Below are 72,089 nucleotides of genomic sequence, written 5' to 3'. Positions count from 1 at the left end.
GGGGCATATGCATCAACCAAACTAATACCGATTCCTTAATAGCGAAAAATAAGGAATCGCCATTAAGGAATCGGTAATTGGCATGCATCAACAGATTCGGTGAAATTTAGCGATTCCTTAAAAATCGCTAAATTTACCGATTCCGCAATAGCGGGGCACGCAAACGGCCTCACTAGCAAATAGCGAGTTCGGTAATACCGATTTGGCTATAGCGAGTTCGGTAATACCGAATTAGCTATTACCGAATCGGTAATAGCGAAATCGCAAATTGCCGCGTCGCTCCGGGAACAGGCTGATGACATCACCAACCAGGAAATACTGCTGCCCCACCCACATAGCCTCGACAGAGGAGCAGACAGGAGCTGGAAAGAAGGACAGGCTGTGCAGAGTGAGGCCACACAGATTCTGCCATTCACATCACACAACCATCATGTCGCAGGAAGTGCCATCCAGCGCAGAATCTGCACGCAAGCGCAAGAAGAAGTTTTCGGACAGGGAGCTGGAGTACCTCATCGAGGGAATGTCCAGCAAACACGACCGCCTCTTTGGCAAGCTGTCCCTCAAGGTGCCTGAGACCGAGAAGCGGCGCATCTGGCAGCGCATCCGTGAGAGGGTCAATGCGGTTGGCGTCACTAGCCGCAGCATCGACGACCTTAGAAAACGGTGGTATGACCTGCGGAAGCGCGCAAAAGAGAGGATTGCTGAGAGGCTCCGGGAGGCAAGAAGGACTGGAGGCGGAACAACCACTGCACCATCCAACACAGCCCTGGAGGACCTTGTGGAAGGGACGATAGAGCGGGAAGCCGTCGTGGGGGTGATCCAGATGGACACGTCCGGCGCAGCCACAAGTGCCCAAGGTAAGATGCATGCCTGTGCCACACCCAGCATAGCGTAAATCCATACCCATGCCCCCAGCCCAATCTCACTGTGTCTGCAGCTCTGGCACAGACAGCTCCACACATGACACTACTGCATCTTGGGAGTTGTAGTCTAGTCAGCCCAGAGTGCAGGTACAGGCGTAAATCCTCTGAGCACACACCACATATTTTGTACATGGCTGTAGACTGTTCATTTGTTGGACCACAGAGGGACATTAATGGGTACAACACTATGTAGGTGTAATCATCCCACTAATCATGCACTGTTTCACACACAGATGCATCACCTGGGGACTCTGACGACAGCGACCAGCTGATCATTTCTGAGACACCCATGGAGTCAGACCAGGAGACTGCGCAGGATGCGCACGCACCGCCAACACCTGCCACCCCACCAGCACCACCTCCACCAGCGCCACAATCAACGGCACCAGTGCCACAAGCCAAGGCACCAGCACCTGCGCCACAAGCCAAGGCACCAGCACCTGCGCCACAAGCAACGGCACCAGCAAGACAGCCTGCAGCTAGTACAGCCACAATACCGCAGAGGCACAGGCACCAAGTTGCGCCCTTGCAGGAGATGGCAACCCCCCCCCTGCAATTGGCACCCACGCAGCGCACATCCACACCACCTGCTGCACCACCTGGAGGCTCAAGACACGCACGGCGTCACAGGGCCCGTCGCAGTTCCGTCTCCTCAGCAGACCAGGATGTCCCAACAACCTCTGCAATCGAGGAGAGGATGCTGCGTACACAGAACCTGCAGGGAAGACATGTGGCTAGCATCAGCTGCAATATCGTGCCCCTAGCGAGGGAGATGCGCGCCATGACTGCAGCAGTCACCGACATGGGCTCCGCGGTCAGGGACATGGGCACGGCGGTCAGGGACCAGACCACTGCGGTTGCTGATGGCAATGCTCAGCTCAGGGAGGAGGTACGTGAGCTCACCCGTGCCATCAGGGAGGGCCATGAGTCCCAGAGGAGGAGTAACCGGCAGCTAATGTTGCGTTCTGCCGCCGCTACCAAGGCCATACAACGGCACAGCAACTGCACCGCTGTGTTGGCACGCCGCACAGTCTCCCTGCAGGTGGACCTTGGGCACTTCTGCGGTGATGTGGCCAAGTCACTGGGACACATCACCACTGCTGTGGAACAACTTCAGAGCAGCACATGCAGTGCTGCAGCATTGGGAGGGGATGACACCAGTGAGGCTGCCTCCAGTGTCAGCAGCGTGTCACTGGCAGAGGCCAGCACCAGGCGCCGAAGTTCGCGTGCCTCCACGGGGACAGGCCGTGGTGAGGCTTTGGATGCACCTGAGCGGAGGCTTGGTGTACGTGGCAAGCGCCACTAGAAATTTGGACATGCTGCAGGTCCATGGTGGAGCAACCATGGCCATCCAATTATTGTGTTTGCACAGGCCTGACTTTAAGGAACCTTTTATTTACATTTATGCAATCGGAGCATGATTCACAATGCTAGTTCTGTTGCACAATCCTCAGTGCTACTGTGCATTAAACAGTTGCACCCAACACCAACTTGTAATGTCTCATTTTACCCAGGGTCAAAAATGATTTTGCATTATGTCTGTCCGCCTCCTATGGCCCTCTGCTGTGTTTGGGATGTGTGCCGGTCGTCGTTGGGCGGGTGGTTGGTCAGCCTGGGGGTCGTCATCCCTGTCCACCTCCATGGGTATCCCCCTTCTGGTGGCAATGTTGTGCAGCATTGCACATACAGCAATTATTCGACAGCATGTGTCTGGTTGGTATAGCATGGCGCCGCCAGTCTTGTGGAGGATACGGAAGCGGCTCTTGAGAATCCCAAAAGTCCGCTCTATCACATTCCTCGTGCTGATGTGTGCAGCGTTGTAGCGATGTTCCTGCGGGGTTGCTGGATTTAGGTATGGGGTGAGTATGTATTCCCGCAGGGCGTAAGCACTGTCACCTAGAAGATAGAAGCATAGACTTAGCATTGGTGATGTACATACATGTGTGGTGTTGGTGTGGGGAAGCGTAGTTCTACGAACCTAACAGGAGTCCCTCTCTAAATTCTCCATTGAGTAGTCGCCTGTGCATTCCACTGTTGCGGAAGATGTACGAGTCGTGTGTGCTCCCTGGGAATTGTGCCACTAGGTCCGTTATGATGTTGTTGGCATCGCACACAACCTGCACGTTGATCGAGTGGTATGACTTGCGGTTCCTGAAAAGGTACTCATTTGCTGACGGAGGACATATGGGGATATGCGTGCAGTCGATGCATCCAATCACATGTGGAAATTGTGCCACCTGGTAGAATGCCTGTTTGGTGCGGTCCAACTGCTGTGGGGTTGTGGGGAAGCTGATGTGTGTGTGGAGCATTGTCAGCATGGCATCTAGGAATTTTTTGAAGAAGCGTGACAGTGCGCTTTGCGAAACACCTCCGGCAACCGCAATTACCCCCTGGAAACTCCCTGAGGCCAGTAGGTGCAGGCTGCATAGGACCTGAACGTGCGCAGGGATAGCATTTGTCCTGTGTGTCTGGTGCTGCAGTAATGGTTCCAGGTCTGCAATCAGGCGCATGATCATAGCGCGATTGAGGCGATACTTCTGGTACACCTCGTCCTCATTCTGGCCGAGCAGGGTTATGCGCAGTCTGAACACTCGCTCCTGGACCCTTCTCCTGCGCTGTCCTGCTGCATTGATCCGCATCCTCCTTGCAAGCACGTAGAGGGCAGCCATTTTGTGGGAGCCAACAGGGTCTCCTGGGCCACATTTAAGGGTTTAGTGATTGCCTCAATCATTTGCACATGTAGGATTTTTTTTTTTTTTTTTTTTTTTTTTTTGTGACTTTACCTCCAGGTTTTGATTCCCCTTATTTAGCTCTGGCAAAATAGCGATTTTTGGGATTTTCGTTATTAGCGAGTTTTGTTGCATTGGGGTGCGATTCGTTATTTGCTATTGGCAATTTCCGGGAGCTAATAGTGATTTCGGTAATTGCGATTTCGGTATTTAGCGATTCGGTAAATTAGCATTTTGGGTATTAGCGATTCGGTATGTTCGGTTATTTATTTAGCGATTCGTTATTTGCTCGGGTTTTGGGTTGATGCATTGGGATTGGGTATTTTTCACACAATACCGGGAGCTATTACCGAATCGGTATTTTACCGACTGGATTTTGCCTTGATGCATAAGGGTGATAGTGAAGCATTGTTCGTGGATTTCTTATCAAATTGCAGTTTAGCGTTTATAAGAGTTGTTAAGCAATCTTTTGAATGTGATATGTAACACTCATGTTCCAATCTCTTAATGTCAAGAAGGAGGTCATTTGTAATTTTACGTGCTGCTTTCCGTTTCTTAGCTACATAACCAATAATAAAATCTCTTGCTTAAGCTTTGAAAGCATCCCAGACAGTTGAAAATAAGAGAGATTCATTATGATTTAGAGCAAAGTATTCATTAAAACAAACAGTAAAAGAAGATGTAAACACTGGATCTAGAAGGAGAGAGTTATTGAAACGCCACCTTCTAGGTTCATTACTTTTAGGTAATATGTCTAGTCCTATTGAGACAGGGGCATGATCTGATAAGAGAATAGGGCCGATTTCAGCTTGTGTAAGAGTTTGCAAGATATTATGTGAAACAAAAATATAGTCAATTCATGACTGAGTTTGGTGGGCTGGCGAGTAAAAAGTGTATTCTCTGGTGACCGGGTTACACATACGCCATGCGTCAAGGAGTTTATGCTGGGTAATTGTGTGAACAAAAGATTTATGCGACTTGTTGGGTATAAAGGGAACTTGAGAACATCTATCCACAAATGGATCAAAAATTTGATTACAATCGCCAGCCAATATAAAATTATCATCTATGCATTGAGTAATTTGCTTGGCTAAGGTATGCCAGAAAGTAGTATCTCACCAGTAGGTGCATAAACATTAAGAAGAGAAACAGGAACAACTTTAAGAGAAATTTTGACATTTAACTATCTGCCGTCAGCATCCGAGTCTTGCGAAATAAGTTTAACTGGAAGTGATTTCCGAAAAAGTATCATAACTCCATTACGTTTGCCATCCCCTTGAGAAAAGAAAACTTCCCTCACCCATCCTGTTTTTAACTTTAAAGATTCGACTTCTCTAAGATGCGTTTCTTGTAGAAAAACTATATCAGAGTCTAATTTAGCTAGATGGGTTAAGACTCGTTGCCGTTTAATAGGAGAATTTAAACCCCTAACTATCCATGAAATTAGTTTCAAAGACATGACATTTTTGAAAAAATAAAAAACATAAAAGGTAAGACAGCCATATCTGATTCAGTAGAGCCACCAAAATAAATGTGTAAAAAGAAAAGAAGAAGAAAAATAGCAAGCTCATACACAGGAAAGAGAAAAATACAAAAGCCCAATGATGGAAACCAAAAATAAAGAGCATCACTGATAATACAAAAAGAAAGAACTAAAATAGGTAAATTATGCAAAGACAGAAACATAAGGAATTGAATAATTACAGACGTATTAATAGATAAAGTTAAGTGATGAAGATTGTAAACATTAGAGACACCAAAAAAGAGAATAAGACAAAAATGCCAAACAAGACAAATAACAAGGTATAGAACGAATAACATACCTACACAAGGGGAATGGGGATGTGAGGGGGGTACAAAACAGGAGGGAGGGTGGAACCACATGGAGTAGACAGCACAGCCGGGCAAGACCACACCACGAGACGCGAAGGAGTCACCGCCAAGAGGGAATACCTATGGAAATAAATAACAACAGCTGATAAACAAAGAACATAAACGCAACAAAACTAAAAACATCATTACTGAACAAAATAGCTTATCTTATGCAATAATTCAGCATATGCTATAGAATCATCGAAAACCAGCAGGAGACATAATGCATCTAAAACTAGCTGCAATAATTATGAGTAAAGACAAATGAAATAGAATTATAAAACATTTCAAGGAATAGAACTGAATGTGTTACCTGCAAGGAAAAAGAGAAAACAAAAAGAAAACAATGAGACTAAACAGTAAATTTGACTAGGATCCTGATGCCTCCATGATGTCCGTCTTGCAGGAGTTAAGGAAGCTTTGTAGGCGAAGTGGATCTTCATACGTTGTGGTCCTGTTGTTGTATGTTACCTTGAAGAGGCAAGGGTGGAAGTGGCCCTAACGGGCCCCCAGTGAACGAAGATCAGCACGCATGTTGAGAAATGCCTCATGTCTATCTGCAGTAGCCTTATCGTAGTCCTGCGCGAAAAACAAAGTGGAGCCAGACCAAGTTATCCGTTGAGCTGATTTGACCACTACTAAAACTTTTAAGAAATCAGTATACTCCAAAAAATATCGGATGATTCCTCTCGGTCATCTAGATGATGAAGCAGTAGATGGAGGAAGGCCCAATCTATGGGCTCGCTGGATGTTAAGAACCGTGTCCTCTGGTAAATGGAGCAACTTGGGGAGGAAGGACTTAAAGAACATAAGACAGTCCGCTCCTTCGACTCCCTCCGCCAGACCATAAATGCGGAGATTATTCCACCTATTGCGATTTTCAAGGTCCTCAACTTGTTTCTGGAGCGAGGAGACCTGTGATTTGAGGTGAGTGACAGCAGCGACGGTATCTCCCATAGATGACATTCTGTTTTCTACTGTCGCTAGCCGTGTGTCAAGTTGAGACCATTGATCGGTAAGTATTTGTATTTTAGAGTTGGTTTCCTCCACAAAAGGTCGTAGTGCCCTTATTTCATCTAGCAACAGTTCCATGGATACCGGAGATGCCGCTTTAGGTGGAGAAGGAGGGTCTTTTTTCAGGCACTTGGTGAGAACCTTCCCTGAGGGCACAGGATTAGAATCCATTGTTGCCTCAGAGCACACCGGTGGAGGATCCCAAGTAGCTTGTAGTTTAGAAAATTCAGAGAAAAGTTTTGAGTTCTTTAAAAAATTGTGCTTTGGTTTGGAATGCGTAGAAAAAGCTCCTCTGAGTCTGCCCATAAGTTGCAGGAGACGCTTGCAGCGACAATAGCCCAAGAGTAGGTAAATCAAGCAAGCATAAAATCAACTTATCAATAAAAAACGTGCCATCACCTACAGGAAAACCATATAGGCATGTATCAGGTGAGCGTAGCATGGGCAAGCATGAAATAAAAAGTGAGGAGAGCAGGCAAAACAGTGAGAGAGAAGATTTCTGAGAAGACACAACTCTTCGAATCAATACACCATAAAAACATGGTCGCGCAGAGGGCGATTAGTATGCACCAACATGTATGCTCTTAAAATCTTGAAGAAGAAGGCCAAGAAAACCAGAAATGAAAGACTTAAATTTTGCCAGCAGAAATGGTTGTGGGAAGTACAAAATGGCTGCCATAACAAATCTCCTCACTAAACAACCACAAAGAGGTATGTAAAAAATCTCACCATATGCCTATGTGTTCTGAAGCAAAGGCAAGCACCCCTCTGTAAAAGAAAGCCAGAAAGTTGGGGAGAAATTCCAGGTTGTCTATAAAAGAGGAAGACCAGCTCCATGTTCTGTGAGCTCCGTGAGAGGAAAAACATCAAACAAAATGGCGGCCGCACTATCGCGGCACCGAGAACCGAGCTAGCCGAGCTAATCCTTTAATTGCTGCTCTCCCGGTAGAAGTTCATGAATGCCGAGTGCCGCATGACGATCCTAGAGTCTTCCGAAGCATGAGGATTAGGAATGCAGTGGAATGGGTTAACGTTATGCGGCAAGCCTCCGCGCCGGGAACCTCACCCGCAAGCCGCCATACCCCGTAGGCGCCAAGCCACGCCCCCTATTTTATTTGTATTTAACGTAGTTATCTAGTACAAATTTGTGGCAATGTATCTAATAGGTGGTAATATTGCGTGCTTAATGCAAGGAGGAACGACAGACTGCTTCGGAATCAAACTTGTTACTTCACAGTCACACAAATCAACATCAGGTGCGCTGAACTACTGCAATCAATATTTTAAGATTTGTTCATTCATGTGGGATAATTATCACAGGATCCATGCGGTACCCAGGGAATATGTAACATGATCAGATTGCAATCGAGTCCATTCGGCTCCATGTTCTTTCAGCAGAACGTTTTTTGGGTTAGACACTTCTGTTCATCCTGGATGTGCATTCTGATGTTTTAAGTCTGACTACCACGCCCCTGTGAGTCTATTTTTATGTTTTTCATTGTATGGGCTGTTTCTGCCTTCTCTAAATACATTTAAGCAGCATCTTGGGGATAAGTCTTTTCAAATGACATTGGAAAGGTGATGTCCTAATTTCATAGCCCTCTGGTTTTACTGTTTGACACAATACTTTGAAACTGATTTTCAATTTATGTAACAATAATTACTATAAAACATTTGTATCTGTTTCATAAAAATGTTTTTGGAATAGCTTAGGCAGTGACAAGATTTTTAACTTGAATTTCTTGGTTTTGATTTTTGCTGCATGCAAGAAAAGTACAATAATCTGTTTCTTTCCACATTTTTTGTTCTAATCAAGGCACTGAGATAAGGACTTTTAGCATTTTTCATATGCTTTGTCTTTACACCTCACAAGCACAATCACACAAATCAGTTTCTTTCACCAGCTATCAACTTCTCCGCTCATGCAGTTTTGTCCAATCTGTCACATTGGTCTTAAGAAAGCTCAGTTTTCCATCTTCCTCGAGTAGGGAAACTAGTTATCATTACGTCGAAATCGAAGAGATGGCTCCTTGAGCGGGCCTTTGCCGCGTGAGCAAAGCTGTGGTAGTCAGATCACGAGTTCGATTTCCATCGAAGCTGACTCAGTCTTTCAATCTCCTGAAGGTTGGAAAATTGGTTACCGTGAGGGGGTAATAATCATTCATGTCTGTTGTTTAAGATCACTTGAAGAAGTGCAGAAGTGCGGTATGAGCCGCTCTATCAGAACAGCGAGTTATTGATAGTATTGGCAGGTAGAAACACTCTATATAAAAAGAATGTTTATATTTGCGTGATGACATAAAACTCAACTCTTATCCATATGACTAATAATAAAGACGTAAAAAAATAATTGTCGAACGTTACTGCATGTTTTTTGGGTGCAGCCATCGATTAGTTTCCTTTTTAAAGTCAGTAATGTATAACATATATCATCGTTTCGATTCCTTGTTACATTATTGTCATGTTATTAATACGACCAACTGCAGGTGTATGAGGCGGTCGTGTGCGGCTGGGGGAGGGGGAGCTGGATATCGAGCGTCAGCCGTGAATAAAGGCGCCAACTCGTAAAGAGCCTGGCTCAGCCTCGAAACTCCCCTTTTATGCTGCCACGCTCAGTGCATCCATTTTAAATGAAGTGACAGGATGAAAAACCTTCCAGGCATATGCAACCGACAGCCTCTGACCCCAATCATTTCTTCCATGGATTTTATTTATTTTTGTCCTCTAGCAGCAAATATTTGCCCACCTTGTGGTGTTGCAGCCATCTGCAAGACCGGAGGGAATATGAAAGGTAACGCATGTCTTGCATGCCCTTGCATGTTTAGTGGGTGTAACATAGAATCAGAAAGCAGGGGGCCCGACCCTGACCCCGGGAAATACACCAGAGTCTCAGTTGTGAGGATCTGTTTCAGAAAGCATTTTTATTTCAGTTCCATCCCTCGATTTCTGGACTTTCGTCTGTCAAAGAAATGATAGCAAACCTGACTCAGTGAGGGCTGTGCTACTCCATGTAATGCCAGTGAAACGACGGGGGACAGTGGCTCATGTAAAAAGTAGAATGAATGGCATGATATACAACGAACTGACAAACCATCTATGGGTCATGACATGTAGCTCAAATCTGGCATGCTGTGAAATACATACTTATGCAACATCATCTTTCCCTTCAAACACGAAATGTGAGATGTAAAAATAGGCCTTTAAAAATGAGTGAATATCTGCAACTGCATGATTCCTAGTGCGGGCAATTAATCGATTCACTTGACAGCGTTTTTCTATTGATTGACAGTGTCAGGTGGATGGACAGCCCCATCTAAATTAAAAAATGCACAGTGAATGAGTGGGAGTGGGTGAGGGGAAGTGCAAAATGCAGAGCCCAAAAAAGAATCAGCTAGCTGTGAATCTGGTCCTGGATGATCAATTTCAAAGCAACCCGACCACAACCAAGCAAATAAATAAAAAAAGCAAACAAACCAAACCCCTCCTACAAAGAGTAGGAAGACTTTTTTTTCTAGTAAAATATTTTAAAAACAATGCAGTATTTCCTAGCTAATAATGATGACGGCAAATCCTGATTTTATTAAACACAAAGAGGCAAATAATATGCTTGCTACTTAAATGAATAGAATTCACAGCAACAGAGAAAATACACTCACCAGAAAAGCTGGCTAAAGTTTTATAGTGTATAATACGTGAAAACAATCAATCATGACAAAGCATAGTCCATATAACCCTGCTTCTAAAGTTAATTGCTGTCTTTGATTGATGTGAAGAATAGTCTTTACTACATGAAGAAAACCAAATAACACCAATAAGAAAAAGAAGCTCTGCAAGAACTACAAAACGTTGCCCTTGGTATCAGAACGAATCTTTAAGCAGGACCAGGTGCCTATATGACAGGAGCTGTAAATACTCCCATAGACAATGTTTTTAGACTTGCAAATGGTATCAAATATTCTGATCCACCAAGACCTCAATGAAATGTCAATTTAGTAATACAGTTGGCCTTGCAATCATTCCTTGCTTCTCAAAATGCTGGCAACAGTGATAACCATGCTCCTGTGGTATTTCTCTAAAGGAAGGTTCCACTACCTGGAGTCTGAATGTGTCCACCACACAATATTCTGCAAAAAAGGTGTTCTTTTCTGTATTCAGGTGGATGGAAATTGCATCTACTAGTGCTAAGTCTCCTTATTTTCTTCTCATCCTAAATTCTCTTTTATACAATACCTTAAATATTATGAAGTGGAAACGTATGATTTAAAATTGTCCTCTACTCAGTTGCTTAGGGTCTGATTACGATTTCGGTAGTGTGGAAATTGGACTGACCCACCAAAGCAGCGCCAAACCTGTGTGCTCACCGCCCGCCAGATTATGAATTTTTTAGTCACTGGGTGGCAGTTCTTTGGAGTTACACGGCGGTGCCTTTAGGCACCGCAATAGGAACATCAAAGGCAGTACCTGCATGCATGAAGTGGTGCAGTCCACACTGTGCAGGTACTGGGGTGCAACATGTGTCCCCTACATGCACCCCATGGCCCAGAGGCAACAGGAGGCCCTGTAGGGCCCCCTTTGTTTCCTCCCAGCCAGGGTTTTCATGGAGGAGTAACCGCCATTAAAACTGTAGCAGAGAGGAAACTCATAATATGCTTGGTGGGCCACCGTGGTTCCTTCAAGCCTATTCCAGCCTCACGACTGCCGCGCCATGGCTAGGGATCTATGATCCCTGGCGGTTGTGGTGGTGAAATGGCGGTCCTACCATCCTAGTTGTAATAGAGTGGTTGGAAGACCGCTACCTCTGCACCACTGTGAGTCAGGCAGTCCGTGGACCGCCAGACTCACAATCTGGCCCTTAGTCTTTCAAAAAACCTCAAAACCCGTCTCGGCTTCTACTTTGGTCCATGAGTTAAATGGATAGAGGAATCTGCTTAGATTGGACACTAAGGGCCTGTTTAGAGTTTGGCAGGCCGGATTACTCCATCACAAATGTGCTAGATATCCGGTCCACTGTATTACAAGTCCTTTATACTCTATGACACATGTAATATGGCGGACGGGATAGCTGTCAAATCTGTGATGAGTAACCCGTCCGCCAAACTCTAAAGCAGGCCCTGAATCTTTTGGAACTGATTTTGTCAGAGGACAGTGGCCAGCAGACCTTTTGGGCTGGAATGCGACTGGAGGACATTCTTCGATTGGATCATATGTCAAGAATTTCCACTTGCATGATATTTTATTTCCAGTTAATGATTCACACTTCTCTGGCAATAATTAACATGCTTCAAACAAGAGTAATATGATGAATACATTGACCCAATAAGTACAATTACGGCTTCTTCAAGACGTGGCTGGGTTCTATAGTCAATAGCCTCATGTAGGGTTTAAGCTTTTTTAATTCGCTCTACACAAAGTACATCTAATGACTCATTCCTTCTGCTCTAAATCCAAGTATAGAGACAATACCAGTGCAAATACTTTTGGACTAAAACCTACCAGTCTCATAGTTACTGATACATTTTCGAGGCAGAGTTACTGTGGTATTCCAAGTTATCCAATAACAGATGGGGAATAATATTAGGAATTGGAAATTCTCCAGAACTCCAGCCCATGTGCAGGGGATTAGTGCTTCCAAGTTTCATCTGACTACATTGTCCCTGGAAACACTTGTGGTAATTTTGCATGTGATCATACCACATTCAACATTACTGCCTCATGTTTAATACAACTCTGGCTGTGAACTCCTGTTTCTGCCCAAATCAGTATTAAGAGGCTGTGCAGAATGAGAGCTTTAGTCAGAGGCTGCACTAGTTCTCATTCACACAGCAAACTTCCTCAAATCAATGCCAACTTCCATAAGGGCAATAAAATGTTCATTTAGTTACAGAAAAACTGATTCTACTCTCTAGTCTTCCTGAACAATGTAAAATACTTGCCACTGTCTAATAAAGCATTTGTCAGTAGGTGTGTCAATTATGGAGCAGTACACCACTTATTCTATAATACGTTTACCACTGATTATTACAAACCACCTCTTTTTAGGTCTACGTTTTGGCCTAAATGGGTAACAGAGACCAATTGCTAACAATATACATAAAGTGGAGTTTAGGTTTTCCCCTTTCACCCATTTGCTTTCTTTGACCTATGTCAATCATTTCTTCGCTCAGCCCAGTGAAGTATGCATTTCTCACATATTTTATAGGCTGTCTGGAGGTATTTTTCCACCTCCACATGCCTGCTTAGTAATTCATGAGAAACCCCTTTACAGCTACATGCATTTCTAATCACTCTTACTGGCTCTTTCCTGTGTGTTTCGCTTTTAATGTGGTTATGTTGTATTGTTGCAGGGATTCTGCTCAGGAATAGAACTATGCTTGGGACCGTCGAACATCAATCTTTAGGGGACTGAGTCACCATACCACATCAGAATCTATGAGTCCGAGTCCGACTAGCTATAGCACCTCACTTGCTTTCCTAACCTTTCCAGACAGACAAGTGATTTAGCACCGCAGAACATAACACTCTTGACCATCTCAGGGATCACAGTAACAGGACACAACCTTTCACTCTCTCACTCATACTTGTCCACAACAAGATACAAAAGAGACAATGAAGAAAGTTTACAATGTTTATTTTAAACTATCAGGCTCTAAAATGGAAGATTTGTGTCACAATTAGAAAACAAATACATGTCAATAATCTCATCAGCATGGTTAATAAACCATATTCCATAAAGAGCCCTGTCATGTTATCTGACAGATCTGGCCAAACCATTCCGTACCACTGAAGCTTAGTGTTTATTAATTATAGATCTCTGGGTTTAGTGTCAAACCTCATACCGTAGCATACATAGGTGGATGTTCTACATCTCGGCTAATAAGACACTCTTGTCTCAGGATGTTCGCTCTGTGAGTGTTTTTTTTCAGAACCTCTGTTCTCAGTTATATGACAAGATATATGCATTCAAAACAGCAGCTGCATTATTTTATTGTGTCTAGGTGCTGGTGTCTGACCAAAGAGAATAATAAGGGGCAAAGTTGTTTGACCTTGCCCAGGCTGTTCAGACTAAAGCCTTATTGCAAGTTTGGCAGTCCAACCGCCCGAGATCCGTGTCTGCGTTGTTAAGGCCACCGCTGCACCAGTGATCTACGGCCTGTCATATAGGAGTTGTGCTGTCTAAAATGCCAACTGCGGATACATCGGTCTTTCCGAGAGGACAGCAGCAGTCTCCAATGTCAATGTCTCATCCAAAGACGCCACCAGGTTTGTGGTCCTCCCACCGAGCATTTTTCGACTACACTCTATTACTTGCGGTCTCACAGTGGTGGTCAACAAATGGCGGTTACTCAACGGCGGTTTACCGCCGCGTTAGCCACCTAAAAAAAACCTGACCATTGGATGGATTTAAAAAATGCACACCTGATGTGCTTTGGCAAGTGAACACACCTGCAAATCACACTGTAAGGCAAACTTCATCCCTGACCAGCATCCTTTGCTCCCAAACTGCAGCACAGCAAGACAGGCAGCCATTTACTTCACTTTTTAGGTAAGGCACCCACTTTTTGATCTTCACATTTAGCACTCTTCACCACCTGTATATTTTTTGCACCTCTTTAAGTCTATCGCTCGCTTGTACTTCATTTACATACTCACTCACAATTTCTTTTTTCACCATGCCTGCAAAAACAACAAGCATTTGTAATGCTATAGGTCATGCATTTACGAGAGTTTGAGCTAAGGCCTTTTATTTATGTGTTGTTTTTAAAACAGATAAATAAAAGGCATTGTCATTTACAATGCCATTAGCTTAAACTCTCGCAAATGTGAGATCTATTACTTTGCAAATGTGTGCTATAACATTTTTACAAAAGGTTAGAAGAGAGCGTGTCTCATAAAGCTATTAGAGAAAATTGTGCTTGAATGCATTAGTAATCCCTGTATACAGGGGTAAAAAAATAGTGCCGTATACATATGGAGCTAATTATAAATGGGTACAATGTGATGAACATCCCTGTACTCTAGATACAGTCCAAACAGGTAAACCACCATTTAAAGATGGCAGAACCCAAGTAGGGACGTTAATCACATGGTGTGTGGTGTGGATGCAATAGGGACGCAGTAACAGGAAGACACCGCACATATAGCAATCGCGGTTTCATGCAAAGTTTTTTCAATACTCTGGATCAGCAGAGTGGAGTTGATGACTGGACCCCGAGTAGACACCGTGAGATTTTAAAGGTAAGGAGACAGTGAGACAGGGGATGTATGTGTCTGTATAGCTAAAGCAACAGCAGCTCATTGGGCCTCCGTTTTGTCAATTTCCCCTACATTACAGCTACGGTAACGTGAGCCGGTTGCAAATTGTCATAGAGTGTGAAGTGAACCATTTAAACAGACAAGGTGAGGGAACTTAATCCATGGGGCACAGTGGTTATAACAACATGTATATTGGTAGCTAATTGATATTCCAGTGTCTCTTTTTACATCAAAGCTACAATATTACCAGATGTTATGGAAATGTCCACAAACTTACAGTGGAAATGGTTACGAAATAGAAGGTGAGGAAATGAATTTTAGGGGGGCAGATGGGTGTAACAAGATAAAAAGCAGAAGTTAACTAGCATCCAGTGTGTTCCTCTTTTTTGCAGACACACTGATATAAGACGTGGTTAATGAACTAAGGTATCGATCTCGGAGAATTAAAGGCACCCTTAAGAAATTTCAAAGATAAAAATCAGGTATACAGAATTAAATGGAGGGCCCTATAACTAGGCTGTCACATATGAGACAGCGGTATTGATGTGAATACTAGGGGTGTCTCGATAAATTTTTGAACTCCCCCTCCCTATATGTATTTTTTCATAATACAGTGGGCGGCCAAAGATGGATTGCTGACCCCGGACTGGAGTATATTTTTAAGAGAATTCTACTGTGACACAGTGGTGTCTAGTAGGTGTGTGAACGGGAGGTAAATGGGTGAAATATGGCCTTGACTTGCCAATAATAATTGATGAAGAGGATATATTTGTACCTACATTTAGATACGGAAAGCCATCATTGAGTTATCAGCTTCTTTAAATAAGGCCTGTTACTGAGTGCATTGGTACTGGTAAGTTGCGTCTAAAACAGTGTGTTAGAGCAGGATTGCACCTTAGGGTACACTTGGTGGTGAAAGTAGCATGGAGGTATGAGTGGGGTAACTTACTGAGGGATGTTGGAGCACTTATTGGTGGTTTCTATAGTAAATTGTGATATTATTTTTAAAAGTAATATGTAATACATTAAAAATTCACGCAATGCTTTTGCTAAGTACAAATTGAATGTGGAGAATTGAATTATTGAAATGGAATAGGCTTCCCATTGTGTGAAAAAAATCTTTGTTTTTTTATGCAACAGGTTTATGAGAAAAAAATCATTTAAAATAAAAAAAGTGGTAAGGAGAAGATTGAATTATATGTTTGTCCTGATGAAGGTGGTCAGATTGATTTAATCCACCGAAACGCGTCGACGCTGGAATTTTAGTTACATTTGTCTAAGACAGAAACAAACAAAGACAAAGAATTAATCCCTCTGTGGTGTGCTGTCTATTATTGCAAATTAACAATCGATAGACAACATTTGGGTGTCTCATTATATTCCTTTCCACGGGGTTGTTGGAAGTTTTATGATTTATAAAAGTGAAATATATTATGTTTTTTATGGTATTGAATGTATTTTGGAACTTCTTAATACAGCATGCGCTGCCCAGGCTAGACCTAAATAACAAATATTAAAATTTCACGTAGAACAGAAGAGAGAATGAGAGACTCGCATAGTGGCTGAACTGCAGAATGTGGAACAATTAAAGAAGTGATCAATCCGACTGCCCTGTACGCAAACTGTGTGATTGTAGGCAAATATTTGATTTCACTGATTTTCCTTTTACTTCATTAAGAGAGCACCTACAAATACATGCTTTCAGGATGTACGCTGTGATTTATTATGCTCCATATACAGTTTGAAACTAGGCCACCTTTAGGGTATAAATGACAATTGACCTGGCTCTTACTCCATGAATGACATTGTCATCAGTGAGGTAACAGGAATGCTTCTAAGTCCATCTTTAAAAACTTTCAGTTTCAATATATATCATTTAACGTGGTGATATAAACTGATGTACTGGGGTGCCATGCATCAGCGTGTTAGAGGATTACACTTGTTTTGGATTTTGAGGAGACTATGCCATGTCTTTACATGATGTTTGGTACAAGATTTGCACCCCAAATATTTACAAGGATCAGCTCTCTATGCTAATGTGTTGGTGCACCCATGTCTATCTCTGTCCGAAACAATTGGGATCATAGGCAAGAAAACAATACATCGGAATAGGACACACTTTCTGAAGCATTAGCCCTAGCCTCCTTGTGGCATATGGACCACCAGGGAAAGGTTTCTGACTAAGGTGACTTAGGGTTGCTTATGGTTGCTAACTAATCCTGCATTGGAACACACAAAAACGTGCCTATCTAAGGGTTCACTGAAAACCTGGGCATGTGCTGTAGTTAGTGAAATTTGCTGTGACGGTGAATTCTGCTTGGTTTTCCTATCCTATTTTTCAGTAAAAGTTTTCAATACAAGTTGGAAAGAAGACAGAAGCGAGATTAAACACAAAGTAAACTACTGTGAAACAAGCAACAGCTGTCTGCATAAAAGTGTTGTGAAACAGGTTCTAAACATGAACAAATCATTTATAAACTTGATAATAAAAATCAAAGCCAGGTCTCCGATATGAATGAATGACTAGGTTTGTAAAGTGCTTAGAAACTCCAAGGAGAGTCCCGGCACTGCAGACTAACAGTACGGAGAAGGAACACTTAAAACAAAGAAAGTAGCCAAGTTGTACGTTTTTTTCTGAAAAAGACTCTGAACTCAAACGAAGCTCTACTGGAAGCCGGTCCCATGCCTTCACGGCCAAATAGGAGACAGAACAAGTCCTACCTACCTACCTAACCTGGGGACCACAACATAAAAAGACTGTGAAGAGCAAAGAGTTCTTGACAGCATGTAATGTTGCTGTCTAGATGGCATATACTAAGGGCCAGTCCAAACGAAGGGCCTGTGGACCAGAACTAAGGTTTTGTAAATAATTATCTTCTTTACTGGAAGCCAATGCAACGATCACAAGTGATGAGACATAGATGTCAGGCAAGGTAGTCTGAGAATGAGACATGAGGCAGCATTTTGAACAACCTTAAGTCTTCTAATTAGATCATCTGAGAGACCTGGGTACACAGCATTACCATAATTTAACTAGAGGTGATAAGAACACGAACCACTGTCTTTCTGGAAGGCAATGGGAGAAGGCAAAGATATTTTTTAAAGGGTTTCGGAGAAAGCTTAACAATGTGTCCACCTCTGCAGAATTATAGTATGTGCATGGATCAATAGCATGATGCTTATCTCTAGTCAGTCCATGGTAAGGTGGCAACACAGGCATGTGGGAACATGTAAAATAATTCTCATTCATATGTCAAATGTGCAAGTGAAAAACCCTTCTATAACCCTGTCTTTTTTCTAACCACAACCAGACTCATGCGAATGGGGAAGAGAGAGACAGAAAGACAGACAGATAGATCCAGTCAGTTAGTTGAATTGATTACTTGAACATATGTACTTTTATGATTACGATTTTAATTAATCGAATAAAGTGGATTGATTGATTGATATAATTAAATCTAAGAAGTACTGGAGGACAGACAGAAGAATGAGGGTATTAAGGGTCCACACATTCACTGCATTACTATAGATCAATACACACTTACTCACGGTTTTCCACATTATCACACCGCAGCTCAACACCTTCTCTTCAGGCAAACAGTTGGCAACAGAATTAACATTGCTTCTGTGCCATGACTAGAGTGCCACACAGCAGGAAACTGGCATCCAAAGGAAAGCTGCAAGTGAAGTCTATATCTATTTGGAAAGTGCTACTTCAACTGCCTTCTTCTCACAGACTGCCATTACTAGCAGGAATTGGGCAAACTTACTTTTAACAGCTTTCTTTTTATGATGCATTTGTCAAGTCTGCCATAGAGAGAGCTATGGCTGTCTCGCCAGCTTCATGTAACCAAAAAACATAGAGGATACCTTCATTTATAGGGGGGAGGTTTGGTCAGCTCTCTTCATCTTTTAATATGTTTAACAGTCAATCATACTTTGTTTCCACCCACCAAAGAATAGAGTATGGGGCAATGGGGCACATATCCACCACTGGCCCTCTTGAACTGTGAGTGGCAGCATTTTGCCTAAACACAAAGACATATACTTCAGTACCAGTGTTGGTGAGCCAATACTTCACTTTACCAATGCTTTTTCTTTCTAATCTTTACTCTTTCTACTTTTTTAGTTATGATGGCATGTTTAAACTATGGATTCAGATTCCACTAATTCAAAGCCAATAGTTCCCTTTCTTTGTGAAAATAAGAATATATTTTCCAGTGATGTGCACAGAAGCTATAAAATGTTACCATAGCTGTTTTAGGTATATCAGCCTGCTAGGATGTTTATATTAAAGTTATATGCAATGGTTAATTTCATTTAAACATAATATTTTCATTGCAAGCACATGGCCACCACATTTAGGCAGCCATGTTTTCTACTTTTAATTATCTTCATTTTTGTCTCATTTACATGCAATATAAAAAATGTAAAAACAATGATTATTATTCCAGCTGGAAAAGGCCAGATTCACTGGCTTTGCCAATGATTGCTTGTTCTCCAAACTAAAAGTATCGCGCTCGAAGACACTACCCTCAGGTCTTTAGAGGTCAGCGTATAAACATGCAGTAAAAAATGCAATGTGGGTACGAAGACATCAGAAAAGAACAGCCGACCAGAGCTCCTCAAAACTACCTGAGAAGGTTTCTATGAGCAGTACCTAAAGAATGCTCTCAGCATTGAGCACAACATAAAAACAGCAGCAAAAACAACCTTATTAAGTGGACGGGAACGGGGAAAGTTGCAATCGATCAAATCGATAACATACACATGTGGCTGCAGTTGTCTTAGCTAATCTTGGCTTGTTTCTCGCACAGGCAGAACATGCCAAGATGAAGTAAGGCCACAGCGACCTCTGTTTTTAGTCCAGCTGATCAATGAGGGATCCTTTCAGCACTGTTCCTACTCCTGGCATAGTTGGAAACACCAACAAAGTGAAGAACATCTGGGCCAGGGAGGAGAGTCTCTGTTGACAGAACAGACAATAAGGCCAAATGGTTTGCGAACGTCACCACCATCCTGACATTGACTTGTTGGGCCAAAATGCACATAACGTATGTTTTTTTTTATATTACATATTTAGTTTAGGCTGAAATCATGAACAAGGTGTTTTTTCTCTAAACAGGGAAATGTTTATTCAACTGGGGCCAATAAAATACTGGACTAAAAACCTGTTTGTTTGCCTGCTTATCAGGTGACCCACCTGAGAGAACGCAATCAGCCTGACTACGCTTTGCCCGGAAGGGACAGTCTCACTCTGAGTTCCTTCGAGTTCTGTCAAACTTTACAAGAAGCCAGAGGCCTTCATGCTGCCTCCACCTCACTAGGCAAAAGAACACTTGATGGGCAGAATGCAGAACAATGGCATACATTCACCCCAGTACAGAGATCTGGGCCTAAATCCATCGTTATTTTTTCTCCCAATGCCATTCCAGTTTGAACCCAGCCATATGCAAATCAGTCGTGACCCTGTGCCCAATGGGAACAGTCCAGCCCGAACTGCCAGGCCAAGTTCTCCCTGGACTGGGAACAAACCATCATAGGACTGGTTTCGGGGTTTCACCCCTCATCAGCCATGATAGCTTGACTCCAGTGGCATGGAGACCACGGGACTCACGTCTAAGCCTACCTGTCCCACTCGGTGTGACGAATGCAAAAAGAACAATTGACGGACAGAATGCAGAACAATTTCTTACATTCACACCAGTACAGAGATATGGGCCTAAATCCATAGTTTTTTTGCTCTCCATGCCCTTACAGTTTGAACCCAGCCATATGCAAATCAGTCTTTATCATGTGCCCAAAGGGAACAGTCCAGCCAGAACTTCCAGGCCCGTTCCTCCTTGGACAGAAAACAAGCATCCTAGGACCGGTTTTGGCGTTTCACCCCTCATCAGCCAGGAAAGCTTGACTCCAGTGGCATGGAGGGCACGGGACCCACGTCTGAGCATACCCGTCTCACTCAGGGTGACAAATGCAAACAGAACAATTGACGGACAGAATTCAGAACAATGTCATACATTCACCCTAGTACAGAGATATGGACCTAAATCCATAGTTTTTTTGCTCCCCATGCCATTACAGTTTGAACCCAGCCATATGCAAATCAGTCTTGATCCTGTGCCCAAAGGGAACAGTCTAGCCAGAACTTCCAGGCCCAGTCCTCCTTGGACAGAAAACAAGCATTCTAGGACCGATGTTGGGGTTTCACCCCTCATCAGCCAGAATAGCTTGACTCCAGTGGCATGGAGAGCACGGGACCCACATCTGAGCATACCCGTCCCACTCGGGGTGACAAATGCATAATAAACTATTGATGGAGAGAATGCAGAACAATGTCATACATTCAGCCCAGATCTCTGTACTGCACATTAAGCTACTCCTTTATTTAGCTTTAGTCGGAAAATCTTTAAACAAGTATTTTGCAATTCACTCGCTTACAAGTAGGGCCCTTAGAATAATGTGGCTGGGGAAGACCAAATTATGCGACAGGTTTTCCTAAATTATGCAGCACAAAAAGGCAAATTATGTGGCATAAGGCGGCACATTTTGTGACAGTATTACCTCATTATTTTTACACGTCAGTATTAGCCGAGCAAACGTTTTGCCTCATTAGTACCAGTCTAATACACAAAATCAGCAATAAGCAACAGAAAGATGACAATCTAGAAACTACATGTTATGTTAAAATCTGGAGATTATACAGAGGATGATGGATTATGTGGCAACTGCAGCAAATCCTTAATTATGTGGAACAGCAACAAAACCACATAATTCCAGTGGTCTCTCTTAAAAGGAAGCTGTGAAAGTTTAGTGACAGAGGACTGAGAATATGAAGAACCAAACAGGATCAAAGGGCACGGGAGAACTCAGTGCTAAACATCCAACTTGTACCATTGCACACCAAAATCACAAATTCTCAGTTTGTACCTTTGTAACAAACTCATCAGTAGTAGCGCTTAGTGGCAATTCAGACTCATTTCACCCCTTCACAGTGGAGGGGGGGAATTGGTCTGAATTTGATAGGTCATGCATTGGTCTCTCCTCAGCCTATTGAAACCAGAGAAAGGAGTTATTTCAAGTTTTAAATATATTTTAGTACATCTAGAGCTATGGTTCATTCATTAGTTTCATCTCTGTCCATACTGCCGGTGTTACATCAAAGATTAATCCTAGGACCGCAGGCAGGGCCAGACTAGGATGAAAACAGAGTGCTGTGTTGTCTTGTGCAAGGACAATAGAACCAAGAAGCACAGAATAAACCACCACCTGGCTAAGCACAGGACAGGAAGTGAAGAGAAGAAGGGATTCTAATGCAAGACAAAGTAAATTAGAAGACGATGAATGATGTGCCAGGAAAAGCCACATTAATAAGAGAAATAAAGAAGGCACCCATGACTGTCCTCTGTTCCCACAGATCTGTAACATAACATGGCACAATACAAAAATGTGCTTCATATTTATGATTACAACTTTTGCATTATGCAAAGATTGGGTTGTACCCGACTATCACATGACCTGATTATGAAATTAATTTATCACTTGGTCTTGACACACCGTACATGCTCTGGCGTTAGAAAGCATTTCAGATATCCACGCTTCACAGAGCGAAGATCCATGTGGTCTGAGACAAGACAAGAAAGCCAGAGCGTGGTTTGCACAAAAATAACTACTATGGACCTCAGACAGCAGAGCTCTCCCTCTGGCTACAAATGTCTTACAGGATCAGGCTTCAGGTAGGAGATTTAGCACTCAGATGCAGCAAGCTTATAGGTTTCAGCATCAGAAAGCAGAAGCCATCATCATCAAAAGCAGAAGCATATCTCACATCACACAGATCTTGCAGGGTCAGGAGCAGAGCTCTGGACCAACACACTATCTTGCAGGTTCAGTGTATGTAATGCCTCAGCCTCAAGTGGCAAAGCCACCCGCAGACTTTTACTTGCTAAGGCTATAATCAGAAGAGCTATCAGTTGAGCTGCACAAGTCTTAGGTTATTCAGCTCCAGGCTAGAGAGGTATCTCTGCATAACATTTGTATTCACCCTCAAATGATGCTGAAAGTATCCAGCCCCTTTCTCCACCCCATCTTTAAAAAGATTCTGTACTCTTCTTTTAGCAGCCCCTCCTCTAGCCCTCATGAGCCTTGACATATCCTAGGACTAGCTTCTCATTTCCTAATCAGCCTGAACAAGGAAGAGGCTGCTTCTTTTCCCTCAATCTACGCACCTAACCCCAAAACCCACCAGATGGCCTAGTGGTCAGACAGGCCACTTTCTCTGCAAATACCGTAGTCTGCCTGTGTGACCTCTAGCTGGATTTTATCCACTGCCAGTCCATTCAATTAGCCCCAAGTTTCTTCAATGAATGAGTCAGGGTAGTGGACCCAAGTCAACTGGAGTGGTGGCGGGAAGGCAGCTATGAGGTAATCCTGTTACAGTCCCACTCACAGGAGCTTCTCTGTCTCTTTTCTTTGCCCCTATGGCCAGAAACTAAAAGTTAGGTGCGGAAGCCATGGGTAATCTGACAGGTGAACCCTTAGAGCCTTTACCTGGTTGCCATACCTGTTAATCAATGCCTGAATCCTCGGAAAGTACCATTGGCAAGGGTAACAGGGGGATATCTGAGGGCAATACTTAACAAACATTGTGCCTTGTAAAGATTGGTAAATGGCGCACACGCAGATCTTCATGACAAAAGGGAACGGTATCCCTCACTCTTTAAGACGGGAGGAGCAATGTGAAATGGTGTGCACCGTGAAATACTCAGAAAGAAGATAGCCTTTAATTATCCGAGACGATGCTGTGCACCATGCTTCTTACTTTTCTGACCCCACATGGAATTTATCAGATGCCTAGGTCTTGCACGTTTCCTTGTTAATTAATTTGTCGTGTCCTGGTGTCGGTCTGGTATTTATCAGACTTCAGAAACAGCTTTTTTGACACTGTGCTCTTTAGGAAATCTGCTGTTTGCTCAATTTCTTCGTCTCACTTCTGGTCGGAGGCAGATACCGTCTCTGCACTCCAGTTCTTCCTGACAGTGGGTCGGCTCAAACGAGAAATGCTTGCTCCATCTCAAAACATAGCCCTTGCTTTGTCGGACAGGCAGTGCCCTTTCCACCGGATGCACCGCGCTCACTGCTCAGCAGTCCATCAATAAAGCTTTGTAGTGCTAAATGCTGACAAACCCTGGGCCCGATTCACAGAACTAACTTAAGAAAAAATGCTAAACTTACTACCATTTTGGTATTCACAGAAGGCACTTACTCGTTTTGGTATTCACAGAAGGCACTTACTCATTTTGGTATTCACAGAAGTTAGGAGTCCTAACTTTAGGACTCCTAAATGCCTTCTGTGAATACCGAAAGTCTTAAAATTAGGATTTTTCTCAGTTTAGTAGTAGTATAGTTAGGACTCCTAACTTTAGGACTCCTAAATGCCTTCTGTGAATACCGAAAGCCTTAAAATTAGGATTTTTCTCAGTTTAGTAGTAGTAAAGTTAGGAGTCCTAACTTTAGGACTCGTAAACTGAGAAAAATCCTAATTTTAAGACTTTCGTTATTCACAGAAGTCATTTAGGAGTCCTAAAGTTAGGACTCCTAACTTCTGTGAATACCGAAGTGAGTAAGTGTCTTCTGTGAATAGCAAAATGAGTAAGTGCCTTCTGTGAATATGAAAATGGTAGTAAGTTTAGGATTTTGTCTTCAGTTAGTTCTGTGAATCGGGCCCATCGTGTCCAAAAGGTAAAGAGTTGAGCACATGTCTCTGAGAAACAGAAATACCGGTTGCTTGTTCAAAATAACTGGACGGCAACAGTTGAGCAAACAAGCACCCACATGCGGCAACAAACCTTAGTATCATATTATTAACAAGCGTACATGCCTAAACTCTGGATTGCATAAGAACAAATATGTGGTGTGAAAGTAACAAGGGCACCCACGTGCCAATGGACACTTAGCAACATTTGTTACATAAAAACAAACAAAATATGCAATAAACACTTTCACACAATCAAAGAAAAAAAAGGCACAAAGCCACCAAAACATTACAAAATAAAACTAATCTATTCTAACATCGGGTGAACACGTTTTATGACCAAAGCGCATTCTAGCAAAAACAAACAAACCAATCGAACATAAAATCACTCAAGCAGAGTGCTTGTCCCTCCTCGTCCCTGAGGCAATACTCCATGGGAGTTAACTTGTAAGGAAAGGTGGGACATTCAACAATCATCAGCCATTACCAAACTGGAATTTTTAAATGACACACATATAAGCCAATTCTAAGGAAAGGAGAAGTTATACTCCACAAAGTAGATACAACAGATCGCCTACAGCGCAAGCGCTGTTTAGGCTTGACCTAAATACTAGCTTCACTGAGCCAGAGTTGACAGTCATGGTGTATGAAATCACACGTTTTTGGGTCCCAAGTACAGAATTCTCCTCTGAGCTCAAAAATAGAAATGTGGGACAGGACAGCCAACAGAGAGTACTTTCTCAACTTGCAATACTCAAAGTAATTGCGATGTTGGCTTGTCTGGGGCAATGTGTATTGTTGCATATAAGAGCACATGTATCTAACTCCAGGACATGCCACATGTTGCAATGCTGTCCATAAGTGCATTTCCATTAAAATATCTATCCAGGACCCATGATATGTAAATGTATAGTCCATCCCAAATGCATGTTGTCAACAGCTATGGTATACTGATCGTTTGTCAAGTGCTGCTAAAGTGACATTGATGTGACTCTACTACCATGAGGCCTTGTCACTCCATCTGTAACCAAGATGCTACACTCCTCTTGCCCCCCTTCTCACTTGTTGGCCATGTTAAAACGGATCTATACTACTCATGCATGTTACCATTACTCAAGTGTTTCTAAAGTGACATTAAAGTGACTGCAAATGCCATGAGGCCTTGTAACACCAATTCTAACCAAGATGCTTCTCTCCTCTTGCCCCTTCTCACTTGCCTCCCATAGTACAACTGATGTTAACTTATCATGCAGATTACTATTTCTCAAGTGTTGCTAAAGTGAAACTGAAGTGACTACAACTACCATGAAGCCTTGACACTCCAACTCTAACCTAGAAGCCACACTCTTTGTGCCCCTTCTGACTTGTCTCCTATGTTACAACTGATCTTCACTCATCATGGACTGTGCAGTGTAAAGGCAATGCTCCACTCATATATACGTATGCATACTTTGCTTGATGGTGTTCTGGACCCATCAACTTAAACTATTGATGGCATGAGTGAATCCATAACAACAATGTACCCCAATATATGCCAACCATGAAGTAAACTTGGTTCATCAGCACTGCTAGGTGACCTCTTGACTCAGCACTTCTCACACGTGGAACAATGCTACATACACAAACAAGCTGGGTGTTTGCCCAAATTAGACACAACTAGGCCTTGGAATAGATAAAAACACATGGTATGACTACACTGTGTTGGTAGTTGAGTTTTGGAGTTGTCATGTCTATCCCTAAAGCCAATATGCCACATAGCTTCACATCTAATGAGCTGATTAAATCTAATACTTTGATTAAACGCCTACAAATGTCTAGTAACCAACTTCAAATCCATGCTAATAGCTGAACATACTAATCTCTAACTATTTTCTTTCATTTTAGGTGCCCATTAACTTTGACACAATCAATGTGGATGTAGATACCTCACTTCCACCATAACAATTCTCTCCATTTCTTAACAGGTCGATTTACCACTGCACCAGAACAGCGGTTGGTAACTGAACAGAGTTCCTCAAATCACCAGCAAGACTCCCTCAGTGATGACAATGCTCCTGAAGAGGTGGACATGGATGGCAGTCCTGGTCCATCTGGTCAGCCTGGGCAGAGGCCAACAGTGGGGCTCAATGTGCACCCTAAAACACCTCCCACCACAACTACAACTACACAGTCAACTACTACCCCCCCATCTGTGCACCTAGCACAGTGACTACTATCCCATGCACCCCAGTCTTGGTTTCTGATCCGGCTAGCACCCCCCTAGTCAGGGAGGAAGCAGGACCCAGTGGGAGGTGGCATTCTGGGCCAAGGGCACAGGACAAGGGGGTAGGCATCATGGGAGGTTAAATGTGGGCCCTGAGAGTGAGCCCGCTGAGGACTTGGGACCCGAGACTGCCATCTACCAGGACTCCCAAAGTATGATGGGCCTGCTTTTGACCGAAATCCAGGAAATGAAGGAGCTTCAGCGAGACCCGTCTGTCTCAGCAGCTTCAGATCCCCCCTCTGCCCGTGGGAGGAGATGTCCACAGAAAAATCAAGGAGCTCAGGATGGCAAGACACCCACCACTGCCAGGAAGAAACCTCACCCCTAATGTCATTCTGTGTGTGCTATGCATTCACTTTGTTGACTAATCCTGCTCACTTTTCTGATGGGAGGAATATGTTGCACTTTGAACTCCAGAACAAATGGACTCTACTACAATGGTTTCACACACCATGGCTGAAGACTTCACATTTTTGTTGTCACTATTTTATGATGTTACTTGATTCCTTGGGCTTGTTCATTCAAATAAAAACACATGTCATTAAAGCATTGTAATTTGCACATATAAAAGTGTGAATGTACTACCATGTGAACTTTGCAATGTCAAAATTAGGGACTTCTGGTAACATGGATATGTTGTCTGTAATACATGTTAAAATCAGTATCACTACCATGTCATAACAACACATACATACAAGTGTCTGGGCTTACAAAATCTTTATTCCATAGGTTGACATGATGTCAGACCCTTAGCAAGTGACATTTTTCAGTTATACTGGGTCAGTGATCACATATTCACTTGCAGACTCCCACAACATGGAAGGAGGGCATACATCTGACAATATCCCACACAATAGGCAACAACACATTAGGTCTACATCATCAGCTGGCGCCATTTAGACCACCTCACAAAATAATTGTATATCAAAATAACAAATAAACAGACACATGTCATGTTAGAAATGGGATGTTTGGTAGGCTAGGGCGTGGGCCAAAGCCAGGTAAAAAAAAACACCACTCTAATCAAGATAAGGGAGTTACACTTCTAAAATAACCCCTGCTCACCCCCTTGGTAGCTTGGCACAAGCAGCCAGGCTTATCTTAGAGGCAGTGTGTAAAGCATTTGCACATAACCAACAGTAATACAGTGTATGCACTACAAAAGGACACCACACCAGTTTAGAAAAATATCCAATATTTTTATAGAATTAAAACAAGACCAAAAACAATAAAAATCCACAATACTATACTTAAAAGCTCACAGTTCAAAAATACGTTGATTAAAAAGAGTTCCTTGTGTGGATAGCTCCGTCCAGGCTACCACAGCGTCGTGAACACACAAATCCAAAAACAGTTCTGGCTGAGCGCAGGTTCGCAGGCCAGCTATGGTGTCGGGAAGACCCGCAAACAGTACCTTTCAGAGATGCAGGGCGATGGGGCCCTTGAAGTCACTCGCATTGCAGGTCGAGCTCGGTTCTGATGGGATCAGGAGCGCTGGCGCCAACATGCGTTGTGTGCTGCAGTGCGAAGCGCAGTGGTGCGGCGTGTGGTGCCCCCAGGTCGTGGTGCGAGCAGCGGCTCAGTAGCGGCATCAGATGGTGTCATTGGTGAGAACAGGGTCGCAGTGCAAGATGGAGTTGGTGCTCGTCACGGTGCTAGCAGGTCACGGTGCAAGCAGCGTCATTGTCATTGCTGAAGTGCTGTCGTCGGCTGACGAACTGGAGTTGATGGCGTCGGCTTTGGTAGGCCAAGGCTGCGGTGTGGGATGAGGGCGGTGCGTCATGTGACTTCTGAGCGGTGCCCTCGAACCACGATGCAAGCAGTGGCATCGATTTCGGCTTGAAGTGGCGGCATCAGGAAGGCCACGGCATCGTCATGTAGTGAGGCAGTGCGGAGTGCGGTGCCCACAGGTCACGGTGCGAGCAGCGGCTCGGTGGCGGCATCAAGAGGCATCGTCGGTGAGACCAGGGTCGCAGTGCGGCATTGCGGCGGTGCTCTCTGCGGTGCCAAAGCTTCGGCGTGAAGCAAGGCGGTGCGGAGTGCGGTGCCCACAGATTGCGGTGCAAGCAGCGGCTTGGTGGCAGCATCAACAGGCATCGTCGGTGAGACCAAGGTTGCGGTGCGGCATTGCGGCGGGGCTCTCTGCGGTGCCAAAGCTTCAGCGTGAGCAAGGCCGTGCGGAGTGCAGTGCCCACAGGTCGCGGTGCAAGCAGCAGCTCTGTGGTGGCATCAACAGCCATCGTCGGTGAGAACAAGGTTGCGGTTCGACGTTGTGGCAGTGCCCTCTGTTGTGCCTTCAGGACACAGGGTCGGCAGGGTCGTTGTAGTTGTCGTCGAGGTGGTGTTCTTCGCGTTGCAGTTTGAAACACACAGTCCCCAGTGCTGCAGGGCGAAGAACCTGGAGTCTTTGATGTTCCTGAGACTCCGTGAACAGGGAGCAAGCTCTACCTCAAGCCTTGGAGAGACTCACAAATTAGGTTGCAGAAAGTCCAGTCCAGGCCTTTCACTACCCAAGACAGAAGCAGCCACTGCAGGTCAGCCCAGCAAAGCACCCAGCAGAGCAGTTGTTCCTTTTCACAGCTTCCACGGCTCTCCTTCTTGGCAGTCTTCTTGTTCCAGATGAGTTCTAAAATTCAGGGGTCTGGACCCAGCATTTGTACACAAAAATCCTTTGATCTGCCAGGCAGAGGTTGTCGGTGTCCGGCCAGAACCAGTTGGGCCTTCTCTGGCGTGAATTCCTGGCAGGAGGTGGAGACGGCTTTGTAAGAGGCAGACCAGGCCATTTGAGGTGCAAGGAAATTCCTCCCCCATCCCCCATCGCAGCCCAGGTCTAATCAGCCCTTTCCTGACCTATCCAAACAATGTGGAGCCCCTCCGGCCCCCCAGCCTTCTGTCCTCCAAAACCCAGGCAGGCAATCCACATTCCAGCAGAGGCACACGTGATGACTGAGCAAGAAAATACCCACTTTCTAAAAGTGGTATTTTCAAACACAGAATGTAAAAATCACCTTCACTAAAAGATGCTTCTTTAGATTCTGAGTTCAGGCATACTAAATTCTATTTTCTTACCGAATTCCCGAGGCCAGTTATGTTTATAAGATATTATAAACAAACCTCCCATTCTATCCTATGGGGAACTGGTAGCCTTGCAATAGTGGAAAAAGAAATTGGCTGTAATTCACTACTAGGACATGCCACACACACCAGGGCATGTCCTACCTTTCACATAAACTGCACCCTGCCCACAGGGTATCTTGGTCCTACTTGAGGGATGTCTGACAAGTAAGAAAAGGGAAGGTTAGGGACCGGCCAGTGTGTGCACTGGCCAAGTCGACATGGCAGTTAAAAACTGCGCTCAGACTTTGCAATGGCTGGCCTGAGTTACCGTTTTCAGGGCTACTCACAGGGGTGGCACAACCAGTGCTGCAGGCCCCCGGGTAGCATTCGATTCACCAGCCCTGGCACACGCAGTGCCCTTTACTAGGCGATAACAGGTAAATCAAATATCCAATCATGGAAACACCAATCTATAACACAATTTACACAGAGAGCATTTACACTTTAGCACTGATTAGCAGTGGTAAAGTGCCCAGAGTCCTAAAACCAACACACACAGGTCAGGGAAAAATAGGAGGAAAAAGCTAAAAGGTTTGGGGATAACCCTGCAAAAAGGGCTGTGTCCAACATGTCAGTACACCAGTTTCTGACCATAGGGTCTTTTCAATACAGTGTTGCTTGTTTCTGGTGGAATGTCACAAACAAATGTCAGGTATGTGCTACAACACTCAGCGCTACAATGAGGATGCACAGCAATGGCTATATCAAGTCCAATGGAAGCCAGGTAACTTCCATCCTATTGCTCTCCAAGCTGTCTTTGTACCAGTTTTGTGCATCCCAACTTTGTGACAGACATTTCTGGGCCCAATCCATGTCCACTTCATATGTCTGAACAGCATCATATACCTGCTAATGTCACAAATCTGTAATGTCCAAATGAAGATGACATGTTCAAGGTACCTAAAACAGACCAACACAGAGGAATCAGCTAAGACAACATGCAAATGACACACATCACATTGTCTACTTCTAGTGAACACAGTCTAAAACAACATTTACAGATGAACAAAGCTACACTTACAGTACCAGCACCTTTCCTCAGATATTTCCAGACCCAAATATTCCTAGTAGGTAGCCTTAACATCCTCCTCACAACATCAGTACAAGAGTTGCAAAACTAGTCACAGGCATCACATCTTACACCATACTTATACTCAGGAGAAGAATTTCTGGATGAGATTCTGACACAAGTCAACTCCTTCCTCATCACCACTATCATCATCTTCATTTGGCATTCCATGGTACCCACCGGGTGGATCGTCATGACCTGCATCCTCTGCGATGTAAGGGATATTCCATCGCAGGGCAATGTTGTGAAGTATGCAGCAGGTCACAGTGATCTTGTACACTTTCCTCGGTAAGAAGAGGAGGGCACTCCCAGTCAGGTCCAGATATCTGAATCTGGCTTTCTGGAGCAAAAAAAGTTGCTCCACTGGTGACAGTGTTCTTTTATGGGCTTCACTGAGGAGGACTTCCTCTGGCATTGTAGGATTCCTCAGCAGTGCCAACAACCATGGCGTTGGCATACACCAAGTCTACTACATGGAAGCTAAACAGAAGGGCAACATTTAGTCACACACTTTCAGAACATGCTACATGACACTTACCACTCAAAGTTAGGATTAATCGCACTGACCTTCAAGCCAGGCCATCTCCAGTAGTAGCTGTGACATCATCTGGGGTATGGTGGTGTCCCGCAGTATATAGGCATCACAGGGAGATCCTGGAAACTGAGCACAGATGTTTTAGATGTACAAATCCACTAGGTACACAAATTGCATGTTGACAGACAGTAGTGCTTCCTGTTCCTGTAGATTTGCTCCCTGTCATGTGATGGTACTAAGCCAATATGGGTGCCATTGATAGATCAAATCATATGTGAGATGTGTCCTAATTTATAGAAATCCACCTTCACAGTGGCTAAATCCTCACGTCTGGGGAACTAGATGTAGCTGCCCACGTGCCTCAACATTGCTGTAGTTACAAAACAATGGGGTAAACCCAGACACTAGGACCTGGGTAATATACGGTACAAGAGACAGTGGTCCCAGTGGGTTTAAACTTCAAAATTAACATTAGAAAATCAACAACACCTGATAGGTCAAATCCAAACAATGGTAATCATGTTTATACATTTTATTTCATGTTAAACAATAGGTTCCAATGTACAGAACCTTCACATTTGTTAGATACAATCATGAAAAGGTGCCCCAGAGGGGAGGAAGGGGAAGGTGCAGCAATGTGCAAGTGTGGAGGAAAGTGAGAGAGGGAGGGTGGCGAACGTTATATATACATCAAAATAATGAAAAGCCAATCCAGCCTTTTTAAAGGCTAATATATTTACAAAACCATAAAGAAGAAAGACACAGTGAATCAATCACAGTTGTCCCAAAAAGGTAAACACAAAATGAAGCCATCAACGTTTCGACCCTGGGTTAATTGTAGGTGAGTGGAGTCCTTAAAGTAGGGTCTTCGTCAGGACCACTTAGGGGGCACCTTTGAGGCACCGCTGCAGGCGGTGGAGAGATCTGGATAAGGTCGCCAGAGGCTCCAATGTCAGAAAGGGACATGGCTAACTAGACGGACGTATTCCTGAGAAGGAGGTTTAAAGAGGAATTAATTTCCCAAGCACATGAACATTCAAATAGATTTAAGGAGAAGCAAATAAGCACAGGATGTCTCCTCCATAACCCTTAATTCTGACTATGTCCCTCCCCCCAGTGGCTTGAGACCCTCACAGGTGAGTAGTGCACTCTACAAATCCCTGATTGATTGATTGATTGATTGATTGATGACATTTCGCCCACTACACTATGTGAGATTTTTCCAGCAAACTGCTCAATAAAGTTCTGTTCATTCCAAGAAAAATCAAGAGTCACAATCCAATAATCGCATCTGCTGAAATGAAGAAACTAAAAAAGGTACGCAATTCAGCAGCAAGAAAAGAATGGAGGTGCCCGGGAGATGTAATGTTATTTAACATCTACAAGCAAGCACAAAAAGCATTTAGGCAAGCAATATTTTTATAGAAACAAAAATGCTCTGGTCAAAATTAGTCCATGCAAGTAAGAATCACAACTCAAAGTCATTTTGGTATCTCGTGAACAGGAAAATATATGGCCATAGAGGACAAAGTAGCGCGAATATCTGCGGAGATGAATAGTAAATTTGTAGGGGTGGGCGGACAACTCCGTTCTGCCCACGGAATGTGCGGAGATTTGCCCCTTCCGCATTCAGCGATGTAGGCAGTGAAACAGGCAAATCTCCGCACACTAGGGTGAGCGGAGTTGGCCTCCCGCCCGCCTCCCGCCCGCAGTATTAAAACTTTAAAAAACATTATATATAACAATTTAAATCACCTTACCTTATCGGCGGCGTCCCCGAGCTTCCCTCCATCTCCATCGCGTCTTCTTCTAGAAAACTGCACCTGTGCGGGCGCATTCCTCACGAAGCGGGCGGCGCGGAGCTATGCGGAGTGCGCGAAGATTGGTTCCGTCTCGGTGGCACTCCGTGTAGACCCTCTACATCCTTTATGCCCACCCTTAATAATTTGTTTAACAACCCACTTCAAAGAGTTCGAAAAGGAAGATAGCACATTGGCTTAAATCACAACATCGGCCACACCGTTCAACTCACGTCAAATTCAGCTCCCCCTGGGCACATTGCAAACCAGGTCACTTGACCAATCAGTAGATATGTCTACTTTGATACCATCAGCAACTGATATCACACCCCTTTCTCAGCAGGAGGAGTCCCCGCAACAGGCATCAAAAGCATTAAAAACTCTAACGACCCATATTGCACATTCAGACGGGGCTCCCGGCCCAAATGGCCTCCCCCAGGCTCTGTACAAGCAGACCACCGACCTTTGGGCCGAACATCTGGCACCCCTATTCAGTTAATGCTGGTCTAGCCAGCTTATACCAGAATCCTGGTGTGGAACCATTATACACTCAATTTTTAAAGGCAGCACAAGATCCAACCCTAAAAACTATAGGATAATTGCCCTCTTGGATGTTAAATCAAAGTATTATACAAGTTTGTTGCTCAAAGACCTGTCATTGTGGGCTACACAAAAGCATCTTTTACCCTTCAACCAGATGGGACACGTGACAAAATTAAGCACTATAACAAACCTGCTTGCTTTATCAGTAATGATGGCTAAAGCGGCAGCTGCAAGAATGCTAATTCAGTTCTGCTTTGTTGACTTCAAGGCAGCTTTTGATTGAGGGCCCAGGGGGAAATTATGGATCAAACTGCAGAATTGTGGGATTCCACCGCCCTCCTAAAGGCCATAATTCGGCTTCACACAAACACATGGATCCACATAAAACTGGGAGAAAACTCTCAAGAAAAATACAAACACCACATGGAGTAAAGCAAGGGTGCGGGTTGGCGCCCCTTCTTTTTAACCTTTTTTTATCTCTGATCTATCGCAGTCTCTTGAAGATGTTAATTTCCACCCTCCAAAACTTAGCGGAATCAGGATCAGAAACTTGCTGCATGCAGACGACCTGTTCTGATCAGCCATACAAGGGTTGGTTTGCAGAGGGTACTCGATCAATTGCTTCTATACACAACCTCAAATGAGCTGGAACAAAATTTATCAAAGACAAGGACAATCACCTATTGGACACGAAACTATCAAGGTGGTGTCAGTTCAACGGTTAAAGCAGTGAAAGGCCCGCCTCACACAAATACCTAGGGGTCCACATGGATAGAAGGTGCACCTTCTCAAAACACAGGGATGAGGCCGGAGCCAAAGCCCTGTTCATCCAGGTAACACTTATGAAGCTTGCCGGGTGATTATTTGGACCAAGCTTGATCCCTCTAGTAACCATTATGAAGGTTAAAATCTCCAGCTATTTATCCTACGGTCAGGAGGTTAAGCTGGGGAAGGACGATCACCTGGTGAACAAGATTACAACAAGAATTTTCAAGCAAGTGCTGTGCAAGTGCTGAGTCTTCCAAAAAATGCATCTACTACTCAGATACGACTCGGGTTTGACCTTCAAGATCATTGGTTGGAGCTGGAGCATTTATCAAGCTGCGTAATAAATTACACTTTTCCAGAGAAGCACGCCTGGAGGCTATGCTGTGGCAGGAAATATCTTCCAGTCACCTGGGACAATCACACCGATGTTACCTAGAGGACTCCTTACAACTTTTGGGAGAGAAAGAAATTTGGAGCACTAATCCATCCCAGCAGACCCTCAAAATGTACATCAAAAAGAGCGCTCACTGTTGGTCCATATATTCAGACAGAGCACAACTGGCACATTGTAAGCATGCCTGGATGGCCATATCGGGGTTCAAGCCAGGGATTGTTGCACCACACCTGTTGTGCACCTACACAGTGTTTTGGAAAAACTATTTCTAGCTCTTAGAATTGGGGAATGGCCTTTCCTGCACCACCTGCCTAGCTGGCGCCACACAAGCAATAATAGAATGTGCAGGGGGTGCAGGAGCAGCAAGGAATCATTAGAGCATTTAGTTTGCATATGCCCTGCGCTACTCAATGAACAAAGGACTGCTACAGGGCGATTGGAATAAACTTGGCGTCCATACCTGCTGACAAGTTATCCTTGCATCTATAAACCCAAAGAATCCGATGCTTAATATACGGTTAACCAAGTTTGTCATAAGAGCGGTAAATGGGTTTACCCTGTGGGCGAGCCAGTGAGCCAACACTCATCAATCTGTATTAGACTCCCCCTGCAACTCCAGTGGTATATAAAGTTTGAAACTGAAACAAATGCTCCAGCAATTTGGAGTTCTGCAGCTGTCCTAGGAGCAGGTCTAGGTACGTCCAAGACAAGGGAGGTTTCTTTTCCAGTTGTGCCAAGTAAACCTTCTGCTGCAAAAGTTGGCTGTGTGTATCACTCAACCCTTCCCACAGCTCGCAACGCTACTTTTGTGTGCCAAGTGTTGGGTCTGCATGTTAAGTGGAATGCAATAGATAAAACACTATCCCAATAAAGCATACACTTTCACCGAAATGTAGCATGAACATCACTGTTGCTATCAGGGTTGCCTCTTCCCCAAAGAATAATATGGGTCAACTGATTATTGTTTTCATTCTAAACATGCACTGTGTGGACTGAATTAGGTCAGCTTCTGAGTAAGACAAGCTTGTGACAGGTTCTTGTTTAGTGCGGTCCTATAACTGGCCTGTGTTTTGCTTACTTTGAACATCGCTCTATAATCCATGTTAAAAAACAAAATGTGATTGTTACTTGCACTACCCTTAAAATTATGGATCAGCTGAATCGTCCCTGCCTATATTCTGTAGATCACTTGTCTCACAGCAGGTCTGTGTTCTGCGTATTTTGCATATTGTTATACTGGTCAGTCGGTTGTCTCTGCCAGTAGTGCTCGACTGTGAGTTGGGGGGTTCACTCCATGTCAGACAAAGCAATAGGGTAATGTTGGCCAGGGAATGTGACTGCCACGGCGCAATGGCTGTGTGTGTTTATGCTCATGACCACATATGCAGCATACATGTATGCCGTAATTCAAGACAAAAATCAGTTGTCTACTGACACTGCTAGAATTGACACCTCCTCAACATCAGTTGCTGTGTGCCACCTCTTGAGCAACAATGGCAGGCGAAGCAGGTGAGAGGGCCCCTGCCTTCTCACCAGACGAGCTGGAGACACTGGTTGGAGGGGTCCTTCCCCTGTATGGCCAGCTCTATGGGTCACCAGGGGAGCAGGAAACTTGCTACATGATGTTTGAAGAAATATGAAAGTTCATCCTTACCATGCCCATAGGCTACTATGTGACTCTGAGTCGCAGAGTTCAATCACAGACACATTTCTAAGGATGTGTTGTCCCTTCCTAGGTCAGTCAATTTGATGGATCATGGTTCTCTGTACCTTGTCAACAAAAAACTTCACAGTGATTTTGGAATTGCCCTGTATCCTAGCCCTGTGCCATGCACATATAACTGAATGCTAAAGTATGATGTTACCTGTTATGGGTTTCACATGTAGATCTTGTTCAATCTGCAAATCAAACAATATATTTTAGTGCATGACTTGAGCAGGTATAATGTAAGGTGCAGTAGTAGTTGTTCTCAGATATCTGTATAGTACAACACTTCTCCCAGCACACATCAGTCCTCCTCAACCTCTTGGCTGGGAGTGAAGCAAAGGTTGCAAACCTTTTCGGAGAGCAACATAACGGCCATATCCTGTATTGGATGGCCAACAGATGCGCACTTACCTATGTAAAACTTGGAAATGTGATGGTAATATGGGAGCACTATGGTAAGTCCTCAGTATGCAAACCCCGGCAATGATTTCTACCCACTCTGGCCCAGTTTGTAACAGAGGTATATATGACATAGTGCTGCAGCACAGTGTCTTCTCCCTGTAGATCTGCTGATCCTTAGATATTGTCAAATTTGTTGGCCTACTACATCTTCCATACGCTACCTATAGTATTGTACCTGACAAGACCCACAGACCTGAGTCTACTTACCATGTACCCACATTGTCAATGTGTTTCATTGCCTTAGGACGGACCCCTCACTACCACAAGTCTGTTGTAACTGTCCCATGAGCAGAGCTCGATTTGTGCTGGCATACTGCACTATTGACACATGTACTGTGCAATTAGTTGGTGAGGAGAGCAGTGAAGTTCATCACTGCATCACCAGGTGTGTCACATTAAATAACCAGACAGTATGTATAATGATATGTCTATGTCATACCTGTGACAATGCCACAAATTGCCAAATGGCAATCCTTTGCTGGCAGATGTTGTCCAAACACTTAATCAGACGAAGTACTATTTACATGACCACTTATTTCCATATTGTGAGCAGCACACAGTGTGACACATGGCAGACTTCCCATGGCGACCGATGCTATGGGATATATTACATTTAATGGTAACAGTTATATTTTGAATAGCATGGACAAAGTCACATGCCTGGGGTGTGAAAGTGTCTGTACTGTCATGCACATGTACTTTAGCTCTCATGTGCTCCCAATGCTTTGTTTATGGTACATCTAGACTACATTCACAGTACATGTGTTATGACTCTGGGCTACATGATGTAAGTAGGCTTGCATAATTAGTAGTGGACCTGACCTGAGTTGGGTGTATTCATCAGATAACTAGTGCATTGTGGTATCATGCAAGTGTGTATGTTCATCATTGGAGTCTATACATTTTGGGTGTTGGCAATTTCATCATGGTCATGCTAGGTGTGTACAACTGCTTGATCAGCCAGAAAGCTGACCCTATTCTTGCATGTCCACTTAGTCACTTTATCTATTGCATCCATACAGATCAACGCCTATCAGAAGCGGCGAGTGTGGAAAGCTATTGCCCAGAAAGTTTGGTCCATGGGAGTCTATTGCCGGCACAGCATCCACTGCAGGAAGAGAAGGGAGGACATGAGAGACTGGATCTGGAAGATCATGGAGGCAAAGCGGGGGAAGGCCTCCCCATGTGGTAGGGGTGCACAACAGATACTGATTCCCCGAATGGCCTGCATACTGGCGGTGGCTTACCTGGATCTTGATGGGCAGTTAAAGGCCCAACAGCATCTAGGACGAGGTGAGCATTGGCCCAAATCAGACATTATCCTCCTGTTAGAAGCAGCAGTTTCCCGATCAACTTAGTAACTTACTCATGTCGAAAGGATTACCAGTGTTGTTACATGTAGAGGTCTTCTCGTAGGTGCATGATGGTTCACCAAGACTTATGTATTTAGGACCATATTCAAATGTGAGTCAAGTCACATGGCTATCTTCAGAGTTGTGCAGACAAATGGCTGAGTAATGTGACAGTTCACCTACATATGTTTGATGTGTGGGCCAGCTGTCCCACACAGACCCTGTGTCTTCTGTGAGTCAGGAGTAATGCTCCCCCAGCACTGTTTATCTGGTCCTGTGGATCTCTAACATGTGACATGGCATACAGTGCACATAGGATGCAGACAATGAGCCATACCTGGCCTTGGTAAGTGGGGTGTGTACAGCATTTTGAGATGGCAATCCACACCAGTGCCATCAGTATTCATGCCTACATGATGGCATGTGCAGCTTTGATTTGTTGTGCAATCATCTGCACAAGGGTATGATACATGATATAAGGATGTACATAGGTTAAATTGAGAGTCTTCAACACTTGTATGTGTTGGCCAATGTGTAAAGGACAATGCTCATTCATGCTGGGGATGCAGGTAATATGTACACACAGACATGGGTGGGTTTGTTAAACATACAATGAGACATTGATCTCTCCTATTAGTCATATACAACTATTGAGGCTTTGTATTTCATGGTATATACACTTACAGTTGTGTCTCACAAACTGTTCATGGATGCCATTGCTTTGGAAGTGTAGAGTTATGTGACCTACACATGTAGACTTTTTTTGAAGGTGCATTCATTGACTAAAGACATGCATCATGGAGTGAAATACAGATTTGGTGTGGTCATATGTGGGTGTTTAAACACTGTGATATATTGGTTCCATCTCCCCCCTCCATGCTGGTCCCCACCGAGTTGTCCTGCTCAGCTCCTGTAAAATGGGTGGTGTCTCCTTTGGGCCAGGCATCTCAGCTCCTGCCCCTGTTCCCCCAGCTGTCCTTAATGAGGAGACTATTTACCTCCTGAGACAGATCTCTGTTGGGAACACTGCACTGCAGAATGGCATCCAGAGGCAGTTCAGACAGATGAAGCAAACGCTGGACTACCCCCTAGGCATTCACAGTAGTATGTCTGGCATACAGAGGTCATTTAAGGCTCTGGCCTCTTCACTAACAGCAGCCACCCACCCACCCTAGCCTTCCATCCCACCTCCTGCCTCTTCCCCATCCCAAATCCCTTTACCCAGCCCTGTGCAGAGCACATGCAGACTGAAGCCCGCACCATCAACAACATCCACATGCAGCAAACACACACATCAAAACACAACAAAAAGTCCAGGCATGTGACCACTCAACAGACACTCACCACCCTCACCAGCTGCAATATGAACATACCCACAGACCCCGCACCAACAGCCACAGCCAAGACACACAACATTCCCATCACATCCACAGCACACCCCAAAGAAATACGCAAATGCATAATCTCACCCAAACAACAGACACATACAACACAGACACAACATACATGAGAACCACACTCCTGCACCAACAATAGGCACATCCAAGCCAGACACAGACATTCTCTCTACCTACACATGGAGAATATCAACTTGTCCTAATTGTGTAGGACATGTGTCCATTATCATCCCACCTCCCCTGGCTCCCAAGGAAACTTTATGTTTGACCTTGACCTTGACCTTACCTCTGTCATAGCCACTACCCCTCCCAAAGTCATCCCAACCCCTCCCAAGACTGACCCCAGCCCTCCTAAATAACATCATTGAGGTGCCTGGTCTGCTGACTGGATGCCTCTTCCTAGCAGTGTCAGAAAGGGCATGCTGTAGCACATGGAAATTTCATGGACTGGCCACCAGCCTTTCTTTTTGTTTTGGTTTTCTATAAATCCTTTTAGTAAACCATTTCACGGTTTGGAAGACATGAGTCCTGCCATTACTTTGCTATTTATTTGATGTTATTGTATAGTTAGTGCTGCATGAGTACAGTTGTGTTTGTTCGATCTCTGATTGCTGATCCAGTTGAAGTGATTAGAATGATGTAACCTTGGAGCCAGTGTTAGAGTCAGACAGGACAAGGGAAAATGTTGGATGGATGTCTATGTGGGCTGACATCCAGATAGGGCAGACAAGGCATCAGGTTACATGTCATGTGGTAAGTGTTTCCGCTTGGCCTGGCTACTGTCAACGTCATTTAGCTTGCCCTTCTTCCTATGATGTAAGATGGTTATGTGTTAGGTGTATTTTAGTTAGATATTTGTGTATCTACAGATGGAGGGTGTCAACTTGTCATAATTTGTGAAGGGCATGTGTCCATTCTGCAGTTTGTACCGTACACCAACTTCATCTAGATCTGTGCCACATGCTGTAAGTGCTGTGCCCGCTTTCATAAATTGCACGTACTCAATGGTCAACACATGCCTGACACTTGGTTATTCTATTGGTTGTCCATGATATCCTTCAGGTCGCAGGGCCAGTTCATGTGGAAGTTGTGTGACATATGCAAAATGTACTGTGCCCCACTGTCCCAGCATTTGAGGGTTCCCCTTGATAGCTGCATACCTATACTGCAGAGAGTGTTTCCATTGTGCCCTTATAATATATATCACACTGATTCTATGTAATCCTATTGACTGACATTACCTTTTCATGTGGGTGATGTGTGGGAGTCCACTGCAGAGTTGTAGCAGAGAAGGTGTGTTTCACTTTAATGGCACATGCATACTGATGTTTCTTTGACCTCACAGCAGGACATGGGATGAGTGCAATGTAAGTGTTTCACATTCACAATAGAATCTTGGTCAGAGTTCCACAAGGCCTTATGGTAGTTTTAGTCAGTTCAATGTCACTTTAGCAACACTTGAGAAATGGTAAGCTGAATGAATGCTCTAGATCTGCATTGACATGGCAAACTAGTGAGAAAGGGCAAAAGGAGTGTAGCGTCTTGGTCAGAGTTACAGTCACACGACCTCATGGTAGTTGTAGTCAGATTAATGTCTCTTAGCTACACTTGAGAAATGGTAACCAGCATGACTAGTGAAGATCAGTAGTGACATGGCAGACAATTGCGCAAGGGCAAAAGTTATATGTGACAGAGATTAACAGGTGTGATATTGATGAGGAGGTGGTGTTGTGGAACACAATTAATGCTCACATCACTATCGCTTTAAACAATTTGCAAACACATGTCCATTTATGTACAGTGTGCCTGTGCAGTTCCAATGTTTTGGCTTAGGGGGGCATCCTAAAGATGTGTTTAGGATGACTATTAAGCAAGAATCCAAGACGGGGTCCCTGTATAGGTGTAATTTACTTAGGGACCCCAACTCCCTTGCCTGGTCCATGGCGAGGCATCGTTTTGCTGAGGAATCGATGGCAACAGGTAGTTGTATGACTTACTGCTGATTTTGTCCATGACAGACTGGGTTTTGAACATGGTTGAGGAGGTAGAGACCCCGCAGGATTTGCACGATGGGCTCCATGTTGCTAGAAGAGGAGCAGAGATGGGTAGAGGTGAGTTTCGACCTTTTATTCCTCCCTTTCCACCATCCCACATGTGGTGGTTGGACTGCAATGGTCAAGCCGGCTGCAAAGCGACTCTTAATTGGGTGGGCATTTTCACTGGCGGTCTGAGCCTCCCACAGTCTCATACGCCTGCACCACGGCTGCCGCAGTCCGAGTTGGCTGGCGTTGTCAGTGGTTCAGCAGCAGTCTTCTCCAAGCCAATAAGCACAACTCATAATATTGTGGTTTGGACCGCCGAGTTCATGGGTCGGATTGCGACCGCTGATACAGTGGTTCACGGACAGCCAATCTAATAATAAGCCCCTAAATCCCAGGAAAAGAAGAAAATGAAACAACATATGCTGGTTCTGTGTGAAAATGCAATTAGGATAACATATAAAAAAAAGGCAATGGGCCATACAAGAAACACACAACAGTATGTGGTAGCACATTACATCCAAATCCATTGGCTTTGCAAATGCTTGTTGGAAATTAAGCCATATAGTTGCCAGTGGTGGCCCCCCCTTTAGGGCTTTCAGACTATACCCTCCTTGTTTTCTGGCCCATTTGTATTATAAGAAGAGTAAATAATAACTCTTGGTATAATAGAGAAAATTCTATCCAGCAGCAGTCTGAGATTCCTAGTGACACGGTCTGATGGCTGGCAAAGGTGCATAAAAGAGTCTGCACAAGTCATCAGAGATTTTCCAGGCTGTGTGACACCCCCAGCACAGCTAAAGGTAGCCATGGGTGCTGCGGGCTAGAGCTCCTCAGTGCTCATGGCAACACGCCAATCAGTCAGTAAGCCCACTCTTTCCCAAATCGCCACAGAGTTGAGAAAGGGTGGGGTGAAAGAGCAGAGACTGAAACCTCAAATCTATGACTGCGCAGGCTAGAGGTTTCAGTTTCAAGCACTCTAAGCAGAAAGAACCAGCAGGCGTCCAAACAAACCTGGACAGGGTGCAAGGTAAGCAAATAATGCTTTTAAATTCCGTGTGTACGCTTGAGAGTGTATGTTCATAAGATAGCATATGTATGTGTGAGCATGTCTGTGAGTCTATGTGTGTGTCTTACTCTCTCTGCCTGTGTGAGTGAAAGTAAGAGAGCGTCAGTGAAGGAGTAAGCCTAGGTGAGAGAGAATAGTTGATGGAAAGAGTCAGTGTGAGTAAGAATGAATGAGAGCGAGGGAGGGAGAATGACTGTTTGTACCCAAGTGTTAATGTACATGAGTCTGAGTGAGTCAGAGAATACATGAGACATAGTGTGTCACAGTGAGAATGAGTGAGACTTATTGAATCAGACTGAGTGAGGATGGTTGAGTCTGAGTGAGTCAGAGTGAGACTCAGTATAGAATGAGTGTGATTGAGTGAGTATGACTGAGTATGAGTGAGTCAGAGGGTTAATGAGTTAATCAGAATGCGTGGGACTGAGTGATCCAGTGAGAATGAGTGAGGCTGTGGGAGAATGCTTTAAACTGACTGTGAATGAGTGAAACTGAGTGAGTCAGAATGATATTTAGTGAATCAGAATGAGTAAGACTCAGTGAGAAATGGTAACCCGAGTATGAGTGAGTCACAGAGAGATTGAATAAATCAGAATGAGTGGGGCTAAGTCAATCATGGAGAATGCGTGAGTCGGTTGAGTATGAGGGAGACTGGGTGAGAATGAGTGAGACTGAGTAAAAATGAGTGAGTCAGAGTAAGACTGAGTGAAATTGAGTGAGACTAAGTGAGATTGGATGAGTCAGAATTAGTAATGAGTGAGACTGAGTGAGTCAGATTGAGGTTGGGTAAATCAGAAAGAGTGAGAATTAGTGGGACTGAGTGAGAGTAAGTGAGAATGAGTGAGACTGAGTCAGAGTGAGAATGTATGAGACTGAGTAAGTCAGTGAGACTGACAGTTAGAGTAAGGAAAAGTGAGTGCAAGTGTGAATGAGAGTAAGTGAATGAGACAGAATGAGAATGAGTGAGAGAGTAAGACTGAGTTCATGTGAGTTTGAGCAAACCTCCAAACCCTGTGAGTAGAAGCCAGGCTCACTCCCTGGAATTTAAGCTAAGGATTACACCCCACCACATTTAATGTCACCAGCCTCCACTGAACATTGTTCTACCAACCTGAAAAGGGCATAACAGACTGCTGGTATGCATGCATCCCTGTTGCAACATATGCCAAAAGTACGCTTAAGCTGCAGCACCTTGTAATCATGTCCGGACACCTTGCTGGGGGGCAGTTCGGGCTGGACTGTTCCCATGAGGCACAGGGTCAGACTGATTTGCATATGGCCATGTCTGAACTGGGGTGGCAGAGTGGGCTAAAGAATGGTGATGGATCAAACCCAGATCTGTTGACTGGGTGTGAGTGTTTGATTGGTTCTGATGCTCCGTCCATCACAACCCCCTTTTGTGCTGCTTTGTTCGCCATAAGTTGGCAGGGTATGCTCAGACGTGAGTCCCTTGCTCACTTTGCCACTGGATTCAAGCAAGCCTGGCTGAAGACGGCTGAAATGCCAGAAACCGGTCCTAGGAAGCTTGTTTCTGGTCCAGGGAAGGCATGGCTTGGCAGTTCGGGCTGGACTGTTCCCATGAGGCACAGGGTCAGACTGATTTGCATATGGCCATGTCTGAACTGGGGTGGCAGAGTGGGCTAAAGAATGGTGATGGATCAAACCCAGATCTGTTGACTGGGTGTGAGTGTTTGATTGGTTCTGATGCTCCGTCCATCACCACCCCCTTTTGTGCTGCTTTGTTCGCCATAAGTTGGCAGGGTATGCTCAGACGTGAGTCCCTTGCTCACTTTGCCACTGGATTCAAGCAAGCCTGGCTGAAGACGGCTGAAATGCCAGAAACCGGTCCTAGGAAGCTTGTTTCTGGTCCAGGGAAGGCATGGCTTGGCAGTTCGGGCTGGACTGTTCCCATGAGGCACAGGGTCAGACTGATTTGCATATGGCCATGTCTGAACTGGGGTGGCAGAGTGGGCTAAAGAATGGTGATGGATCAAACCCAGATCTGTTGACTGGGTGTGAGTGTTTGATTGGTTCTGATGCTCCGTCCATCACCACCCCCTTTTGTGCTGCTTTGTTCGCCATAAGTTGGCAGGGTATGCTCAGACGTGAGTCCCTTGCTCACTTTGCCACTGGATTCAAGCAAGCCTGGCTGAAGACGGCTGAAATGCCAGAAACCGGTCCTAGGAAGCTTGTTTCTGGTCCAGGGAAGGCATGGCTTGGCAGTTCGGGCTGGACTGTTCCCATGAGGCACAGGGTCAGACTGATTTGCATATGGCCATGTCTGAACTGGGGTGGCAGAGTGGGCTAAAGAATGGTGATGGATCAAACCCAGATCTGTTGACTGGGTGTGAGTGTTTGATTGGTTCTGATGCTCCGTCCATCACCACCCCCTTTTGTGCTGCTTTGTTCGCCATAAGTTGGCAGGGTATGCTCAGACGTGAGTCCCTTGCTCACTTTGCCACTGGATTCAAGCAAGCCTGGCTGAAGACGGCTGAAATGCCAGAAACCGGTCCTAGGAAGCTTGTTTCTGGTCCAGGGAAGGCATGGCTTGGCAGTTCGGGCTGGACTGTTCCCATGAGGCACAGGGTCAGACTGATTTGCATATGGCCATGTCTGAACTGGGGTGGCAGAGTGGGCTAAAGAATGGTGATGGATCAAACCCAGATCTGTTGACTGGGTGTGAGTGTTTGATTGGTTCTGATGCTCCGTCCATCACCACCCCCTTTTGTGCTGCTTTGTTCGCCATAAGTTGGCAGGGTATGCTCAGACGTGAGTCCCTTGCTCACTTTGCCACTGGATTCAAGCAAGCCTGGCTGAAGACGGCTGAAATGCCAGAAACCGGTCCTAGGAAGCTTGTTTCTGGTCCAGGGAAGGCATGGCTTGGCAGTTCGGGCTGGACTGTTCCCATGAGGCACAGGGGCAGACTGATTTGCATATGGCCATGTCTGAACTGGGGTGGCAGAATGGGCTAAAGAATGGTGATGGATCAAACCCAGATCTGTTGACTGGGTGTGAGTGTTTGATTGGTTCTGATGCTCCGTCCATCACCACCCCCTTTTGTGCTACCTTGCTGGGGGGAGCAGACAGTAGTCTGGGGTGCCACTGCATGCTCCCCCCAATGCCTTCCCAAGTGGGTAACATTTCTTTTGAAAACTGAATCTGTCATTTAAGAGACATTAGCCACTTTAAATAAAAGGTTTCGCATTTTAGGAATACAAATTTAGGGATTGGAGGCCACCATTCCTGTGTTTGTAACCAAATGCAGTAGGTAACACATAGCGACCTTCCTAATTAGCATTAATTAGGAAGGTCCTTTTGTGGCCGTAATAAATAGACATTTTGCTATGCAACATGTTATTACATAGGTTGCTTCACTAATTGACTGACAAGACTTTGCACACACTATTTGCAACATCCCAGAAATGCATCATGCATCTCTCATCGTCACATCAGCCTTGTTGTTGCATTTGTTTCTCATAAACTCTAAAACTGATTCGCAATTTCTGCCTATTGTTAGACTAAACCCACTTTTTCAAGACTGCTGCCTCGTGATTGCTTTCAACAGACAGGTTATTAGCTTCTATTATTCTTCAGACAGCAACCACCAGAAGTTTCATTGTTTTCACCAGAAAATGTACACCATTTGTCTCCCACTAATGTCAAAGCTTTTTCATACTGCTCTTTTGCTTCTCCAAATATCAAACAATGCAAACTGGAAAATGAATTATGCCTCTTCAAATTGCCAGCTTGTAAATACAAATCACTTACAATGTGAAACTTTAATGTGTAAAGGCTTGGAATTTAGATGGAGGTCAATCTGATGGGGGGCAAGTTTTACAACACGTTTTGTAGTTCACTTTATCTTGCTTCACATCAACATCATCTCATTGATATTGGGCAATTGAAAACTGTCTACCACTATAAAGTCATGTATACTGCGCATGACAACTTTCCACATCTACATAATGAATGATCTTCAACCACTATGATATCTATTCTACAACTTCACATACTTTCATGGGGCATATTTTGTTTGCGTTATAATAATATGTTGTATCTGGTTTATGGTATAATGCATCTTTCCTGTTATTCTGCCCCTGCAGCACAGCCAGTGTGAATGTGCTGAGTGGAATGTTGGTGTGCATGGTGATGTAATGGAATATGAGCATACCTGTGATGTGGAGTGTCAGTTGGAGTATGGGCTGAGCAGCAGGGAAGATTCTCCTGATGGGGCTAGATACAGATCTATTACAAGACCTTCTTAAGAACTAAGAACAATAAACCTTCATCCTTAATCTACATCTCGGCTACTAAATGTATTCATTATACCATTTTGGCGACGATTTGGAGATTAATCTACAGAAACTACGCATTAGGATCATCTCTAGTACTTATAAGGATACTTTACTGAAGAAGAGTCAGCACTAAGCATCCTAATGCCCTGCAGCCCTTCCAGTGTCCTGTCTCATTGGACAGCCCATGGGCAGGGCATGTGCCTGTCCGCCTGAATTTCGGCCAGGGCGTTAGTATTTACATGGACTGGTACCATGGAAAGGAGGATAACCTGGAGTGAACAATGGATTTTAAGCTGCAGCGTTCATGTGGAATCAATCTGAAGCGTATGATTGTGAGATACTTTAAAGAAACCACCAGCATTTTTAAAAGAACACCACAACATATAAGAAATGGACATTGCTTAGCAAATGAACCGTCAAGGGCATATCTACTTTTCAAACTATGGCATTGTTTACGTAAGAGGAATCGTTTTGAACTTTCAACCTGGAAATTGAGGTGTATGATATTCTTCTTGTTTCAGAAGAGGTGCTTCCTGGACCACTGTGGATTATTTCACTTTCAATGTACTCTGGTAAGCCTTAATGAGCTTAGAAGTTGTGCGTGTGCGCTTACTAGTTAAGTGACTGTTGCGGCGCTTGATGCAGCATTTTGAATTCGTCGCGAGACCAGTGCTGCCGGCAAGTCTTTAGCGGTGATGGTGGCGCTCATGCTCTGCTGTTGGCTGTCACACACGTGCAGCTGTCTGAGGCCATGAAACATGTGGAAGGCGCGTTGACTGATTCCTGCATTGCCGCACATCATCACGTTAAGCCGCCATTTTGGATTGGATCACAATAATATCAGTTTCAGCCGTCATCTGTTGTTTGGTGGATTCCTCTGTGAAATGCACACATGTAAAAGTACTGCATACATGGAGAAGTTATTTTGGATTTTCCAGAATGCTATGTGGAACACTTGGGTGCTTCATCAGAGTTTGGGTATTTTGTGAGGAATTCAGGTGAGAGGTCGCTCACCATCAGAGGGATTTCCTGTACTATTGCAATTTATTTAGTGCGATGCCGTGTCATCCTTATTTTGCTGCTGTGGTTTTCTTTTAACATGCTCTTCGTATGTTATTCATCTAAGGGTTATTGATTCATATTCAAGTTGGTTGTGGTTACTTGTGCAATGTTTCATTTCATTTCACTACAGTCAGTGACTTTATAATTGTTGCTGGATTCTATTGCAGCACATGGTGAAGACGTTGTTGTAAGACTTTCTTTACTCTGTTTCAGTCATGATGTTCTGTCATTTTCTTGTAAGCAAGTTCCTGTGCGTGGGAGTTATTATTGTGAACTTACTATTTTAAAAGGTTGATAGTGGCAATGTGTATTCTACCTGTGCGCAAGAGTCTTGTGTTTTCTGCTACCTTATAGGTCTTCCAAAGATAGTGTGACATTCCACAGAGCGTAAATTCTTGTGCGTGGACTTGTTCAGCTATGTATTTTTTCATTCACTTTAGTTTAGTTTACAGTATTTGGTATGCTAATTCTGCACTTGTTATTGTCATGTTGGTGTTCTATCCTCTACATCTTGCTTGTGTGATCTATTTTTACATTTTCTTCTTAGGGGTCGATTCCGATCCGGGTCGGACAGCTCTGCGAGAGCTGTTTGTAGCCTTACCTTGAGACCGCCTCGTACCTGGAGCCGGTCCATCCGGGCGATGAAGTACGATGCGCATAACTGACACAATTTCGACCGGCACGTAGGCTGTGATTCAAGCTTCATTCTCCGTCCGAGCCGCACCTCCAAACTCCGAACCGAGTCGCCCGGAAGCAGTATCCACAGCAGTTTCCGGCCGGACAAGTACGATGCGCAAATCATACGCACCGGACGGGTCGCTACGTACAGCACGTCACAGCATCTGGAAAAGAAGCATATCAGGTACGCTTCACGCCAGAACACAATCCACGGCTACGAGACGGACCAGCTAGCAACGGGTACGAGATGGGGCAACAAGCAGCGTGTAGGAAATGAACACATCATGAATCCCATCGCGCAGGTCATACCAGTACTGTACATCTATGACCGGATCAGGAACAGATGCGGACGCCGCAGACGGTAAATCAGACACCCTCCACACAAACAAACGACACGTACCCACCAAATGTCACACACACCCAGGGGATCCATACCCTGGCCACAAGCAACAGGCCACCATAGGGGTTGCATGGCCAGCACCACTACCACCCCCACCCATAGGGCTTGTGTTGCCCATAACCACTGCCACCCCCACTCATAGGGTTTATGTTGTCCATCACCACTGCCACCCCCACCCATAGGGCTTATGTTGCCCATCACCACTGCCACCCCCACTCATAGGGCTTATGTTGCCCATCACGTCTGCCACCATCACCCATAGGGCTTATGTTGCCCATCACTTCTGCCACCCCCACCCATAGGGGACCTGTTGCCTATCACTACTGCCAGCCCCACCCATAGGGGACCTGTTGCCCATCTCTACTGCCACCCCAATCATAGGGGACCTGTTGCCCATCACTACTGCCACCCCCACTCATAGGGAACCTGCTACCCATCACCACTGCCACCCCCACTTATAGGGCTTATGTTGCCCATCACTCCTGCCACCCCCACCCATAGGGGACCTGTTGCCCATCACTACTGCTACCCCCACTCATAGGGGACCTGTTGCCCATCACTACTGCCACCCACACCCATAGGGAACCTGTTACCCATCACCACTGCCACCCCCACTCATAGGGCTTATGTTGCCCATCACTCCTGCCACCCCCACCCATAGGGGACCTGTTGCCCATCACTACTGCCACCCCCACTCATAGGGGACCTGTTGCCCATCACTCCTGCCACCCCCACCCATAGGGGACCTGTTGCCCATCACTACTGCCAACCCCACACATAGGGGACCTGTTGCCCATCACCACTGCCACCCCCACTCATGGGGCTTATGTTGCCCAACACCCCTGCCACCCCCACCCATAGGATAGGTGATGCGTCACACATCTATCATACACCAACATTAGGTATGTCAGCAAAATGCATCCACCCTAACATCATGACAACAGTGTGTAGTCTGTGACAAATGCCCACAACACTGATTATGACTTCGAACATACAATGTAACTACCATCACATGTGTGACCAAAAACTGAGTGTGGCCTACAGAAGGCAAGCATCACTATAGCACCGTGTCAATGTAAAACTAACACCCCCTCACTGTGTAGAACAAAAGTTAAGCGTGGGGTTCCAGACTGCAGCAAATGTTGAGCATTGTGGTGATTGGGTCTAAAACCCCCCTCATCACAGTGACCAAAATGTAAGTGTCATCATGGTCAAAGCTGCAAATGCCAAACAGCATGTATGATTCCTGGTCCCAACACATAAAACACTTTTGTGGCAAAGTAGTGGTCCCATACCCACAGAGATGTGGTGAGGCTAACAGTGCTGTGAAACCCTAACATACTCTCGGTCATGTGCAGACAAGCACCACCCATGGGGGTTGACATTGCATACAGTGAACAATGGCACAAAAGCAGAAGTGACCATCACAAAGCATACACACATCTCGAAAATAGACACACAAATCAAAACATCCTGTGTAGACTGTAGGTGTCAGGTCACAAACTCCCATTCCATGGCAGCAATGGGACCTAACAACCAGGATGAATGTGCTGAATGATGTGATATGACTCACAGGGACAGCAGGGAAAATCCCAAAAACAACATCGAGACAATGGCCCACAACAGCAATACCAATGCACTGGTGCAGATGCACAAACACAAACAGGCAACCTCACACTGCACATCTGACACAACATGTGTGTGTGTGTCTTAGTATCCCCAGGCAACTACACAACACATGAGGGGGTCTGAACCACAGTGAGACAGATGTGGACACAGTGCCATACAAAAGTAAGCCATCATTGGGCCCCCCTTAGTGGGCAATCAGGCATTGTGAGATGAGAGGGAGCACAACAGACACATGTGACACAAGCTGGAATGAACAGCAACTAACACAGCAAGATACTGACACACCACAGCACTACCCCCAGGGACCAGACATTGGGGTGACACAAGCATGCATGATACGTCCACTGTGATGACAAAGGTAGATGTCGTACAAACTGTGAAACCCAGACATGTGTCCTGTGCCACAAACGTACATCACACCTACACAAACACAAATCACTCAGCATGGCCCATCACCCATGGGCAAATGGGAGCTATGGGCCCATCCATGCAAACATTTACATCAGTCCACCCTCAACACCACACACCCTGAACTGCACCAATGTGCATCTGTGAAGCCCACATGGACAGGTGACATTGCACATGCACCCATGACAAACACAGTAATGTTGGGAGGAACTAAGGTGCACAGACTCATCACACAAGGACAGTCTACAACCCTGGTGAATGACAGACATACTGCACAGTATGCAGTACATGGCCATGACGTCAAAGCTCCCGTAACCTTCGTAATACCTGCCACAGTCCCAGGACAATGCAGAAGCCAAGGAGAACCACAAGGCACACATGCTGACACCTGCCAACATTGCAGCCCTGAACCGGACGAGTGGGAGCAGTCACAAACACATACACATGTCTCAATCACTGAAAGGTACCACCTAGGGACAACTACATGATATTGCGAACAAAGAAGTGCCTTGGGGACCCCTGACTGTGTCCCATCTGCGTCTGACCACATCATCACCAACTGACAAATCCCAATGATGAAACACCAATTAACAGTATTGTGTCATGCACCCACACATCTGGTAGCCCATGGCAAAGATGTGGGATGAAGACAGTACAACTCAGCAAGCATCAACAACAGGAACATATCAAGGGAACACTGCCTGTGTATGAAAAGGGATGTGAACACACACATGCTCACACAACACACACCATGGACCCAGGCAATGTTACGGAACAACACACTTACTTGAGGGGACTCAACTCCTGTGGAAGCTCAGCTGTGCCAAACATAGTCCCAGCAGGTCTCAGTCATATCAGCAGGACACTTGGTCAGTCAGCCATCAGTTACCACACAATGAAGGCTCTGGTCACGACAGCCTGGGTACGGGAGTGCCCCTTAAGTCATCTGCACATACTCAATACTTATGTACAGCAAGTTGCACAGAGGACCCAATTGCTCCTAAACCAATGATTCCCACACCTACATGTCCAGTGGAGATGCGCCCACAGTCAGGGAAATAGACAAATTGAACAATGGGAAGCACATCATATGTGCATGTGTGCAAGCCACAGATGTGACCATGCAAATTTAATATTTACAGAGATATTCACAAATTGTTAATCATGACACACCCAGTTAGCTGCAAAGGATGACATGGATACCGACCAGAATAGGATACATATCTCATGGACCACATGGAGTACCTCACATCAACACCTCAGTATTCATCATTGGAAATCCAGCATTACAACTGCAAGGTCATGCTAAACATCATCAACATAAAATTCACAAGGATAAAGAAAAATGCTTTATTCAGCAATTTTTAAATGCAAAGTCCTTTCAAAACCAAGGCCAATGGCCAGTCCATATCAAAATGTCAGCAATGTTATTTGAGTGACAACTGTCACACGTTGCTTGCCTGCACTGGTAAGGACAGGGGACATCCCCTCGGAGGGGCATACATGGGGGCAGGCTAGGCACTGCAGGGACAGGATCAGGGATCAGCAGAAGGAGGCAGTGAAGGGGTGGTGGATGTAGGAGAGTCACTGGCAACTGCAGTGGAGCTGACTGAAGTAGTGGGTGCAGTCACAACTGTGGGGCACAAGTAAAATGGGGTGGGTGCCGGCACAACTGCAATGGGCAGGTCAGATAGAGTTGACTGGGTCCCCACTGCAATGCCCAAGTCAGACTGGGTGGTCATTGACTCCACTGCAGTGCCTAACTCAATGGGAGCGGAATGGGGTTCAGGTGAGGTCAGCAGGACAGAGGGGGGGACACGGTCCCCACATCAGTGGCAAAAACTGTCTGACCCGGGGTGGTGGGGGTGGAAGAGCAAGTGGTAGGGGGGAGGGCCTGGGCATTTTGGGGATGGTGTATCTGTGGGTTGGGGAACATGGGGCAGGGTGTGGCAGGGGAACCTGTGGAGTGGTGGCCTAGGGGATAGAAGACGGAGACTTTGTCGTGGAGCTGCGGGGTGGGGTTTTGCTCTTCCATCTGACTGCGCCTGGGGGAGGGTGTCCGGGTGTGAGGGGACTTCCTCTTCCCCTTGTAAGCTGGATCTGCTGGGTTGGTGGGGAAGAGGCCAATATCACAGAGGAAGAGCTTCTTGGGAGATGGGGTTGCAGGTGAGGCAAGGGAAGGGGGCTGGGAGGGAGAGGTATCGGAGGACTGCGGAGTGGTTGTGGATGACTGTGTGTGTGTTTACAAACCATCCCCTGTGAGTGTGGTATCAGTCCCCTGCGGTTGCTTGTGTTGCCGTCTAGCCCTTGGCTTGGGTGTTTGTGTGCTGCCCGTGACTGTGGGTTTGGGTGAATGTTGGAGGAGGGACACTGCTGCCGTCAGGGAGGAGGCCACGGACTGATTGGTCCTCTGTAGGGCAGACATGCCGATGAAATGCCCTCCATGAACGACACCAGTTGTGTCAACAGACGTGTGTGCATGGAGGACACTCAGCATTGATGTCTGCCCAATATGGATCTGTCGAAGCAAGTCCACAGACTCCACACTCAGGGCAGCAGGGGACACAGGGGCAGGGGGTGCGGTGCCTGGCACAAAGGAGACATGCTGCTGAAAACGGGAGCCTCCACGGACCTCTGGGATGGGAGCCTAAGGAAATGTGGTGATGGTGGTGGTGGTGGCGGTGGCAGGGACAGCCTCAATAGCTGGGGTTTGGTGGCTGCTGACACCCGCCTCCCCAAGGGAGTCAACCTCCGAGCTGCTGTGGCCCTCAGCTGGGGTAGATGGTGCTGAGGACTCCTCGGTGTGGCTCCACTTGCCCTCCGTGCCACTGGGTCCCTCCAACTCCTCACCTTCTGTCCCAGTCAGGCTCTGTGGCTCCTCCTGGTCCATGGAGCTGTCCTCTCCTGTGGCCGTGGATGTATCTGGATAGAATTAGGAAACAAAGAACAACATCATTCACCTGCACTGACTGCACACACCACAGTGAGTGCAGCACATCACAGGGCAAGCCTTGGCATCATCAGCTGAACACTGCTCAAAGTGCTCACAGTGTTTAGAATAAGCCAATTGTCAGTCTCACCATCAACCATGGCACTCGTATCCCTCCTGGACTTGCACCCATATGTCTGTTGCATGTTGGATGCTAATACCCCAAAGTGCAGACATGCACCACCTACACATTTGTTGGACATATAAGTGAACATGTAGGAGTATGTCACTATACGCACATCACATCTCTTGCCACTGACTCAGTACAGGTGTCAGGATGAAGGGATGGCCAGAGTCTCATTTCACATGCTTGTGATGCATACCAGCAAGACACACTATGATGTTCTCATGTCCTGATAGTCAATGCCACAATGGGGTGCATGGAGCACATTTGACCCCAATTCAGGATCACTCATAGCAAGTTAAATGCCATGGCCATGCATGCCTGGAAAGTCAGTCATCATTGTCTCCTGTCACAGGGACAGGGCATCCAGACAACATCAGTATGCACTGTGTCACAATCAAAGCTCATGGGTAAAGCAAACTCTGCACCTGACAAGTGCACTTGTCCATCCCCTGCAAACAACATATCCCAGACCCAGAAGACCCCACATCATACAAAACAGACATATGAGTCTCTGCGAACACAACTCCCTGTACATGAGCACATCACAGTCTGCTGTGCATGAAACACAGCTGCCTGAAGTTCACAGTTGCATACACCATTGTGCACTGTCAAGTGATCACACACCTATATGTCACACAGGTCTTGTCTCTCATAGTCACATCTCAGATGTCCTTCTGACCCTCAAACTCATGAACACTCCAGTTGTCCGGAAAAGGAAGCCACACCACAATGACACAGAGGCAGACACCTGAAGGCACATGTCACTAAGAACAACCTGTAAGTTGATACACAGTAGTGGGATTACAGAGTGTTTCTAAATGCCCATGAGTAGGCATGACTGCCCAGGTCTATGTGAAACAGTGTATAGCCCTGGACAGTAGTCAGGTGGCCTAGCAAGTGTGACACACTTGATATACATACTCCTGAGGCCCACAAATTGGAGTCCCCTGCTGCATGGGTGTGTTTGAAATACCCCAGGCACATGTGGCAAATCAGACCAGCAATTGGAACACACAGATCACATGTCAGATCTCAGGCATTGTGTAAACAATTGACCCACCCATGAAACTCACAACAGAGTCACGGTAACAGATGCTGTCCAGAACTTGAAGCATAGCTGACTGCAGGGACACAGTGCCCTAGTGAAACAAGCCACAGACTGTAGGGTCCACACCTGTGTAGCAGATGAGGAGGGTGCATCACAGAATTGAGGGACATGAGTACTGGACTACAAGACCTACGTAATGTGGAAGTGTGACCAGGCCAAAAGACTGCAAATAGCATGTCAGACATAGTACACAGATTAGGCATGGAATAACCCCCTCCTTGCTGTTGTCTGGCCTCCAGCTGCCCATCCAGATCTGGGAAGACCACCGCCAGAATCCTGAGCATGTGGGGGGTCAGGGTCCGGTGTCCGCCCCTCCTGCGAGGAGGCGACAGTTTCAGCTGGACCATTGCGATCCTCCGGGTCCAGCCCAGAAGGTCCTGCCACCTCTTCTGGCAGTTGCAGATCCGGCGCTTGTAGACCCCCACCGATCAAACTGCCCGGGCGATGGTCAGCCATATCTCCGGCTTCTGGTGGGCATCAACCTGTGAGGATGACAAAGTTAAAAGTCCATTAACACACATGCCCAATATTTGTGCTGCACACAGTTGGATATACATGTCGTCATCACAAAGGAAAATTAGGTACACAGGTAGTGCACCCATGGAAATGGACAAATGCCCTGCATGTCTGACATGCTAGCAATGCCTGGGAAGTTTAAGTTTGCACAAATGCACTTTAGCTGCAGAACACATGTTCATTACATGTACCTAGACACTTTGGGGGTTGAAAGTACTCAGTGAGTACGCTAGCCACTGGTGTTCACACTGCTAGTACTGCTAGTCAGACAACATGCACAATTAGGAAGGCAGTGGACTGCACACTCACCTGCTCTCCTCGTTTCCCATACAGCTTGCTGTACTGTGGAAGGAGCCCATCCAGCAGGGCCTGGTTCTCCTCCTCAGTGAAGGCTGGGGCCCTCTTCAGAGTACGTGCCATAGCAGTAGCCAGAGGATGCAGAGGCAGCAGCAGTGGTAGCAGAGATGTGGTCCAGTAGCATGTAGTGCAGGCAAGTTAGCTCCCTGGGGGCCATCCAGCCTTATATCTGTGCTGCAGAGGCAGAATCTGTGCCATGTGTCCCAAGTGATAGGTCCAACACGGTTGCATTCTATGAATCTGGCCAATCCATGGAATTGTACGACTTGTACACATCTTCCGCATCGTTCAAATCTTCACCTTCATAAAACCCTAGTAATTGCAACATTGTTGTAGGCATCCAACTGAATTTCCAGAGCACAACTCGTACAAGTTTTCAATCCGCATCCGTCTCCAAGACAGTCCAGAGCCAATGGGTGTGCACAGCTCGGTCAACTGACTGTACAACGCGTAGTTTGAAAATACACACGCACCCGTCTCCATACAATTCAATGGCCAAGGCGTACGCAGGTCTCGGTCCATGCCTGCACGACGTGTACGCATGATAGTCACCCGCATCGGTTCGCATTGCAGTCAATGGCTATGCATACGCACGGCTCGGTCCTGAACTGTGCAATGCGGATGCATGATAGTCACCCACGTCGGTTCGCATTGCAGTCAATGGCCAAGGCGTACGCACGGCTTGGTCCATGCCTGTATGACGCGTATGCATGATGGTCACCCGCATCAGTTCACATTGCAGTCAATGGCTAAGCGTGCGCACGGCTCGGTCCTGAACTGTGCAATGCGTATGCATGATAGTCACTAGCGTCGGTTCGCATTGCAGTCAATGGCCAAGGCATACGCACGACTTGGTCCATGCCTGCACGATGCGTATGCATAATTGTCACCCCCATCAGTTAGCATTGCAGTCAATGGCTAAGCGTACGCACGGCTCGGTCCTGAACTGTGCAATGCGTACGCATGATAGTCACCCATGTCGGTTTGCATTGCAGTCAATGGCTAAGCGTACGCACGGCTCGGTCCTGAACTGTGCAATGTGCACGCATGATAGTCACCCTCATCGGATCGCATTGCAGTCAATGGCTAAGCGTACGCACGTCTCGGTCCTGAACTGTGCAATGCGTACGCATAATAATCACCCGCGTCGGTTTGCATTGCAGTCAATGGCCAAGGCGTACGCACAGCTCGGTCCATGCCTGCACGATGCGTATGCATGATAGTCACCCGCATCGGTTCGCATTGCAGTCAATGGCTAAGCGTACGCATGGCTCGGTCCTGAACTGTGCAGTGCGTACGCATGATAGTCACCCGCGTCGGTTCACATTGCAGTCAAGGGCTAAGCGTACGCACGGCTCGGTCCTGAACTGTTCAATGCATACGTATGATAGTCACCCGTGTCGGTTCACATTGCAGTCAGTGGCTAAGCGTACGCACGGCTCGGTCCTGAACTGTGCAATGCGTATGCATGATAGTCACTAGCGTCGGTTCGCATTGCAGTCAATGGCCAAGGCGTACGCACGGCTTGGTCCATGCCTGCACGACGCATATGCAGAATAGTCACCCGCATCAGTTAGCATTGCAGTCAATGGCTAAGCGTACGCACGGCTCGGTCCTGAACTGTGCAATGCGTACGCATGATAGTCACCCGCATCGGTTTGCATTGCGGTCAATAGCTAAGCATACGCACGGCTCAGTCCTGAACTGTGCAATGCGTACGCATAATAATCACCTGCGTCGGTTTGCATTGCAGTCAATGGCCAAGGCGTACGCACAGCTCGGTCCATGCCTGCACGATGCGTATGCATGATAGTCACCCGCATCGGTTCGCATTGCAGTCAATGGCTAAGCGTACGCATGGCTCGGTCCTGAACTGTGCAGTGCGTACGCATGATAGTCACCCGCGTCGGTTCACATTGCAGTCAAGGGTTAAGCGTACGCACGGCTCGGTCCTGAACTGTTCAATGCATACGTATGATAGTCACCCGTGTCGGTTCACATTGCAGTCAGTGGCTAAGCGTACGCACGGCTCGGTCCTGAACTGTGCAATGCGTATGCATGATAGTCACTAGCGTCGGTTCGCATTGCAGTCAATGGCCAAGGCGTACGCACGGCTTGGTCCATGCCTGCACGACACATATGCATAATAGTCACCCGCATCAGTTAGCATTGCAGTCAATGGCTAAGCGTACGCACGGCTCAGTCCTGAACTGTGCAATGCGTACGCATGATAGTCACCCGCATCGGTTTGCATTGCGGTCAATAGCTAAGCATACGCACGGCTCAGTCCTGAACTGTGCAATGCGTACGCATGATAGTCACCCACATCGGTTCGCATTGCAGTCAATGGCCAAGGCGTATGCACGGCTCGGTCCATGCCTGCATGATGCGTATGCATTATAGTCACCCGCATCGGTTCGCATTGCAGTCAATGGCTAAGCGTACGCACGGCTCGGTCCTGAACTGTGCAATGCGTACACATGATAGTCACCCATGTCGGTTCACATTGCAGTCAGTGGCTAAGCGTACGCACGGCTCGGTCCTGAACTGTGCAATGCGTACGCATGATAGTCACCCGCGTCGGTTCGCATTGCAGTCAATGGCTAAGCGTACGCACGGCTTAGTCCTGAACTGTGCAATGCATTCCTGTAGAAGTCACCCACGTCAGCTGACATTGGTGTGACTTTTTGCCAGCTGCCACACACAACTACTTGCCAGGGACTCAGGTGCACACCTACCACACTACAGCATGTGCCACACTGTGTCCATTGGCATGTTAGGCTGCATTACCTGTGTGTTTTGGTGGGCAAAAATGTTGTTGGTTGTGTGGCACTTTTGTGCAGCCACTCCCAGGCTGTGCACGTATTAATGGGGACAGAATCCTTTTTGTGTTGTGCACATTACCACTGTGATGTGCAACTCTACAGTTATGGTCATGAGTCATGGACACAGTTGCAGGTTAGATATGTCTAGGACATGTCACATACACCCTGAGTCCTGGGTGTGATGGTATGTATGTCACAGTGAGACCTATAGCCCCAATTCTGATGTACACCCACAGTCTGTGTGCACGTTGTGTCTCAGATGTGGCTGATCAAATGTGCCCAATGGGAGACAGCCTCAATATCCATGTGGTTTGTGCATCAACATTGATGGTGTGTGTGTGTCTACGAGATGTCAATGTAGGGCCTGCAGAGACAACAGTGGCCAATACCTGTGGGACTCATGGTTGTTTTGTGGCATGTATATGATACGCCATGTCATGCCAATGTCCATGTGGCAATACAGGGACCCTGGGTATCTGAATGTCGAAGAGCTGTGATGTCTGGGAGACATCAGGCCTCACTTGTCACTGTGGTGTGTGTTTGTAACATGACAGCAGTACATACGTACTGTGACACAGCCCAATGATTTGCCGTTGCACTACATGGAACTCATGTAGACATGTGGACTTGAGATGTGAGGTGATGTGCATGTAGGTGACATATGTGTCCATACCCAACAGCACACACCTCAGTACATTGTGTATTGTCATGATGTATCATGTGATATTTTGCTTGTTCATAGCCACATGGGTGGATGAATCGACAATCTTCCTTTGTTCATCTCTGTACTGCAGGGCACCAGCTGTCCATAGACCGTTCCCAGACCTTGAAACCATGCAGGAACGTGACTGCATCTGATGGTACCGCTTCATCAGGCCACTTGATAAATACAGGCCCCAGCTAGGCCCGCAGAATACTAGGGTTCGCTCTCCTGTAACGTAAACTAGAAGGAAGTTGGCACGGAAACTGCAAATACAAAGACAAAGTTTATTAACCCTTAAGGGTGGTCCTACAACCCATGCAACACTCTTCAGTATTGCATAGAGTAGCACAAAGAACTTGCGTACACGGTCCCCTTTTATACACAACAGAGGGGCTCATAAGTGGGTGGATACAACATGAGGCGAAAAGCATTACCTTTTATGGACATTTTCGATACAGAATCAATATGTGGGCGGAGTTAACACACTCCTAAGCCCGCGAAAACATGGGCAAGCAAGGACTAACTGATAACAGATGTGGTCAAGTCTGGACATGCGCCAGACGGACAAAGGGACTATTTATAGACTGTTACTAGGCAGATTACAAGAGCAACTAACACGAAGATAGGACTCTTCTCGTGCTGAGCACGTGGAGACATGACAGTACAAAATGGAGTCCGGACATTAGGCAACATAAGACGAAAGACATGTTTTAACTGGAGAGAATTCATGTCTTTAGTGAATGCTTAATCATATCGCCATTTTAGTTTTCAACACACTGATTGAGGAGTTGGCGGAGCAGTTGGCGCCACATCTGCTACCTGGCTGGACATACCCTACAGCACTGACCCCAGAGGTGAAGGTGATGTCAGCCCTGAACTTCTTTGCTACTAGTACCTTCCAGTACACTGTGGCTACTGCTTATGGTATGTCGCAAACTATGTTCAGTCATGTGCTACCCGATGTCTTGGAGGGGATGTTGCATTTTCTTGACTTGTACATCAAGTTTCCTAGCCCAGGTCAACTCACTGAAATAAAGGATGCTTTTTATACACTGGGGAGGATGCTGAACGTCATCGGATCTATTGATGGTACACATGTGGCCCTGGTACCACCACGGGCACATGAGCAGGAATACCGGAACAGGAAACATTTCCACTCCATCAATGCTCTGGTGGTATGTCTTGCAGACATGTTTATCACACATGTGTGGGCAGGTTTCCCCGGTTCTGCACACGATGCCTACATCATGAGGAGTAGTCGCATTGCAACGCTGATGTCACAGATGCCAGAAGCGTGCCTGGCTTGTCGGTGTGTACTGACTGTTTACCATTGTGTGTGTTTTGCAATGTTGTATTCCACCCTCTTTCAAAACTCAGCTAATTGTTCAATTGTTTGTATGTAGGTGACTCCGGATACCCCACCATGTCATGGTTGCTGACACCCCTCAGGAACCCTGTGACACCAGCCGAGATGCGCTACAGTGAGGCACATGGTCGGAGCAGGAGGGTGATTGAGTGGACCTTTGGTCTCCTGAAAAGCCGCTTCCGCTGCCTGGACAAGACCGGAGGGGCCCTCCCATATGACCCTGCAAAGGTGTGCAAAATTATCCTTGTATGCTGCATGCTACACAACATGGCAGTGCGGAAGAGGTTACCTCTCATCCAGGATGACGATGACCTACCTCCGCCACCTGTGGAGGATCCAGGCCTGGGTCACGATGCCAGTGATGATGATGATGAGGGTGACGTCCGCACACAGCTCATCAACAACTTCTTCACCTGAATGTGAGTTTACAGGGTTGTTATGTCAATGTATTGAGTTAGCTTGAAATGTATTGGGGCTTCTCTGTTGCTGTTTAAGTGTGTCTGTGTGCCACTTGACTGGATGCGTGCAGTGATATGTCCTTTCAGGTGGTCTGTACTCCACAATAGTGTCGAACTGCTAACTTGTTTCTGTGTAGGTTTATTTTGACATGTTTTGTGCATGTGTATTGCATTTCTCTCAGGGTACTTTGCCTGTTGTCTGGTCAACACTGACCCCCAACACCCAGAATCCAACACCAGTGTGGAAGTTGTCAATTCCCATCAAGTGATTTACCACACACCCCTGAACTTCAATTCTCCAACACTTTGTGACCGTGTGTCCACTGTAACGTACAATTACCTTGCAACTATTGTGGAATAAACATGTTGCTGATGTGTTATGAACCTGTGCTATGCTTTGTTAGGTGCGTTGTCTGTCCTCCCACATCTGACTGACATTTGCTTACCTCACCTGTGGGATTGTTACCAGTGACTGTGGATAGGTGTGGTGTCTGTGCATTCCAATGTATTTCAGGAAAACATCATTGTGTGGGATGAGTTACATGGACATGGTGAGTATGTGTTTGGTGCCATAGTGGTGTGTCTCCCTCACATGGGTCACATCACCATGACTCACATAACGGTGATCACATTGTTGTAGTATTTGGCATGCACTGTGTTGTTTAGCAGATCAACATCTCCATGACACATGACAAGTTGGAATCACAACAGAGGCAACTATAGTGTACTGGTGAGTTTATTTACAAACGTGTGAGGATAGTGCACAGGATGGTGGGTGCTGTACATTGGGTTTTGAATCCAAAGTTCACAGTAGAGTTGGAAGTGTTGGTAGCTGAAATGTCCAGAGTAAAGTCCACAGTCATCTGCTACATTGGACCAAGATGAACCCTCCATGTCATGTAGGCGAGTTGTGTTAGATACGACAAGGTGAACGGTTTGCACACAAAGAACATTATCCAGAGCAGGTTTCAAGGCCCTGGGGGATATGGATGGACATCTGAGTCTCACTTGTGTTTCTTCGGACGACCCCTCTTCTTCTTCGGGGGGGGGATCCTCAGGTGCAGGCGTCTGCGGTGCAGAGGACTCTCCGCCATAGTCATCCTCCCTCCCTGTGGCACTGGGACTATTTATAGACTGTTACTAGGCAGATTACAAGAGCAACTAACACGAAGATAGGACTCTTCTCGTGCTGAGCACGTGGAGACATGACAGTACAAAATGGAGTCCGGACATTAGGCAACATAAGACGAAAGACATGTTTTAACTGGAGAGAATTCATGTCTTTAGTGAATGCTTAATCATATCGCCATTTTAGTTTTCAACACACTGATTGAGGAGTTGGCGGAGCAGTTGGCGCCACATCTGCTACCTGGCTGGACATACCCTACAGCACTGACCCCAGAGGTGAAGGTGATGTCAGCCCTGAACTTCTTTGCTACTAGTACCTTCCAGTACACTGTGGCTACTGCTTATGGTATGTCGCAAACTATGTTCAGTCATGTGCTACCCGATGTCTTGGAGGGGATGTTGCATTTTCTTGACTTGTACATCAAGTTTCCTAGCCCAGGTCAACTCACTGAAATAAAGGATGCTTTTTATACACTGGGGAGGATGCTGAACGTCATCGGATCTATTGATGGTACACATGTGGCCCTGGTACCACCACGGGCACATGAGCAGGAATACCGGAACAGGAAACATTTCCACTCCATCAATGCTCTGGTGGTATGTCTTGCAGACATGTTTATCACACATGTGTGGGCAGGTTTCCCCGGTTCTGCACACGATGCCTACATCATGAGGAGTAGTCGCATTGCAACGCTGATGTCACAGATGCCAGAAGCGTGCCTGGCTTGTCGGTGTGTACTGACTGTTTACCATTGTGTGTGTTTTGCAATGTTGTATTCCACCCTCTTTCAAAACTCAGCTAATTGTTCAATTGTTTGTATGTAGGTGACTCCGGATACCCCACCATGTCATGGTTGCTGACACCCCTCAGGAACCCTGTGACACCAGCCGAGATGCGCTACAGTGAGGCACATGGTCGGAGCAGGAGGGTGATTGAGTGGACCTTTGGTCTCCTGAAAAGCCGCTTCCGCTGCCTGGACAAGACCGGAGGGGCCCTCCCATATGACCCTGCAAAGGTGTGCAAAATTATCCTTGTATGCTGCATGCTACACAACATGGCAGTGCGGAAGAGGTTACCTCTCATCCAGGATGACGATGACCTACCTCCGCCACCTGTGGAGGATCCAGGCCTGGGTCACGATGCCAGTGATGATGATGATGAGGGTGACGTCCGCACACAGCTCATCAACAACTTCTTCACCTGAATGTGAGTTTACAGGGTTGTTATGTCAATGTATTGAGTTAGCTTGAAATGTATTGGGGCTTCTCTGTTGCTGTTTAAGTGTGTCTGTGTGCCACTTGACTGGATGCGTGCAGTGATATGTCCTTTCAGGTGGTCTGTACTCCACAATAGTGTCGAACTGCTAACTTGTTTCTGTGTAGGTTTATTTTGACATGTTTTGTGCATGTGTATTGCATTTCTCTCAGGGTACTTTGCCTGTTGTCTGGTCAACACTGACCCCCAACACCCAGAATCCAACACCAGTGTGGAAGTTGTCAATTCCCATCAAGTGATTTACCACACACCCCTGAACTTCAATTCTCCAACACTTTGTGACCGTGTGTCCACTGTAACGTACAATTACCTTGCAACTATTGTGGAATAAACATGTTGCTGATGTGTTATGAACCTGTGCTATGCTTTGTTAGGTGCGTTGTCTGTCCTCCCACATCTGACTGACATTTGCTTACCTCACCTGTGGGATTGTTACCAGTGACTGTGGATAGGTGTGGTGTCTGTGCATTCCAATGTATTTCAGGAAAACATCATTGTGTGGGATGAGTTACATGGACATGGTGAGTATGTGTTTGGTGCCATAGTGGTGTGTCTCCCTCACATGGGTCACATCACCATGACTCACATAACGGTGATCACATTGTTGTAGTATTTGGCATGCACTGTGTTGTTTAGCAGATCAACATCTCCATGACACATGACAAGTTGGAATCACAACAGAGGCAACTATAGTGTACTGGTGAGTTTATTTACAAACGTGTGAGGATAGTGCACAGGATGGTGGGTGCTGTACATTGGGTTTTGAATCCAAAGTTCACAGTAGAGTTGGAAGTGTTGGTAGCTGAAATGTCCAGAGTAAAGTCCACAGTCATCTGCTACATTGGACCAAGATGAACCCTCCATGTCATGTAGGCGAGTTGTGTTAGATACGACAAGGTGAACGGTTTGCACACAAAGAACATTATCCAGAGCAGGTTTCAAGGCCCTGGGGGATATGGATGGACATCTGAGTCTCACTTGTGTTTCTTCGGACGACCCCTCTTCTTCTTCGGGGGGGGGATCCTCAGGTGCAGGCGTCTGCGGTGCAGAGGACTCTCCGCCATAGTCATCCTCCCTCCCTGTGGCACTGGCAGATGGTGCGGCAACAGATGTTGTGGCCACACAGGGAGGTGTGAACATGTTGGTGCTTATCTGGCGGAGGCATTGGAGTATGTCCCGATGCACCGCAGTAAGTGCATCCCACTTTGCCTCCATGCGGGCATGATGGGCTGTCTGCTCCTGTTGAATGTCCTTGAGGATCCCCACTACCTGGCCGAATCCTCTGGTGCTATACTGGTACGCATCTATGATGCGTGCCACTTGGGGTTCATCATGCTGTCCAGACCCCTCTGCAAGGCGCACCCTCTGCCTACCACCCCTCCCAGCACCCCTATCCACACGGGCAGGAACTGCGGTGGCACGCACAGGTGACACTGGTCCCCCTTGGGTGTTGTTGCTGGTGGTGCTGTCCGTAGCTTCCTGAGGGTCCTGTGTCCCTGTGCTGTCGGTGTTTTGTGGCCTAGGTCTGTCCGTGTTGGCGGGGGTGCCCTGTCTGTTGCCAGATGCAGGCGCCGTGGGTACAGGGGATGTAGATGTTGGTACTGCTGGTGCTGCATGATGACTCACACTGGAGGTGCCAGGTTGTTCGTCGTCATCCGAAGAGGACCGAGACGGATCCACACCAGAGAGCCGAGGGTCCACTAGAGTCTGGGACAGGGACTCGTCTTCATTTGCTGCTGTATCCCCAGCACCACCTGTGTTTGGAATAGACACACAATGTAAGTTATGTTTCTACAGGCATCAATGGTTCATATACATGACATTTTCTACTGTACGTAAGGATGCGTGCCTGTACACTGTTTTGTCCCAGGTTGTCACGGACAGAGATTGATATTATTGTGGCACATTGCCCAGTCAAAATGAAACATTTCAATGTGCATGTCGAAGTGTGTGCATGCCCAGCTCATGTATAGATTTGGGTGTACATGGCCATTACTACTCAAGGGCCATCACGTTTTTGACACAGGTGTGTCATCTCTGTACACATTTGAGCTTTAACAATTCCACTGAGGAGATGTTGTAATATTGGGGCATGTGTGGTAGCAGCTTTTGCTAGTCTTTGTGTGTCACATTGGTGTATTGGTACGACATGGTCACAGTCCGGTATGCCTGTGATCTCTTGGGAGAAAGTGTTTTTTTACAGTGTTCCTACTTCCCATCTCATTTCATACATTGATGATGTCACCATCGGTAATGAGTCTGGTGCTGAGTTTTGTACATGCATATGTGATTTGACTTGTCAATGTTCTCCATGGTGACATGGATTGGGCAAGGTAGCACTCTGGCTTTTCAATACTCATGACAGTGAGAGCCGGTGGTGTGTGTGTTGTGGTTTGGCTGCTGTGAGTAGCATGTCTCCTCCAATGCAGTCCAGGTTAGACCTTGCGTCTACAGTGTCTGTGTCTGTGAGTGGTGTGTTGTGTGAAGGATGCATATGTTGCAGCACGATGTAGGAGTGGAATGCAGCTCACAACAGCACCAAGTGTGAATGAGACCATGCTATGGTGTCGGCTATATTGGTGTGTCCATTTCATTCACTGTCAGATGTCCCCTGTCAATGATGTATATGTGAGTTCCTGTGTGTTTTGTGCAATGTACTATATATGGCTCTCCACACTTGTCATCTGCAAGACACACCTCCACAGCCAGGCCAGGGGGCACCCCTGGACACTGCATCCCCAGACAGTGAGTTTGAACATATGGTTGCAATGGCTGTGTGTGCGACCGTGTTTGGTTTGGGGAGTGGATATGTGTGATTTTCAACCACATCATTTATCAGGCCCATATGTCAGACATCTTGCCCGGGCATTTACTTTGTGAGTGAGTGGTACCACATGTGCAATGTGTTTTTATCATAGAAGCTGTGTGTTTGGCCAGCATCGGTGTTATTTGTTTTCAAGTAAGGACCTCCTTCTCCCCAGGCCAGTTATCCCATCATGAAGCGTGCAACCATTGCAGTGGGTGCAGGGTTAACTTTCAGGATGTCAGTCAGTGCAGTCCTGGTGTTTGTTGGTGCCCAGTTCCCAGCATGGCCTTGTGCTCCCCACAACAGAGCCCAGTGTCAGACATCTTGTCAGTCCATTCCGACTCCGTGTGAGGCGTGCATGGTTCAGCGTGAGCTTGCTGGGCCATGAGGGTGGGTGGGGAATGTCTGTGACTGCAACTCCTTTCATGCTTTTGGCTACACCCCCTTTCCAGCATGCCCATACTTCCTTCCTTTTGACTCTGCTTCCCTGTGAGGGGGTGTGACAGCAATGGCAAAATGGCTGACTGTGCAGTCCTGATGTTTGTTGGTGCCCAGTTCCCAGCATGGCCCTGTGCTCCCCAGAACAGAGCCCAGTGTCAGACATCTTGTCAGTCCATTCCCACTTCCTGTGAGGCGAACATGGTTCAGTGTGAGCTTGCTGGGCCATGTGGGTGGGTGGGGAATGTCTGTGACTGCAACTCCCATCATGCTTTTGGCTACACTCCCTTTGCCCAGCATGCCCATACTTCCTTCCTTTTGACTCTGCTTCCCTGTGAGGGGGTGTGACAGCAATGGCAAGATGGCTGACTGTGCAGTCCAGGTGTTTGTTGGTGCCCAGTTCCCAGCATGGCTTTGTGCTCCCCACAACAGAGCCCAGTGTCAGACATCTTGTCAGTCCATTCCCACTCCCTGTGAGGCGAACATGGTTCAGTGTTAGCTTGCTGGGCCATGTGGGTGGGTGGGGAATGTCTGTGACTGCAACTCCCATCATGCTTTTGGCTACATCCCCCTTCCCATCATGCAAATACTTCATTTCTTTTGACTCTGCTTCCCTGTGAGTTGTGTGAAGTTTGTGTTGAGGTGTGTGTGTGTCTCCACATGCTGGTAAGTATGGTCAGAGCTGTCAGTCCTCCTTCCCACCCGGCCAGACATCCCACCATGAAACGTGCTTCCATTGGAGGGCGTGCAAGTTGTCTTTCAGGATGTCAGGCAGTGGTGTCCTGCTTCTGATTTGCGCACAACCCCTACCAGGGCCTTGTGTTCCCCACAGCAGGACCCAGTGTCGGCCATCTTGTCAGTCATTTTCCACTCCCTGTGATGTGGGCATGGTTCAGGGAGGTATTGATGGGCCAATTTGGAGGGGCAGCATTATATGTGACTACAAACCCCATCATGCTTTTGGATACACTCACTTCACCTGCATATCCACTATTCCTTCCTGTCAGTCAGCTTCACTATGAGGTAGTGTGTTTGTGGTGGCAAACTGTCTGACAGTGTTTATTTTGCTTTGTGCCACTGCCTTGCTCTATTTGTTGGTAGGTTTGTACACGTCATGACACAGATACAAGTCACTATGAGATGGCAGGTATTGTGTTTGTCTGACTAGCATCCACATCTTGGGATGATTATCTATTGGTTACTGTGGCTTTGCTTGCGGTGCATGGTTTCACTGTCCCCTTGCCACACAATATTGAGTATGTTGGTTGTGTACTCACCAGGCTCTGGTATGTCTGCTAGACCATGGACGCTCTCTGGTGGTAGGATGTCCCTCACCTTCTCCTCTCAGGACCTGAAGTATACTGGTTTGGCAGAAGGGCCACCACCAGTGCGCTGACTCAAGGCGTGATCTTTCTCGATGAGTTTCTTGACCCTCCTGCGCACGTCATACCACTTGTTCTGGATATCGTCCTTTGTGCGCAACATTGGTGCTTGTGCGTTCACCTTGTCCACAATCCTCGCCCACATCTTTGTTTTCTGTGACATGGGGGTCCTTTGGACCAATGCACCAAACAAATGTGTCTCTACTCTGATGATCTCGTCTACCAGCACTTCTAACTCACTATCTGTGAACTTTGGATTCTTCTATGGGGGCATGGTGATGGGTGATGGTGGTGAGTGATGTGTGTGTGAGGGTGCAAGTGAGGGTGGGTGAGTGTGGGTTTTGCTAGGTGTATGCATGAGTGCTTTTGGTGAGGTGCTAATGGTGTGAAAGTTGTGTGATGGGTGAGTTGTGAGTGTGTCTGTGGTTGCTGTGTGATGGTGTTCTCTGCTGGCTGTTGTCTTCAATTTGCAAAGGATCATGGTAGTGATTGGTGTCCTTTATATAGGTGCAGTTGTGGGTGTGTCTTTGTTCCAAGTTTTTTTTTAAATATTTATTGACTTTGTCATTGTTTGTTTGGTCCTTCTTTTGTATTTTTGCCTTTGGGTTTTCTAGTCATGAAGGAGACGTTCTTCTGACCAAGACGGACGCTGATGTTGGCTCATGCGGGCTTCTCCGGGTCTTTCACGCTGACTTTCTTCTGTGTTTCATACGCGTCGGTCGCGGAGGTCTCTATTGCTTCAGGTCCCTGTATTCTGTGCGTGTTGGTCATGGGGCTTGGGCTCCGTGCGAGTCGGTCTGGGTTTACATGCATTGAATCGTACTGCGCGGATCGGACATCACGGGTACGTGTCGGTCGGGTTCATTCCTGGTGCGTGTCGGTCGTTGTTAATTGCGTCCGTTTTCCGGGCGAATCACTGTTTTCCCTATGGCTCAGTCGTACGGCTTGTATTCTGTACGTGTCGGTTATAAATCACACGCGTTGCGTCGTACTGCTCGGTTCGTACGGTGCCAGTCCGTGTCGGTCGGTCTCCATTCCGGGTCTGTGTCGGTCGGCACGTTTTGTAGCCGGAATCGGAATCAGCCCTTAGTGTCCCTTTGAGTAGAGTATTCCTTTTCTTTTGCTGTTTTGTTGGATTTTTGTGACAGTGTGCTTTTCCACCATTGCACAAGGTTCTAGTGCTTTGAGTCTGCACTTATTTATTGTCATGCTGCTTGTTGATACACTAGTGTGGGTGTAGTCCACCTGTTTTTTCTTTTCTGCTTTCTGTTATATTAGTGGGGTGTATTTCACACATTCATTGATTTTTCACTAGCTGCACCATCCGCAGGGATGATGTGATGGGTGCAATTCACCCATTGCTTTCTTGTTAGGTTTAGTGGTAGTCATTTGTGTGTGTGAGTTGGAGAGTCCTGTGTGGCATATTATTTTTGGGCGAACATTGTTTTGTCTTTGAGGTTGTGTCTTTTACTATTATGGTTGGTGTTCTGTTTTATTTCTCATTTCCATGCCAGACTGGCCAGCTGGTGTGTTGTGGTGGTAACTCGGAGCGTCATGTTGTTCGTATGCACCTGCTTGGTGTGTGCGTTAGAACTGGTACGTGTGTGGAGGAAAATATGTATTTTCATATGTTTCCTTCATTATTTAGGTGTTATTTTTGGACTGTTTTGTTCCATCTTCAGCCCTTTAATATACAAGATTTACCTTTATATAAGAGCATTGTTGGCATCTTGCATTTCTTGTTGTTATTTTCATTTGCTCTGCAAAGGGGGGGAGATGTGTGTCATCTTTGGTATATTTAATGCAATGTTTACGGATCACTGACATAATATCGATGACAACAACATCGACCTAGCAGACTTTTGTGTCAAGAATATAAATGTCCAGAATATCGACATCCTATCTACAACATGGAAAGTTAAAAAATATCAGAAAAAAATATCGTTGTTTAAAATATCGAAGGTAAATATATTGTTTTTTTAATGTTTAAAAAATATTGTAAAATAAATTTAAAAAACGATTAATTTAAAAATAAATGATTTTAATTTATTTGTAAATGTGAAAAATTATAAATATTAAATTTAATTAAAAAAAGTAATATACATATTTACAATTTAGTATATATATTTACTTTAAAATAATTAATACATATATTTTTTAAATTATAACATATTAGAAATATATAAAAAATACCATTAAATATATATACGCAAATACCTATAACATAAATATTATAAATAAAAGAATATATATTATAATTTTAATATATAAAATAATTAAATTTGAAATAATAATTTAGTACAAAAGTAGGGAAAGTGTTGTATAGCGGAGGGATAAACATTACTATTCCCACTCCAGCGAGTGCAACAGTAGGGAAAGTGTTGGATAGCGGAGGGGTAAAAATTACTATTCCCACTCCAGCGAGTGCAACAGTAGGGAAACTGTTGGATTGCCGGTGGGTAAAAATTACTATTCCCACTCCAGCGAGTGTAACAGTAGGGAAAGTGTTGGATAGCGGGTGGGTACAAATTACTATTCCCACTCCAGTGGGGGCAACAGTAGGGAAAATGTTGGATAGCGGGGAGATAAAAATAAATATTCCCACTCCAACGAGTGTAACAGTAGGGAAAGTGTTGGATGGTGGAGGGGTAAAAATTACTATTCCCACTGCAGTAAGTGCAACAGTAGGGAAAGTATTAAATAGCGGGCGGGGGTACAAATTACTATTCCCACACCAGTGAGTGCAACAGTAGGGAAAATGTTGGATAGCGGGTAGGTAAAAACCACTATTCCAACTCCAGCGAGTGCAACAGTAGGGAAAGTGTTGGATAGCGGGGGTAGAAATTCCTATTCCCACTCCAGTAAATGCAACAGTAGGGAAAGTGTTGGATAGCGGAGGGGAATAATTTTGTATTCCCACTCCAGCAAAATAATGAACATCAATTAACAAATAATTAATAATTCTAAATTAATTTACCTTCCACCATATTCCCCTATAAAGGACACCATCAATATTGTAAAATAAAATTAACTTAATTAATTGACAATTAATTAATTGACTGATAACAATTAACAAGCAAA

The sequence above is a fragment of the Triturus cristatus genome, chromosome 7, assembly GCF_964204655.1.
Source record: "Triturus cristatus chromosome 7, aTriCri1.1, whole genome shotgun sequence".
Classification (NCBI taxonomy): Eukaryota; Metazoa; Chordata; class Amphibia; order Caudata; family Salamandridae; genus Triturus; species Triturus cristatus.
This window is presented reverse-complemented; position numbering follows the sequence as displayed.